Source organism: Lytechinus variegatus, chromosome 18 (assembly GCF_018143015.1).
Source record: "Lytechinus variegatus isolate NC3 chromosome 18, Lvar_3.0, whole genome shotgun sequence".
Taxonomy (NCBI): domain Eukaryota; kingdom Metazoa; phylum Echinodermata; class Echinoidea; order Temnopleuroida; family Toxopneustidae; genus Lytechinus; species Lytechinus variegatus.
Window position 1 is genome coordinate 24,051,646 of NC_054757.1, and position 72,089 is coordinate 24,123,734.

At 36.4% G+C, this 72,089-nt stretch overlaps 2 protein-coding genes across 3 annotated transcripts; one reads left to right on the plus strand and one right to left on the minus strand.

The window, feature by feature from the left end:
* Window positions 1-2,979: 2,979 nt before the first annotated feature.
* On the minus strand, window positions 2,980-32,327 carry LOC121431667 (heparan-alpha-glucosaminide N-acetyltransferase-like). Of its 2 annotated transcripts, none has more exons than XM_041629312.1 (17): window positions 32,049-32,327; window positions 29,331-29,545; window positions 28,744-28,886; window positions 24,521-24,645; window positions 23,619-23,676; window positions 23,156-23,219; window positions 18,090-18,187; window positions 17,004-17,080; window positions 15,690-15,720; window positions 15,004-15,140; window positions 14,299-14,423; window positions 13,584-13,702; window positions 12,823-13,042; window positions 12,026-12,100; window positions 11,059-11,129; window positions 7,966-8,078; window positions 2,980-3,847 (listed from the first exon to the last, which is right to left on the minus strand). In XM_041629312.1, the coding sequence occupies exons 1-17, from the start codon at window positions 32,134-32,136 to the stop codon at window positions 3,669-3,671; spliced, it is 1,938 nt and encodes a 645-aa protein (XP_041485246.1). In that variant the 5' UTR covers window positions 32,137-32,327; the 3' UTR covers window positions 2,980-3,668. The 2 variants fall into 2 exon arrangements, with proteins under 2 accessions (XP_041485246.1, XP_041485247.1); XM_041629313.1 differs by having other exon boundaries at window positions 29,331-29,542; window positions 32,049-32,326.
* Window positions 32,328-43,488: 11,161 nt separating this feature from the next.
* LOC121432240 lies at window positions 43,489-46,273 on the plus strand. Its single transcript, XM_041630093.1, has 2 exons — window positions 43,489-43,810; window positions 45,097-46,273. The coding sequence occupies exons 1-2, from the start codon at window positions 43,638-43,640 to the stop codon at window positions 46,271-46,273; spliced, it is 1,350 nt and encodes a 449-aa protein (XP_041486027.1). The 5' UTR covers window positions 43,489-43,637.
* The last annotated feature ends 25,816 nt before the right edge of the window (window positions 46,274-72,089 follow it).

Genomic DNA, 72,089 nt, shown 5'->3' on the forward strand with positions numbered 1-72,089 from the left:
TGCCCTAATGTATACAATTTTAACTTTAACTGGCAAGAAGCACATAGCTGAGGTGGAAAAACAGGGTTAGAGAAAAGGTGGGGGAACAATGGAGAACTTCAATGTTGTCATTTAACCGCGCGCAGCGCGGAAGCAAAGTTCATATTTGAATTTAAAGCAAGAAGAGTGAAGGAGTTTCTCTTTTGAGAAAAAATAAAGAATAAATAGAAAAAACACAAAGCTACCTTTCTTCCATTTCCTTTCCTTTTCCTTTTCTCCTCTCCTTTTTTCCCTTCTTTTTTTCTTTTTGGGGACGTTTGGGGGGGGGGGGGCGACTGCCCCCTGGCTACGTGACTGGATATGGCCTTGATCAGAACACTAGAAACTTGAGAAATGTCATGAATAATTACGAGCGAGCGGAGCAAGCGAGCCGAAATGTTTGCGTTTTTCCGTCAAAACATACAATTCTTCTCAATAGCTTGTTGGTAATGATTACATATTAGTTGATGATACATGTCCTTCTGCTCGTAAGTCTCATGATGTGGCCTTGATCAAGAGACTAGAAACTTAAGAAATTTCATAAATGATTACGAGCGAGCGGAGTGAGCGAGCCGAAATTTTCGCGTTTTCCAGTCAAAAAACATACATTCTTGTCAATAGTTTGTTAGTAAATCAAGTATTAGTCGATGCTACATGTCCTTCTATTCGTAACACTCATAATACGGCCTTGAACAGGAGACTAGATACTTATGGAATTTCATAAATTATTACGAGCGAGCGGAGCGAGCTAACCGACATTTTAGCGTTTTCCGTCATTTTGGTTTTCATATTGGTAAAACATATTTTGTAAGAAAACGTATGTCTTTGTCTTGGTTCACTTGTATTCATAAGTATACATCATGATAATCATGTATGGCCTTGTTAATGGCGATACCGTGATCATGTCGGCGACATGCGGAAATAAAAGATATAATAAAATGGAGCGAGCGAGCGGAAATTTTTTCTGTGTTTTTCGTCGGAAACATGAGATTCTGTTCATTATTGCTGTCATATACATTATTGGGTAGGGGAACTGTCCGTAACCAGACCAAGGAGTTATCAGGCGCTTGCCCGATAACTCCTTGACCAGACCGACCTCTGGGGAGACAAGCAAAAAAAAAAAAAAAAAGGAAACGACAAGGGGGGGGGGTTGAACCCCCGAAACCCGAAACCCCCCCTTGCGTACGCGCCTGTTGTCTGCTATGTTATTACTTTGATTTGTGTATTCACAGCTGCAATTATCATTTTGTTATATATTTTCTTGATCATGTATGTATGAATTTTATGTGAATGAATAATATAGATTACCTCAGTACAAAATATCGTGGTTCCTACATGGGTGTAGAGTATCACGACGTTCTTGATATTACAACCCCAACGTCACAATATAAAATACTTATGAAATAATCATTTCAATCTAATACATTTTGAAATTCTTTCAAAACAAAATGGTACATAAACATTCTCCGTTTAGTAAATTGGACGCCCTATATAATCGTCTAATAGTAATTGAAATTAGATTTCTTTTGATACATAAAAAGCGCATAAGTGTGCATGGGTTTATTAAGACTGACAACAAATACACACAATCATGAAAATAGATATTAAAATCGTTAAATTAAAAAGAAAAATTCTTTATTCACCATCGTTGAATAAAGGCAAACATAAAAACTGAAGAAAAAAAAAATACACAAATATTACATTTCATAGAGGCCATGAGAATTACACAAGGTACCTTTGAAACAGTTTTAACAGGAAACAAGTGTGGATAATAATAGCCTATAGCAAGACGAAGCGTTTTATCATGTTTTATAGTGATGTGGATTAGTTTTATTGGATAAGCCATCAATAGAATAAATCACGAGTACCAGTCATTAGCACATTAGTCTATTAATACAAATGGCTGCATGAGATAGATTTCAACCAGTCATTCAAAGGTCACGTGATCGATTTCAGCCAATCGTTCGATTAGTATCCCTAAACCATTTTGTAATTGCACATGTACCTGGCATAATTTCATTGGCGATATATTATGGTGACAATACTAAAGTCTCGTTCCCACTGGCCGACGGACACAAAACATATTCATAACGGATACAGCGGACAAACAATATTTCGGGTTGGCTCCACTCGTTTTCATTCGCTCCAGACGATGGGCAGAATGGGCTAACAATGAAATCACAGTGTACGGATGCTCGATTTATAGAGCGTATGAAAAACGTACGCAAAGAGTATACGGACAATAACGTTTTCCAACGGAAGGCAAGATTTTTTTTCGCGTTTTACATTTTTTTTTGCATCCATAAGTGCAGTGGGACCAAGCCTAAAGGCTTTAGCATCCGTCCCGGGCATCCGTCCACTGTGAGTTCGTTCTTCACCATTGTTGCCGATTTTGTGGAGTGGATGAAAACGGATGGAGGCAACCCGAAATTTTGCTTGTCCGCTGTATCCTTAATGCATACGTTGTGTGTCCTCTAGCCAGTGGGACCGCGTCTTAAACTCTCGACAGTCCACAAAAATATGTTCTACATACATGGAAGCATTTCGACATTATAGAAGTGGTAAATCTTTTTGGTACATTGTAGAAAGTTAAGAAGCGCAAGTTCAAAATATGGACCTTTGGTTGAACATTAAGATGCAATCAATTTCTTGAATGACTTTGATTTAGGGGTTACTACAGCCCCCTCATGCACCCTTGCCGTAATATACTCCTCTTCGGTATACTACAAAGATGGAATATGCATCTCTTCAATACGTCCAGTAACTATCTGTTTCAGTAACGGGATTTAGTGAGCGTTTCATCAATATTTGTCATCCGACAGGTCTGGCAACTTTCCTTGGTAATGACCGGTTGAGGGCACAGTTCCCATGGTAACCAGGGGGGCGTTTCATGAAAGGACTTGTCGGACGTTTTATCCGACAAGTCCCATTTTATCCGACAGTTACCATAGGAACAGTGCCTCTCAGCCAATCAAATTCATGGAAAGATGTCAGATCTGACAACTTGTCGGATGAAAATATTGATGAAACGCTCCCCCGATTAAATATTCAACAAGTCCTTTAATGAAATGCTCTCCTGATGGTCTGATGAATTACTTTAGTTTGGTTTGATGGACATAATGGATGATTTACATTATTATGCAGACATAATATTTTCTGGTACTGGTAGTATCACCCGCGAAGCTATACCACCAAACATCCAACACTGACAATCCTCTACCACCGAAATTCTCAATTTTGACACCCTACACCACTACATTACCCCTATCGCCGCTATCTACCACCAACTGCACCCTTTGTAAACTCCTCATTCATCTGCAAACAGGTGCTAAAAGGCATGTTCCTACCCATAACAACACAAATCTATACTTCATATTAAAAAGATGAATATAAATCTGCACTGTAATGGTTATAATTATTGATGGCCAAGATATCACAGTTAATAATGTACATTTTCTAATATTCGCTATAATACCCCGTCTTGTAGCGATCACACCCGCTGTCAGTACTTAGCACCTTCCTATATTGCCTCTTGTTTCCACCACAAGAGTATACTTAATGTTAATAACGAGTACTCGGTAAGCCACAAGGTTCGAATAATGAAGTAGTAATTTTCAAGGTATCCATTCCTCCGTTCATTTGTGACGTCATCAAAGTTTTAAGAAAATCTTTTTGCGGTAGCAGAGGTAAGCAATGGCAAGCCAGAGGAATCCCGACCAGGCAGCAAGGATGATGTACTCAGTATGGTTACCAACAAACGGTACCCATGAGAATGGTAGATAAGGATGCATGATCTCTGATCCTATATACAGTAGGATTGAATTCATTCCTACATAATAAGAGGAAGGGAGAAAGCGAATTTTAAACAGATATTTTAACACGAGAACCAATTAATCTTGGTCATTATTATGACAATGAATTTCATCATGATTGAAATAATGTATTTTACACTGTAAAAATGCTGTTTAAAATTTCAAACGAGATTTTTAAAACTCAGTCACTCTACACTTTTGTTTAATGTTTTGAACAAGTTGTTTAAAATGTTCAAACAAGCAGTTTAAAAAGTTGAATCAATTTGTTGTTAGAGTGACTGGTTTGATGAACAACGTGCTTTTTTTTTTACTGTGTATAGCTCATTATTCTGAAGATTAGTTATCATTCCCAAAGTTCAAATACTCCGGATTATCGATATTCCCAAGTAAATTAGTTTGAACGTCCGTTTATCTGAATGTTTGTATTACACAAATATAGGTTCAATACTCTAAAGGTTGGTTAATCCGAGAACGAAATGAGTTTCGTTTTTTAAAGACAATCGTCAGTCAAGAAAAAACAGAATAGTTCATTATTTCAAAGATTCGATAAGTCTCAAAATGTAGTAAGGTTCGTATACTTCATCAGTTATTAGCTCTTTGCACGCTGAATTAATTTGGGGGATAATATTGACAATTGTTTCCATGTATTTTCTTTAATTCAAGATTTCCATATTGCACCATTGATACTTATAATAATTGTATAGAATCTAATTTGAAGGTATGGGAGAAAACTAATTATTATGATTGTAGAATTTAATTGTACGAATGTGCAAAATTGCAACATCAGCGTGCAAAGGGATTTTTTTTCGCATGGCAGCGCAGAACGCTTTCAATGACTTAGAAAATGTATTATGCTCTTCATCAGGCGCGCCGGAACACTTTCAGTTTTGGGGGGGCAAAATCCCGAAGGGGGCACAATATTTTTGACAGCGTGAGATACCGAAGCGATCGAGCGGAAAAAGGGCTTGGGACCCCCCCCCCCCCACGGTAAGGACTTTGTGTAAAAATGGAGTTTCTAAGAAAATTCAAAAATAAATTTCTTGAGAATTAAACATAGAATTCACTACGAAAGATCGCTTAATTCGGAATGTGGTTTTCGTGTCTGATCAATGAAATTACGTGAAACGCTTATATTGACTCAAAATACCACAAATTACATTTTTCATGCAATATCCTTTCAGAAATATTTATTTATGTACATTTACATGCACGGACGACGCGAGAGAGCACAAATATCATAAGTTTCAAGGAGTGTATTAAGCAGAAGAAGCGTAACAACAGAACCAAAATACATTCTAATGAATGTCTTTTTAAATTCAAAATGTCATACTGTTCTGATGTGGCAGACGTCGATAAGCGCTTAAATCCCCATTCTATGCAAATCATTTCTGACATCAGCATTGGAGAGAGTCCCTGATTATCCATGCATAGGCAAAACGTTTCATATTTTGTAACTGGAGGAAAAAGAAATATGACCTCCTTAATTATTGTCCAACAATTTAAAACTTTTCTGAAAATTTAAAACATTACTCGATTTATGTGTTTCCTTTGGCATGTTTTGTACGGCTGGGAAGCACTTTTGGATGGCCCCTTCAAAATCTTCTTTTTTCTTTACATATTTTCTGGGGAAAAATTGACCATAACTAGGAAATGAATGAATATCAGATTCCAGGAAATATTAATTTGTAAATAATCATGAACTAACAAACTACGGCAGTTCATAATGTACATTATGTAACATTATTTAGAAGAAAACAATTACATTCCAACAGCGGATGTGGTTGACGGTACACCATGTGGAGTTTTCGAAAAAAGTGGATAGAGGAAGAAGTGAAAGTGATACGAGGAAGTAGACAGTTGATAGTCTAGTAATTTTTTGTTCAAACGGGCGTAGTCCTGATAAAGACAGTAAACCAGAAAAGGTTGAAGAAGAGGCTTGATTAGTTGTATAGATGAGTACTCCTGCTCTGCACTCCATTCGCCGACTCAAGCTAGAATCTTCTCATTTATCCAATAAGCAACTTTTCGGTTTTACAGCTATTTTCAGATTCCATATATTGCTCGAGTAACTAGCGTTCACGCGCGTTGGTGATATCGGGTCCGGGGAGCGTTTCATGAAAGGACTTGTAGGACGTTTTATCCGACAAGTCCTGTTTTATCCGACAGTTACTATGGTAACAATGCTTCTCAACCAATCAGAATACAGGAAAGTTGTCAGATCTTACAACTTGTCGGACGAAAATATTGATGAAACACCACCCCGGTCTGAGCGTTTCTGGGCGACAGCGCGTTTGTTAGCCGACACAGTCAGCATGCAAATTTTTTAGTCTGAAATGTATTCATTAATAGGCCCCCATTCCACAGAACGGAGACCATTGAAAGACCACTGAAAGACTTAAAATTGGTGAGGTCTTACAGCGGTTTTCAAGATCAATGAAATTTGTCATCTCTGTGGAATGGCTCAGAAAGACCCCTCAAAGAACTCTGAAAGACTGATGGATATTTCTTGTCGTACTGGTCTTAGACTAGTCCTCTCGAGATCTTTCAATGGTCTTTCAGAGATCTTTTATGCAATAAGTGATCTTTCAGAATTCTGTCCATGGACTTTGCCTGGTCTTTCATTGGTCTTCGATGATCTTTCAATAATCTCTCATGAGTCTTACAGTGATCTCCGCAAATATCTTGAGAGACTGCCGAAAGATCAATGAAAGACTATGAAGACTTTTGAAAGTTCATCGAAAGACCGCTGAAAGACTGCTGAAAGACAATTTTCTTGTAAGACCATTGTAAGACTGTTTTGAACCGTTTCAAAAAGTTTTAGAGCCCATGAAGACCGCTGAAAGATTGATCAGGACTCGTAAGACCTCAAAGACCATTGTAGGTTCATTGAGAGACCTCTGAAAGATCAACCAAAATTCATGGTCTTTCAAAAGTCTTCCAGCGGTCTTGTTCTCTGTGGAATGTGGGTTTAAAAGGTTAAACGTTATCACACTGTAATAAGATGGAAAAGGGGCTTATCAAAGGTATGTTTCACAGAGGGACATGTTCGTCAAAAGACGCAAGGCTTACTAAGATGTGTAATTGCCCCGTCAGGGGCGAAATTTTTTCATTTTTGACAAAAGAAATGACAATTCTTAGGCAGAAAAGTGCCTTCATCGTTTACTTTTGTCCTTAAATAATATCATTTTTCTACTTTTAGGGGGGCACATTGGGGGGGCAAAATCTCGTTTTGCCCCCAAAAAATTTTATTTGGGGGGGCAAGTGCCCCCCCCCCTTGCCCCCCCCCCCGCTTCCGGCGCCCTTGCTCTTCATAACGATGAGCAACCAAGAAGGCTTTGTCGAAAATGTGTGAATCAAAACGGAAGTTTCGTACGTCCTAAACTCTGGACAAACTCCTGTTCCGGTTCACAAATTTTCAACAAAGACCTCCCAGTTATTAATTGCATGCCATTTGATGTAGACCGAATGCTTGCGATTTTCGTAATAGCAGCCTTATTCCATTTTCGGACTGACAAATCTTCGGAATAACGAAACGTATCATTATGGATTAAACAACCTTACTTTCGTTCGGATTAACAAACCTTCAGATTGAGAAAATCATTCCACAAGTATATGGATTAATGAACTCTTTTTCAGTTTCGTGTTCAGAATAACGAGCGTATAAAATCGGGATGTTTTCATGTGTTCTCAGGCATAATAATGATTTCTGAAGTATGTTTCATTCGATCACTCTTATCAGTTTATATTTTTTCATTCATTTCTTATTCCAAACGCATCTGAAATTGAAATTGAGCTCTAAGAGATTAAAATTCGGTTGACAAGTATCAGAATGAAAATTGAATGTCTATCAAAATTTGAATAAGGCTACAGAAAATGTGCCCTATCATGTTAACATTTGGAAATCAGATAAGGGCAAAGTCTTAACTTCTCAACAGTTTTATAAAAAGGTCCCCTGGTATTGAGATAAGATAAGATAACCCAATAAAAACTAACTTACTTTTGAACTTTGCTTCTTGAGTGAACTGAAGGGGTTAAATCCATCAAAATACATATTGACGGATGTAACGCAAGACAAAAAAATTCCAATGGCATAATTCAGAAATGGCAAAACTAGATAAGAGGTTAATATATTTACCTGCGTAGAAAAGAGGAGCTCCGTTCCAGAAATGCGTGACGTCAATAAGGATATGAAACAATGCTTGGATGATGAATGCTGTTCCACCGGTGAGGGCGATAAACGAAACGGACCTAATAAAAAAGAGGTAAATTAAGGGAAAATCATGTAAGAGGCACTTTCATTGACGAGTGGATACCATGCGTATAACCATGCGTGACCAAAAGAAAAAAAATCAAAGGATATCCTTTTCATGGTTAAACGTAACGTAATTAGGGTGTCAAAACACTAAAAAATGTTTCATCATGACTTTATTCAAGTTCAAAGACACTAATAAAAATATATATATAAAGAGACCAGGTCTATCGTTTCGATTCCAAACAGATGGCAGGTCAGATACATAGATTACAAAACAATTAATACGTATACAATATAGAAAATTGTTGAGAGTAACATAAAGGTAGGAAATAATTAGTTAAAGCTGTCGTTGATATCACGTTGAAAAAAAAAAACACTTAATCAATTTCCTAAATTGAAAGTAAAATAAAAAAATCATAGTCCAGTAAATCATCTTAGGCCATTGGGGATGGTTACGGGTCCAAGTGACGTTCCTCCCCCAAGTTCGCTCTTTTCTTGCGTAGAATAAAAGAGGAGAGTATGGCCAGTTTAGAAAGAGTATGGAAGAATTTGGTTGGTTGGAAATTTGAGGTTGTTGTTCTGAGGAGTTTTTTTAAGACGGTGTTCATTATTCCGGTCTACTAGGCACCTTGCCCCGACTTCTACAGCGTAAAATGACACCAATAACCCTTTTCCTTGATATCCCTGACGATCGATTCGTACTTTGTGACTTTCCTTTGGTGTGCGTCATCAATGTTGGTTTCAAATGGGATTGTCAATTCGGTGATAATTATCTCTTTCTGATCTTCCCGTAAAATTACCAAATCTGGACGCAAAGTGGTTGTGAGAATGTGGGGAGGTATGGTGCCCCCGGCAATTGAATGCCCTTCTAAATCCGTATAAATTTTCCCCGTTGGTCAAATTTTCAAGAAATGCTTTGAGCATGAACCTCAAAATGTTATTATGACGCCACTCGTATATCTCTCGAGGAAGACTGGGCAGTCTGAGAGTACATGATGGAGAGTGCCTGTGGTACCAGGACAGAATATACATTTATCATTTAAGCGTTTACCTCAGGTATGCAAGTTTGTGTAAAAGGTAAAGAGTCAATTCATGCATTAACAACAAAAATTAAAACTCGTTTTGGGAGATTATACATAATAGATTTCCAAGTTAGGTTTTCATTTTCCAAGTTAGGTTTTCATTTTCCAGTAATAACAAGGAGACAAATTTTCCCTGGACCAAGAGTGGCTCCACTCTATCAGACCAATATTTAACAGTTTCTTCCTCTATTATCTTCTTAACGGTTTTCTTCACAGTATGCCATGTACTGGTCTCAACATTGATAGCATTTTCAACTCTACGATGGGTTTCGTTACATTGTACGACAGTTGATTGTTTACGTGACCATTGTGACTCTCAATAGCAGAGTCAATCGCTTCATTAACTACTGAATCCGCTTTAACTCTCGATCTGCTAAAAGAGGTGGATTGGGATTGGCGGTAAATGTCGGATAATCTCGGGATATTGAGACCTTGAGGTAAGTGGACCATAGCAATGTTGGCACCTCGGGAAGGGATACCTAACCACATTTTCAGGTATTTATCGGATAGAACGTCGAGTCTAACTAAGTGGGTCTTTTGTAATGTATGAACTGTGAGCAAAAAGCGGATAGAATTGGGTACGTATCGTGACTGAGTATTAAACTCAGGACGAAGGGGTGTATATTTCGCTAGGAAACTATGCGGTCCAATTTGCGAGGGCATAAAGAGACTAAAATATCTTTTTGCCCCAACACTACGTGTTTAGGGTCCGATTTGAGCGAGGTGTGTGGGGCGGCATTAAACCCAATTGAAAGTAAAGGTGAAGCCGACGTCAGTGATCATGTCCGTGACATAATCTTGCACTTAAATGTTTAGGGGGTCCATTCATAACCAGGTTAGTTATAAAGAATATTATGTGGAGCGTTGTGGCCCAGTGGATTAGTCTTCGGACTTTGAAAGAGAGGGTCGTGGGTTCGAATCCCAGCCATGGCGTAATTTCCTTCAGCAAGTAACTGATCCACAGTGTGTTGCACTCAACCCAGGTGAGGTAAATGGGTACCGGTAGGAAGTAATTCCTTTAAATGCTGTGTGCGCCTAGCTTAGCCGGGTAATATATAGGAGCGCCTTGAGCACCTAACAAGGTGGATATGGGCGCAATATAAATACCCTATATTATATTATTATTATATCATATCATATTATATTATATTCAGGGTACCACTTTGCTTCCAATATAAGGGTAGGGTTTCACATACACGCCAAACTTGTTAAGGGGTGCATTTTCAGAACATGGAAAATACTCTTGTTTAGAGTGCTTTTCGGAACCCCATGGTCACACATGGTATCCATACTCAGTGGAAGAACCCCCCTGGGAAGAAAAGTTCATCCTTAATATTAGCTCTTCGTTCCTGTTTTCCTATTGGTTCAACCTTAATTACTTCTTTATAACCAACCTGGTTATAAACCCTAGTTTTCAAGTGGATCACCATTCCTGATGACGACCAGAACACGCTGGTCGAAAATATAATATAACCAACCTGGTTATAAACCCTAGTTTTCAAGCGGATCACCATTCCTGATGACGGCCAGAACACGCTGGTCGAAAAGTTGTTAACATTTCTTTTCAGAGCAAACATACAATCAAGAAAGAATAGCAGTCCTACATATACATGGTGTTAAGTAAAATCTTCCATAACGCAGGCGGTATACGGTATATACTCTGGCTTAAATTATGTAGAGTACAATCACAGAATTTTGTTTTAAGCCAACCAGTAAGTTGTTTAAGACATCAACCTTTCATCTCTTTTTTAACCAACAACTGGGATGTTAATATTTGAATCAACTTTTATGTTGGATTAAATAAAAAGATCTGAGAGAGGAACAAAAGGTCATTATTCAAGACAAATGAGTATGCTTAGTTTAAATAATGATACTGACAATCAATCCATCTTACCACAGGTTCTTATTAAGAGGTATCCAACCATCAGCCATGGAAGCTTTGCAAAGAATTAAACTGCATGATATCTGAAATATAATCAAAAATTTAATTTTGTATTGTAGTTAACTCAATGTATGAACACTTTGTTTAAAAAATATTTAAAAAGGGGGGTGGGTGTCAACATAAAAAATCAAGATAACAATATATAAAATAAAAAATAATGTTAAAAAGTATACACATTAATCCGTTTTAAGAAGGAATACATTTATATATTGTTGAACTTTTGAAAAAAAAGCCACGTCCCTAGGAAAAAAAAAATCACATATAAATTTCAACCCCTCTCTTTCACAATTAAGAAAATCAGAAAAATTGGAAATAATTGCTCTAAAGCACATGCAAACTTGTTATTAGGCTTTCATGACATTATATTTATTTATTCATTCATTCATTCGTTTATTTATTTATTTATTTATTCCTGCATTGTATTTGAATGGAAGAACGTGATTGTGTACAATTTGAGAACAAGAAAGAGAAAGTAGATTGTATATACATCTCTATGGTGTTATGATATTGTAAAAGCTCCCCCATTCAGCATAACTAACTTACGACAGTCACGAGTGTGATGTGCATGTTTGGGAGAGGGGAAGGGAGTGAACAACAGAGGGAGGACTGGAAGAGAGAGAAGAGGGGAGAAAGTAATGAGCAATGGGCATGATGGAAGTAGAAAGAGAGAGAAAGGGAGCAGCGAAGGGAGGGGGATCGGAGAGGGGGCATGGAGAGAGGGGAGTCGAAAAAAATCGAAGGGAGGTGCAGAGGGGGCAAAGAGAAGCAGTGAACAGAAAAAGGAATGGAGGAGAGAAGAGGGGAGAAAGTAAAAAGGGGAGGGAGATAGAGAATGGAGGTGGGAGAGAATAAAATAGATTGGAGGTCGGCAGAAGAGGGTAGTTGCAGTTAGCAATTTCAATATAATTCCTATACATACCAACACCAATCCCCAGATGATCAATCTTAAACAGCGCCCCCTAACGGTTGTAAAGAGATGAAGGATCTTTCCGGCCTGTGAGGAGATAGAAATAAAATATCATTATTGAATAGGCCTATAGCTAGGAAAAGATTGAAAAAATACTCCAAAGGGAAAGCTGACATGATTAGATAAGTATTCAAAGCAAGATGCGATGCATCATAGAATCAATCGAAAAAGGGATTCTTTGGAATCAGTATAATCCGTTATTTTGGTTCGATATCAAGTCAGCATCTTAAATGCCATCAATACGAGAACAAAGGCGATCTCTGTGTCATATCGGCAGCTATGTTGAAGTATTGCGTAGGCTACCCTTACTTCGATTCGATCGGAATAGCAGTCAACTATTTTTTTTAATGAACCCCCAGTATAAAGACGGTTATTTCTTTCTCCATCAATACATGACCTTTTTATCATTTAACTTCTTTGAACGTTTCTCAATTTTGGAAGTAAAACAAATTATCACAACTGGTTTGAAAAGTCCAGGGACAGTGCCCTGTTTTTCAAGCAGCGAAAAAAAAAATACGAGAGAAAAATGAGGAAGATAAACGAAGAAAATGGAGAGTAAAAACGGATAGAATTGGTGTTTCAATTTGTTAATTTTATTCCAGTTGGGAAAATCCCCCCCCCCCCCGAATCAATATCCCGGAGTCGCACATGTTCGCCCCCCCCCCTCTCGAAATTGTTGGCTCATTCCGTTACTGTGATCACATGTATATTTTAAAGAAAAAAAAAACCCTGATAGCTATGATACACACCTGGAGACCAAACACACACAATGCAATGGAGGTAAAACTACCAAGTATTCCTTCCGGGTCACTTTTTACAATGGTTCTATAAACAGCAGAACAAGTGTCTATGTTGATGATATGGGCTTCAGTGAAGAACATGCGGTCGATGTACCCCGAAGCTCCCCCGGTACAGTTTGTCAGTTCACCGTTCTCTCCAACCAGCGGACCACCAGGTCCCTGGTAACCTCTATTTAAACAATTTTTTTTTAAAAAATGAAAATTTTCATATCAATTCAATCGTATGTTATAACGGTAAATTTATAGACAGATGGAATCAATCAGAAAATAAGTATGCAACGACTAACACAAGAATTATCACTATAAAGAGGAGTTTCGTGCTATTTAGGAATATTCCTTTTTTCGGGCTATAAAACGTGACAAACGTCTACAACCATCCACGTAGGCCTACTACGGTTTAAAGTTTATCAGTCTCAGTTTGACTTAACCAAACATATTCAAAATTCGATATCATATATCAATGTAAAATTAATCCAAAAACAAATGAATATGAAGAAATGGTTACAATTATGTGGAACGATCTTTTACTTGTTTCATCTTTTAACTTAATCAGATGAGCATGCGCTTATGAATGGCGCAATATAAATATTGTGGATCATCATAGCGATCATCTAAAATAATTGAGGAAGAAGTGCCCCCACTATCGTGATCTAGTTACGTTAAGCCTGCACAAAGATACGTTACAATGAATGACCCGGATACAAACTTACAGAGGACATCCTGGAACTGGAAGTAGAAAGGTCAAACACAAATGAACGGTGAGAAAGCAGAATGCCAAAGGCAGTTCAAGGTAGTCTGTGACGTCACGAAACATCATGTAACATTTGCCCTAAAATGACCAAGGAGTAAAAGATGATAAAATTATGAACATTGAATATTAAAATGTTTATCAAGTATTTTAAGAAGACATACAATGTTTTTACCAGCATTCTGATGTCAGAGTATATATAGTTCTATAGTAGATAAAAGGCCAAACTTACTTCGCTTCTCAAAAAATATTTTTATGAAGTCTACAAATTATGTCGAAGAAAAGATTCATTTTTACCTCGAATACATTTTTATCACTGAAATAGACTCAATTACATTATTACTCTGGAAACGTTTTTAATCGCCATTCAATTCTGCTAAATTCTAATTCCATGATGCTTTGTAAGGGGATCTGTGTGCCGCCTACTCCCCAAACCACCGAATTAAAGGTAGAGTAAAATCAAATGGCTAAAATGCAATTAACACGTGTTTCATTATCGGAAGTAGAAGATGGGATGCCAAAATTAACTTAGACGATGGATATTAATTCTATATCATGATTGTTCAGCGACAAGTAATATATGATAATAACTACGTAGTACCTGAAGAGAAATTCAAATCATTTTGCGTATTATTCAGTATACAAGCAAAAATGAACGCTATTTTCTTTATACTCACCGTTCTCTCGATCCTGCGTGCCTGCAGACGACGGGAAAGAAGATATGATGACGCAACAATGAAATAAGTTATACCAAAACGCTGTAGCACACCCGGAATGCGAAGAGTTCTGAGATCATTGTGAGCTAAAAATTGTAACAAATGTCATTCAGAAACTATTAAACTGACGAAAATATTGTTAATATACTCAATTCATCTTCTTTACATCAAATGCAAATAACAAGATCAAAATAATGTAAACTGCCTAGAATTATCTTCATAACTACGAAAGATTATTCGTTTTATCAACTTCAAAGAATGATTGTAGTCTGGATATTTTAAACCTGGTTTACATGATATTCAGCAGACCATCATCATCATCACCACCATCATCATCCCCACCACCATCATCATCATCGACAACACTATCAACATCACAAACATCGTCATCATCTCCAAATTATCATTCGCATTACCATCATCATCATCGCCAATGCCATCACCACCACCATAATCATAATCACAACCACCAAACGCATGATAATTATCATCATAATCCTTATCATCATCCTCATCATCATCATCATAACCATCATCACCATCATCATCATCATAATCATCATCATTATCATCATTATCATCATCATCCCCACCATCATCATCATAACCATCATCAATCATCATCATAATAAATCGTTATCATCGAATTAGATTCTTCACACTTACGTTGAATACAAACGCCCATGATGAATAAAGAGATGCTTCGGAATATTATTTTCTTGAAGATGGAGAGGTAACTCTGCCCCTTAGACAGGAGTATATTGAACGAGAGATGGATAGATGTACCCATGATGAAAACGAACCTAAGAGAAAGTGGAATAAACATTGGGTCTGTTGGTAATACATTCAATAATTGATAACCGAAGCAAATACCGTTGCCATTGGTAGGGTAAGCCAAAAAATTTAGGGGGGGGGGGTCCATCTGAAATTTTGGGATGGACAAAGATAAAATTGGACAAGCAAAAAAAAAGGTTATCAACCCAGATTTTGGGGGAGGACCACAAATATTTTAGGGGGGTCAACCTGAATTTAGGGGGGACGCAGGAAACAAAATTGACAAGCAAAAAAAAGGTTATCAACGGAAAGTTTACGGAGGGGCCGCCCCCGCTTCCACCGCCTATTCTTCTTCATTTCTTCTCTCCTCCTTCTACTACACTACTACTACTACTACTACTACTACTACTACTACTACTACTACTACTACTACTACTACTACTACTACTACTACTACTACTACTACTACTACTACTTCTTCTTCTACTTCTTCTTTTCTTCTTCTTCTAATATTATTGCTTTGCTACTATAGGCCCTACTTTAAATTCATCTACTTCTTAAATAATACTTATATTTACCATGGGAACATGAAATCTGCAACAGTTATACCTGCAATAAAAATGATAATACACATATTACTACTAGTAACCTCATGAAAATATTTAATTTCATCAAAAAGACTCATTACAAAAACATCGAAATGATGCCTTCAAACTTATCTTCAACACAATATAGACTCCGCCCTGTTCAAATTTTGTCCTCCAAGAACTGAAACATAATAATAATAATAATGGATTGACGAAAGATTTAATGCATTATATATTCAGTGTTGCAACTTATTCTATAGGGGAGATCTTCACACGGTATTAGTATGAACATATAAACTAATCATTATTTCGTGTAATATATGAAAAAGGAAAGTGGGAAGGACCAGCATCTAATGAACATTCATGGTGATCTGCATATACTGATATAAGTGTCTTCACAATATATTGCTTTACTTCAAAGTTCAATAACGTCGTTATTTGTCATCAAATTTTGATGAAATTTTCCGTATTTTCCTCGGGAAATTTCACTCTAATTATTTAGATATAATCATTTTCAGCCCGGAGTACCCCTGTAAAATCTGACCCAGGGCGGAAGCAGGGTTCCGTAATACAAAGATTATCGACCAATCGCTAAATGAACGGACAAATTAACATCAATGTTACACGCGCATTTGGGTCAATATACTGACCAATCAGAAGTGTTCTTTCATAATTTGCTTTTCATCGGGAGGGGGAGACGACCTCACTGTGACCTAATACTTTTCTCAGTTGAATTATACAAGTTTTATAAAGTTGCACTGTTCTGTAAAAAATAAGTAAAACTTTGAAATGTCTTAACTTTCATATTTTACATCTCATTTTGATGAAATTTTTCAGTGCCATGCTTGTTTGATTTTTCTCTATAGATTCAAAACAAGATTTTCTGGGGTAGATTTGACCTTAATCTGTCGACTCAGTTCTGTGATTTTTATAAGCAATAATGAAATTTAGAGAAAAAAACACAACAAATATCACTTACCGCAAATTTCTTTTAACTTTAGTTGGACTAAGTCGCCGAAATTTTGGGTCTGAAGATGTCATGCTGATTTTTTTTTGTAACGTGCCACTACCCCATCACCCTATACCTACAGTACCATACCTATAGCAGCTGTGCTAATAAAGATATGCAATGTATGAATACCAATTGTTAGAAAATTCATTTTTACACGCGCCGTATAACGCATCGATAACGCACCGTATAACGCGCCGATAATGCGTCATACAACGCGCCGATATCGTGTCGCTCTCAGGTCCTGTGGCTCCTCCCTGATTAATATACATTAGTGATATAGCGTATTTACTCACCATACCATCTTGCATGGCTCAAATACCAAAAATGACCATCACCGCTCGTACCCAATACCAAATTGGTTATAGCAAGCCTTCATAAAGACATAAAAGAAAAGTAAAAATTACCACTGGAAAACGAGGAAAAAAATTATAATACAGGGGGCACGGAACCGGGGGGGGGGGGGGCTTCAGCTCACTAATTTATTCCAAGACCATGTGCAAAAACATAAAATTTACCGACTGATTGTGATTATTTGCATGGTCAGACCCCCCCCCCCACTTTCACAACCGTTCCGCGGCTCCTGTCAATCTTGTTTTTTTAATGTTTTTATTTTCTGATTTGTTTTTAACGAGTGTTAATACTTCGATATTTCCAATTAAAATTCATATTTCAACTGTCATGATTGTATTTAACAATTTTTTTCATAAATTTACTAAATTGTTCCTTCAGGGTTTTTTCAATGCAAAAATGAATGAAATAAACTCAATAAATAAATATAGGCCTATGCCCTAAAATATGCCAATTCAATTTTTTAGAAGTTCATAGGACTATGAAAGAGGCCATCACAATGAGCCTAAATTGGACGAAAACTGTAAATGGAATATGATAATTGAGAATTGGAGGAAATATTATTACATACAACTGGGCGTTATTAGACATGAACCTGTTCACGGAGGATTATTCTGTTGCTACTGTATGGGAGTGTTGAGCAATGTCACAACACCCCCACTAACAATAGATAATAGAAAATACATCAGAAATTGATTTTGGAACGAATATTTTCACCACAAAATAAGCTTAGTGAATTAGACCAAAAAGTATAATGATTTTATTAATGGATTAGGATAATTCATTCATCTGAAAAAAATATATGAATTTTGTGCAATTTACCTGTGCAACAGCGAAGATTATGTTTTTCATCACGATAGCGTGATCCGCGGCCGAGATCTTTTTCCTTTTTTTTGGGGGGGGGGGGCTCAGGACTTTAAACCCCCAAATTAGCCCAGGTAAGTTAGGGTTGTTTTCGTTTTATTCCAGAATTTGGTATGTAGCACAGTAGACTGCTACGCAGTGACGTCATAATAAGAACATGAACTTACCCTCTAAATGCGTCAACCGATCTCAGTCGAAGTGATGTCTTGGTAGGTTTATTACCCACCGGGTCAGTCAAGGGTGTTTGGTCTTCCAGAGAAACGTTCTTATCGATGATCAAGGGAACAAAATAATAGATACAAGCAAATTAATATATACACGATAATACGTTTATTATATTGTTTTCAGAATATAATTCCACAAAATAATATGTCCTATTGATCCCACTCTAGGCTGCTTCATAGGCCCGTATTCTGAAGTCGGGTTTAACTTAAACTTGGGTTTAAAGTTGTGGATTAAGTATGGAAAGCCAATTGCTACATAAATCACTTACAGTAGAGATATCATACTTCAGCTCATTTTGGCTCTCAAATCATTCATAATTGTGTAGAAAGTATAAATAAATGATTGTCTTCACCATCGATGAATCAGAAAAGAGCACAGTAAACATATGAAACATACAACTTAATAATAATTTTGACAAGTTTGGATTCCCATAATGTAAACACAGAGTTAGACCATGGTCTAAGTTAATCCTGACTTCAGAATACGGGCCATAATATAGTTTTAAAGCTCTAATCACCCCGCTTAACGTCAGACGTCTTTGTTTTCATCCTGCTATGAAATCTCCTTTTCTACTGCATGCCTTGCCCCTTCCAACTCTTGAAATATTAATAAGGGACGGATAGCCCCTGTCCCATGTACAACTGCCCTGTATGTTTTGTACATTAATGGACTTTGTACCTTCATTTTCCCTTTCTGAAGCTATAGACCAATTTCACGGCCGGTTTATGTATTTGGCCCTCTATCGGCGACGCCATTGCTGCGGTGTGCAAGTGCGCTGCTCGCGATTGGCTCTGTGTACAAATTCAATGAAAGATTACAGATAAACTCTGATATTGTGTCATTAACTTCATCATAAATCAATAAAATGAAGCATGGACACCTGGGTAGACGATGTAAGACAATGGCCATATCTGACCGATGAAGGTATGATGAATTTTTGCACTTTGGCTACCTTTTCCCCTTAGTTTTGTCAGTAAAAGTGAGTTGATGATGACCAAGAATCGCTGTTGGTTTTCATCAGGGAGCTCACTTCTTGTTGCTAGTATTGTGTTAGAGTAGCGGGAGAGTGAACGAGACATAGAGTGAGAGAGAGAGAGGATGAGAGAGGGGAAGAGGGGGAGAGAGTATGTGTGAGAGGAGGGGGATAGTGAGAGGGAAGAGGGGAATAGTGAGAAAGGGGGGGGGGGTATAGTGAGAGAGAGAGAGAGAGAGGGGGGGGGGGGGGGGCTAGCGAGAGAGTGTGTGAGAGAGGGAGAGAGAGGGATAGTGTAATACAGAGAAGGGGATAGTGAGAGGGATAGTGTGTGTGTGTGTGAGAGAGAGAGAGAGAGAGAGAGAGGGACTGATATTTCCACCTAAGCATGATCAAACAAATCCCCCCTCCCTCCCCCCCCCCCAAAAAAACCCACCACCACCACATTTTATGCAGGCCAAAAAGTATCCAAATGGAGGGGGCAAGGCAAGAGAATAAAAGTGAGAGGAAGGATAAAGGAGGAAGGGGAAGAGAGATCCACTGGCGACGCATTCCTTCATCACGGCCTGGAAACCTATGCAGGGAGTACGGCTTCACACACAAACAGGCTTCATGAGTCCAAGGCGAGTGAATTTCACATTCACTTTGCTTCCAATCCAGAAGCTTTCTCCACTTGTTGTGGCAATTGAACACAGCACAGCTGCGACCTGAACTTCTCCGATTAATGCTCATTGTGAATCTTACAAGAAATCTGCTCAATTGGTTCAAAATAAAAAAAAATCGAACGAATGTACCAAATACCCTATTGACTTGTGTAGTATAAAAGTTGATTCGCCCACCGCAGCATGGCGACCAGTCTGCTGCCCTCTCACGTTGTGAAATTGGTCTATATCAATAAATCCTACAGAGCACTCAGTAGTTCTGTCGTCAATAATGCTTAAGGTATTTCGAGTAGCTTTCATTCTGAGAAAAAAAAATATTAGGAGGTGAATACGAATATTTACTGTAATTGTTAAGAGCGCTGATTCGGTTGAATAATTAAGGGCGAATTCAAACTGACTTATTATTACCAGAAACGTATTTTATTACCGCCTTTAATAATGGCGAGAGCTTAAACATTCTCCAGTCAAATGGAAATATTACTTACTTAAGAGAAAGATTTATAATGTGTAATGAAGTTTGGATGATAATGTAAAACAGAATCTTTTAATGAAGGTATACCATCTAAACCTCTAGATTTCTTTTAAATCTCATTAAAACACTTCACTTCACCATAATATCTAACTTAATTAAAAGTGATCGCATGTATGAGTATTTGCTATTCGACCCAATCATTTTCTAAGCAAACTGATCACCATATTTAAAGGGAAGTCCGAGCTGGAAATTTATAAATTTATATTTAGATAAATAGAGTAATATTCACAAAGCAAAATACTGAAAATTTCATCAAAATCGGACTACAAATAACGAAGTTCTTGAATTTTAAAGTTTATCAATATTTTGTGAAGACAGTTATGTGCACATCATCATGAATATTCATAAGGTGGGCTAATGATGTCATATCCCCACTTTCCCTTTTCATATGTAATTACATGAAATAAAAATTGATTCATTTTTTCATACATGTGTAAATGATGTGTCTCCATTATGATGAAATAAGTTGTGGGAATAAATAACCAACGCACTTAATCAGTTGTCAATCCAACTGTTTTAGTTATTGGGATAACATTTTTAAATAAACCTAATTTCATATAATAAAATACAAAAGAAATTAGTGGAGATATGACACACTCAGCCCTCCTAATGAATATTCATGAAGACATGCCTAGATCTGTTCACCGGAATAATGCAAATCTTTAAAATTCAATAACTTCGTTATTTGTTATCCGATTTCGATCAAATCTTGATCATTTTGCTCTGTGAATTTTACTCTATTCATTAAGATATAAATATCTCCAGCCTGAATTTCTTTAAGTTCTTTGATTATATTTGCAAAAAGGATTTTCCAGCAGTTTCCACCTCTCAGCATTTATATTGCCAGAATTCTCATAAATGTTCTCTGTTATATCATATTCCCTTTTACGTCACTCTGCACTGACCACTTCCTTAATTCCGTGGCAGTGACCCCGGCAGTATTACAGAGTCTGTATTCAGAAATCTGTCTGGGTCACCGATTGTACTATTTTCAGTTCAGTGGGGTCACCTGATAAGCGATCCATTTCTTTACACTCAGCACGAACCTATATCTATTTTAAAACCCGGGTTAAAACATGTTCATTGATCTATGGAACGTTTTTTTGCAGGTGTAAACCAATTTAGGGCTATATAATGATTATTAAAATAGTTATTATAGGTAATGTTTACATCAACTTTAGGAAGAATTAGGGACCATGAACATTCCTTACAGAACGAGGGAGGACAATTTCTTCAAATCACGAAAAGTGCTGATCTCTGTTAAGACAGTGACATTTATGTTCTTCCTAAATGTCCAACTATCATGATCACTTGACCCTAAAAGGACTGGGGCATGATGCCCCCCCCCCCCCGCTCAGCGATTCGCGCGATATTTACGAAACGCAAAAAGATATATAGCGCGGCAAAAGTTTATGACTTATTTTCTCTTCTTTAGAGTCGAGTCTCGCTGTCTGCCGAAAATGGCCAATTTTTATACTTTGCAGGGGCGGATCCAGCTTTCGCCAATAGGGGGGGGAGGCGAAAATATTTTCATCAAAATTTTTCTCGATTGGCCGCTATAATCTATTTTTTGGTTGGTGTTTCAGGGGGTAGTCCTAAGTAAAAATTGAAGTTTCATGTATTTGTTTACAAACAAGATAAGGTATCTCATTTGGTCTTAATGATAATGCGAGCTCGATCTAAAATTCTTTAATATTTTATGTCCTTAGAACTGAAGATTCTGAGCAGTTTTTATAATTATGAACAAAGATAAGTATCCAACTGAACAATTATAGTAACGTGAAAAGAGACTCGGTTAGGACTGTATTTAGTGATTAATGGAGATACAAGGTATCACCAATGAAATAATGAGAGTGCGGAGCGCGAGCTCAAAATTTTTGATATTCCGACCTGAAAACTGGACAGTCCAGGCGCGTGTTTGTAAATTACACATCATGGGTATAATACCTCTTTCTTACTTTTCTTTCTGTTTTCGTAGTTTGTATCGAAATAAACAGTACACTTTATTCTGCAGGTTGTCAAAAAATAGTCGGGGGGGGGGGGGCGGGCCGGCTCAGCCCCTCCTTAATCCGCGCCTGCTTTGTGTACGAAGTCTATAGGAGATGAAATTCATAAAAGGGTGATTATTTTTCATTCTAATTGATCTGCTTAATTAATCCAGGACTTTATTTAGTTGTTAAATGGTCTGTCACATTTTTCATAAAAAACAATGAAAAACAAAAGATGAAAAGAAATACATAACAAATTCATTTAAAAAGGAAAAACAAGGAAAAACATTGACTTTCGCAATTTTCCTTTGTGGAAACCTTTAAATCAGATTACAAAGATGACATCTGGAGAAAAAAAGAAGTGAACTTGGGTGTTAAATACGCAAATAATGTTTTTCGCGAATAAATTTGCATATTTCATTCATAATAAAAAAATATATATATATATTTTTTAAAAACTTGCTCGTAGTTTATGTGATAAAGAATATGCGTGCCAAATTTCGGCGTGATCGCGCGAACGGCGGCCGAGATCAGAAGGGGGCCATCATGGCCCTGCAGTCCTTAATACATCTAAAATAGCCCAGTCGTTTTGAGTTAAAGCATCTTGTAGGTTCATGCCTATTCACTGTTACAACATCACAGTGTTGAACTATATCATCATTTGAAGAAAAAAATTATAACCGAAATTATATATCATTAATTAATTTCAATTAACTGAACATTATGTTTAGAATTCCTGTACTTGTGGCTGACTTGAGTGGTCGATATTATTATATCATTTTATTTTCCTCACCACTTACGGATGGTTATGTAGTTTCAGAATATGTGAAAAGCAAACCGTTACTGGACTCACCGATTGTACATTTCCATTATGATTACTTGGTAGACCTTTGTTATTGCATCTCTTTATACAGTGGCTGCCACAATAGAGGAATAGTGAGGAATATGATAAAGTTTTATTTTGAGAGACAAACAGGAAGAGAGCGAGAGAAAGAATGAGAAAGCGAGATAGAATGGGAGTATGAAAGAATGAACCAAAAAAAATCATCATCATCAAATACGGGATATTTTCCATTTTGAAAACAAACAAACTTTCTTTTGATTTTGTTTTGGGTTTTGGCCGGGGCACCTGCCCGATGTGCCCTTTTCCCTGAACCTGCCGCAGATGTGTTCATTTATTCATCTCGTTTACGAATATATTCATTTATTTATGGATTCATAATGTATTTATTTATTTGATAATCAATTATTGCATCAATTCATTCATTGATTCTGCGACCAATCACAATACTAAACCTTGAAATTAAAATACTTACACCCAAAAAGCAGCCACGAAAAACATAAGAAATACCGACCCGTAGAATACAAAGACACCTGTATGGAATAAAGAAAACGAGATAACTGTAGTATATAAACATAGGGCAATACTACTATGAACTCTATTTATCATCAAAATAAATATGAATAAAAACGACGGGGGACAGATTCTTGATGGGGAAAGTGAGTTCATAGACAGGATGCACTTATGATTTAGAAAGAGTGTTTTACAAGTTCCTCATTCATTATTTTGCTAAGTATAGGCCTGGTCAATGACGTACCACATATCCATCAAATAATTCTGAAATGTCGTCAATGGAACATTCTTGAACGCATCAGACAACAAACGTAGAAAGTGACAACCATACAAATTCAAATTATGACTTATCATATATCCCTTATCTGTTCCGTTCGACAGCAACAAAATGACACTCTATATTTATACCTTAGTAGCGTAATGAGCCAAAATATTTGAGGTGGTCAGACATGCCAGTTATGCCGCAGAATTTCCAAAGAGCAGCGAGAGAGCGGAATTTCATACCGAGGTTTTTTATGAAAAATCTAATTTAATATATTTTGATATAACTATAATTTAAAAAAAATAATATATTGCACCCTTTATCTTTCGGTTTTTTTCTCTCTTTCTCTTTCTCAGTCCTGACCTTTTTTTGGGGGGGGGGTGGGCTCATGGCCCCAAACCTTCCCCATCTGTGCGCCAGAGCCACAATTTACTAGTATGCAAAAGAAAGAGACGTTCATTTTATTACACACCCTATACTATCCGATCGTCACGTTCATCATCAATCAAATGACCAGTTCTTAATATAAGTATCATTTGGTACAGAACAGCATTACTGAACTAGAATAGAAAATAGGTAATAAGCAAGCAAAGCAAATGTACTTGTATTTGCATATGTTGGTGATTTCAGTGTCTCCAGATCGCATATTGTCCCGTTCGTGTTGTTCCGTGTCATGGGAGGCACTGTTAGGTTGTATTCACCATATTGTCCGAAATGATAATATAACCTGCGAATGAACATGGTGAAGATTGGATTTAAAAAAAATATGTAAGATAATCATAAGCCAATATTCATAAAGTGGTGATGGCAAGACGGCGATTCGGGCTGCCCATGCAAAAAAAAAAACAAATAAATAAACAAAACACAATTTGTTAACAGAACGATCCGCGAATGCGAAACGAAGTTTAAAGAAAAGAAATTATATTTGTACAAAATAAAGGATACATTAAAAAAGCATAAACAGACAAGAAATGCTACTTATATACCAAGTTTGGTTGAATCCAGGCGAATAGCCTGGATGTGACCTTGCAAGGGATGGGGAGGGAATATTAGGCCCAACCACGGATTTAAACTCGTCAAAGTAGAACAGCCATTCAGGATTAAGTTTATGTTTTTCCAACAATCGAACTATTTTTAAATGCTATCTAGGCTCGAACTGCCGAACAGGGATCGACCAATCACAATCAAAATATGTTTTACCTAGTCGGTCATTTTAGCTCGGCCGAGGACCGATCCACCACGGTCGGTGTACGTGGCAAAATGAGCTAAACACCTTATGGGGATCACATATGGCGTTTGGTGTAATATTAATTTGTAAAACATTGTCGCGAGCGAGCAAAGCAATCCAACAGAATATGACTTTCTTAAAATGAAAAAAATATAATTTCGTAATAGATTTGACGATATAATAAATCGTATTTCATTTCCTTGCATTTCCTCTTGTCTTTAGGGGACATGTACCCCAAGCCCCTCCCCCTCAAATCATCTATTATATCAGTGAGTCTTCCTTTTAATAATTGAATGGGCCTACGTTGTAAGAAAAATGAGTAAACGATAGACTACCTTTATAATTTTGTACGATTTCTACTGTGATCATGAATGGATTTTAATACAAAAATATAACAGAAATGTTACAAAACAGGTAGGGAAGCCACGTAAATTTTCTAAGTGACTTCATGGATAAAGACTGGATTACTATAAGCTACTGAAATACGCCCTTTAGATGGAATTTCCTTGCTAGTCTATGTGCGAGACCCATTTTGTCTGTCACTTTATTTGATACAACATTGGTATTCAAAACACTGATATTACTCTTTTGGTCTAATTCTCTTCTAGTCTATAGTCTCTTCTAGTCTATTGCGGGGTCTAATGCCGAGTTCGCGACTACGTCTACTATTTTGTATTGTAATAAGATTGGAAGATTCTCTTGTATTATCAGTAATGAATGTATATAGGGAGTGGCCATGATCGGCCAATAGATTTTGCTACTCCCTCACATCCTATTCTTTACCTTAATATGATTTTTTTATTTTGACGACTGTTTTACAATTATAATTGTCGTTTCACTTTACATCATTGTGGAATCATGTTTTTGATTTCATCTTAATGTATTGTATCTTGTTTGCTTTTTCGAGATGTGAAATATTGGTTCACATACAGTTCATCTTATACAGACTCGATGATGTTAGACCAAGTGGGAGTAAGAAGAAAGAGTATGTTGCCGAACTGACAATGGCAAGTAAACCAAACGGTTGAAGACGAATTAGGATTAGACCATGTGCACAGCAAAAACTGTGGAGTTAACCGGTGTACATAGAGGACCACACCAGTTATTTTACACCGGTGTTAAATTTGTGGTGTTAGTTTTACACCTATAGGTGTTAGTACAACACCTATGGTTGTTACATTTACACTCTTTGGTGTTATGTTCAATCTCTAGGGTGTTATTTTAACACCTCAGGGTGTGGTCCTCTATTAACACCAATTGGTGTCAGTTTTAACACGACAGTTCTACAGTGTGGGATGAGACTAAATGGACAGTAGACGTAATGGATGTAGACCAAGTGGCAATTTACCCTCTCGAATGGCTGAGAGGATATACATACATGTAGGAAAGTGTATCATGTTAACGCTCCAACATGCTAAATTGACATCAATCTGTCAATGAAACAAGCTCAATTGGTAACAACGTCATATATAGGTCATTTTAGGAGCGTTTCATTGACATTTTAGTCTGATCAGACAACTTTCCTTGATTTTGATTTTTATTCTGAGAAGAACTGTCGGATAAAACAGGATTTTGTAAGAGAAAACGTCTGAATCACATCATTATTTTTCCTTCTCAAATCAACTCAAAATAAGATAGCGATATGGTATATTCACAGCCTGGCAGATAGTGGTATCAACTACTCACATAAATATACACAGATAAATTTAGTGTCATATAATTACTCTAATGGTCATAATTCGTCCTTTCTTAAAATGATACCTATGGATTTCAGTTACATAGCCTTGATACTGATAATTTGCTTCCTATAGACAGGTTTGTTCCTTTCAAATGGTGTGCAAGGGTAATTTGGTATACAATAGGAGGGGGAAGTAATATACACCTAATCGTTATATTACTTTAAACTAGAGAAAAGATATTCGCGTCTTGATGTGCGTAAGTTTTTCTTTGCTAACCGAGTGATAGATGTGTGGAACAGTCTCCCAGAAGATGTAGTTACTGCTTGTTCAGTGATTGCTTTTAAGAATAGACTGGATAAGCATTGGGAGAAGATTGCCTATGACTTTGAGTAATTTTTGTTTCTTGTGTGTTTCCATGGGATTTTTCACTGTCTACGATACCCCTGCCACCCCTCCATGCCAACATAAGTAGCGCATCTAATTTTGTCTGAAGGAGAGCAACAATAGACATTTCTACTTTGATCGATGAACAGGCTTCGTCCTACAACATCGTTGGAGTAAACTAAACTAAACATACGAAGTTATAAGTACGTAATACCCATTTAACTAATATATTAATCAATTGCTGGGGGGTACCCTGCCCCCCCTCCCCCGTAGGCCGTAGCCATAGAGATGTCTCTATGGCCGCAGCACACTTCCCTACTGGCTGCGGTTACCTCAATACTATAGCATCTAGTTTTACACGTATCGGATATAATTAATGTAATGATTTCCTCTTTGTTTCATTTTCACTATCAAACCTAGCACAATATGATAGCAAATATAATACACACAATAGGTTTACTTCCAATTCGTCTAATACCAGTTCTACCAATTGCCAACTCGTCTACTGTCATTTGGTCTATGCATCAGGTCGTCCATTCACCACATGGTCTACTTTCATTTAGTCTACTGCCATTCCGTCTAATTTTAAATAACCAGATGGTCCAATAGCCATTTAGTCCATGTACCATTTGGTCTAAATAAGCTAAAGTGTTGATTGTGCAAAATGAAAAGAAAATGGGTATTAGACCAAATGGTTGTTAGACGAAATGGTAAAAGACGAACTGGTGATTAGTCGAAGTGATAATAGGACCGAATGGTTGTTAGACGAAATGTTGATGGACGGAATGGCATTAGACTAAATGAAAGTAGACCATGTGGTGAGTGAACGAGTTGGCAGTGAACTAATTGGCCATTTACCACACAATATATGGATCTATAACTATCATGCTATGATTAAACAAATAACAAATGTGATAAAGTCATTGTTTGATTTAAAAAATAGCGATTTTGATCATGTTATGACTCAATGTCGACAATTCTTGGTTTCTGTGTTTGTGGGGCGTATAATTTATAATAATCTTATTATTTCTGTCCATTGGGGTTGCCTGTTTTTGACGCATAAAGTAGAAACCTTAGAAATTATATTTTCTTTATGTAACAGATTCGAGGTTCTGATAGGAAAAATATCCAAGCATTCTGATTACGATAAGAATGGCTCTCGTATTATCCTGTTATGATATAAAGATGGTGGTCGAAATACTAGATGAAGTTCATTGATTTTTTTCTTTATTCTATAGAGAATATAATACAGACAGTATAACAGGAAACCATTTACAAAAACTGGGATTATGTTATGATTTCACAAAGCCAAGTAGAATTCGTCACATGATGTATATCATACTATAGTCTTTTATTGTTGTTTTAAAGAGTGTGTCTCGGAAATTATCATTCTAGAGACTTCAGCATTTTGAACAATCTTTTGTTACATAAAATCCATTTACGTCAAATGTCGATATGGGAACTCTCCTCTCTGAATATCGGGTTTTCTTTTCAGACCAAACGATTGGTTTCTATGGTAACGGAATATACTCACTCGCAGTATGTGTTATTTTTAGCTGGATAATGTACATCTCCCGTTGTGACCATTATACGGGTCGCCCAGGCGGTATCGATGGTGGCTACCATTTTCTTTTCCTTCGTCTTGATCGTCAAATTGGCCACTGCTACCATTTTACACTGTAATGTAAGGTGGATAAATGTCATAATAATTCTGGAGAGAGCCATAATTGCATTAATTCGCAAAACGCTCGTTTACAGGAGCAGTGCCAGCAGACATAGGACTACAGAGGAATCTTTTCACAAAGGCTTTATTATTTATTTACATGTATTTATATGGGAATTACTAAAGAACGGAGGGGGTGAATAGCTGTGTATGAAGTTATTTTCACCAACGGGTGTTATACGCTAATTAAAAGATTTGCATTGGACTGGCTGAGATGAGGTAGGTCCAGTTAAACTTAAGGTGAGAACGGGGCAAATCGGAGGGGGTGTGGTAGAACGAAGCACAGAGGGAGAGGGGGAAGGAGGGGACGAGCATGACGAGAGCAAAGGTGAGGGCAGGAATGGAGGAGTCAGATAAACAAAATAATAATAGGGAAAGGAAGGGGAGGGGGGCCTTACCCCAATGCATATGTCAGTTTTCATCCAGACTTGAATCCGATCCTGTCGACCGATAGAAAGCTCGTCGATCCGAAAGCGTACGTATGCCACGTCGTACAGCCCCGAGTGGAGACGGAGAACGTCCCTTCCGTGACCAAAACCGACATCACTTGTTGAGGGAGTCTCCGTGTTTCCCGACTCAACCACGAAGCCATTCTCGTCATCGACATCAACTGCTTAGGGGAAGAGATGGGATAGAAAGGGGTTAATTGGATACTCCAGGCTGAAGATAATGTTATTTGACTCAAGAGTCCTGTGTTCAAGTCAAAACGCATAGGCTATATCATTTTTCTCATGATTCGAGTTTTCATTCTTTTGTTTTGGCGAGATACGCATCCTGCATGTTCATGACTTAAAAATAGTGCTGAATATACAGAAAAATTAGCTTTTCTAAATATAAAAAATTTTATCCCCCCTATGCTTGCCCCCCTCTCCCTAGTTTAAAAATTCTGGTGCCGCCACTACCTCCTCTCTCTCTCCTTTTTTCGTCAGGTATGCCAGTCTTAATCTTTCCCTTCACTTTTCATTAACAAACTCTTCGCTTTCGGTAAATATTCACTGTCTCGTTTGCAAAAACCACTTCTCCTACTTCAACTCTCTTCAACAAGACGGAAGACATGTTTCTGCTGGTAGAGCAAGTGTCCTTGGAAAACAATATTGCATTGACCCAAACAATTTGAGGGGTCAGACATGGCGTATGGACAACAATTCTAACATGTGAGCGAAACGAGAGAGAGAAATTTGTGACCTTTGAATGATAGCAAAGTATCTAATTTTGTGATAGATTTTCGTGTAATATATTCAGAAATACTATTACTTCACTCTATTTCACCCCTAAATTCCTTTCTCTCTTTTTTTAGTCGTTAAAATTTTAGGGATCATGGCCCCCAAGGACTTCTCCCACATCCGTACGATTGCGATTGGCAGTAGGTCCATGGGCAGACGATAACTGGTACGCGGGTGGATCAAGGATCTATCAAACGGAGGCAAACCAACAACAATAAATATATTGAAAGAATATTATCACCACTCAAGGGGAGCATACCCCATGATATTTTTTGACAAGCAAAAATACAGGGTTCAGAACCATAGTTTTTATGCACCACCTTCCAGCACCCTTGCCATTGCCAGATACCTCCCTTTTCATTCTCTTTGAACCAAGTCTGTACTATGTGACTTATGACCTCTTGTTCTGGTATGGCTCTGATGATCACTTCCAGGGTTCAGTTGTCATGTCACTTGTCAGACCGGTCATCTATCCAAGGGTTTGACTTCGCAGTAGGCGTTTCTGAACGGTAAATTGCCAATTCGTCTACCGCCAACTGGTCCACTCACCACATGGTCTACTTTCATTTAGTCTAATGCCATACCATCCATCAACATTTCGTCTAACAACCATTCGGTCCATTAACCATTTGGTCCACTTCGTCTAATCACCATTTTGTATATGACCATTTCGTCTCATATCCAGTTGGTCTAATATCCATTTCATTTTCATTCATTTTGCACAATTTAACACTTAGTCCAATTAGACCAAATGGACTCAATGGCTATTTGACCTACTGGTTATTAGACGGAATGGCATCAGACTAAATGAAAGTAGACCACGTGTTAAGTGGACGAACTGATGGTAATAGTCGAGTTGGCAATTGGAAGAATTGGCACTAGGCGAATTGGAAATAAACCTTCTGAACATGGCCTTGTAACATAAAGCTAACGATCAATGAGAGCATACAGGTGTTTTGACAATAGTGACTACCAATTAAGGCGTGTTTGGTTATTTGCAAATAGGCACAACTTTCCTGGTTTGGTTTTGTTGGCTCATGGAGCTATATATTGGCTGATACCCAATGGTATAAAAAAAATTAAATCATGGAGCTATTAACACAGAACCAGTGCAGAAGAATTAAGAAGCAGACAATTTTTTGACATAAAATTTAATGCTATTATTATTTTGATCCGCATACTTCCACGCACATAATGACCTCAATAATAAACGTCGATATGAGCCATGTATCTCTGGAATTAGGAGATTATTTAGAAAAAAAATGGATTACAAATAATAGACAATCAATTGAAATACTCCCTCTATCTTAAAATACCTACAATTAAAATTCCCAAACAAATCACATGAAACTGCATGAGCTCGCCAAAGGTTAACCAGAAATGTTCATCGATATATCATCGTCTACACATACACTTTGTGCAATATCAATGTCTATATCATAAACTACTTCTTTCAACTCATGGCCGAATTGACGGCGGAACGCGTACAGTAGAATAAAAGTAGAAAAGCAATGCATAATGACGGTCACATGTGTTAACTATTCGATGAGTGTCCATCTCTCATATTCTCTTTGCCAACCTTTGCACTAAATATTTGTATCATTTTGATTGGTTTGAATAAACTTCACTTTAAGTCATAGGTCCATGTTCAATATGAGAATTGCGAAACGACTACCCCCCCCCTTCGATCACTCCTTCCTCTTCCTGGTTCTCTTCTCTCCATCCCCATGCACACGACATGATAAAATGAAAATAACACAGAGCATTGTATATACGATCCGTTATTGTCCCATCACAACCTTGTTCATAGAATGAGTGTTATTGTCCATACTAAAAAATTATACATAGTCTACATAAATTGACAATTTAGCCTGTTGATATCACTGTACTTACAGCATGAAGTCAAGACAGCAAAGCTCATTACAGCGACTGAACAGGTAAGAATGGTAATCCCAGGGGTAATCCATCGCGACATCAACATGGTGTTGGTGGTTTAACTGTAGTCCAGTTTCCCTGGTAGAGTTAAAAGCAAGGAGCTTCCAACACAGCTCTTTGGTTCAAGAGATCGAGGAGAGTATGCATGCCCGCCGAATGCAGAACTATTGTGTTACAAATCGCATGTATTGATCTTGAGTGAAGTCATATATTCGCTTGAATGCATCATTATACATGTACAGTATGCGTGGAGTGAATGAAAGGACCAGTGCTAGTGGTCAACCTCCGGGGTTAGTGGGTCTACCTCCGTGGGTGGTGGGTACGTGGTGGGGTGGTGGGGAGCGGTCTAAGTGATTTTGACAAGGGGGGGGTCAGGGTTTTGCCTCACGAACATTGGCGGCGGAAGCCAAAAAAAATTAGGGGGGGGGGATCTACCTGAAATTTTGTGATGGACACATGTAAAAAAATTTGACCAGCAAAAAAAAAATCATCAACCTGAATTTTAATTAGGAGGGGGGGGGGGGACAAAAGACATTTTTAAAGGGGGTCCACTAGAATTTAGGGGGACGCAGGAAACAAAATTGACCATAAAAAAAAATGTTATCAACTGAAAATTTTGGGGGGTCCGTTCCCAACTCATATATGGGGAGGGACCTGCCCCCCCCCCCCCCCGCTTCCGCCGTCTATGCTCACGAATCCCTGCTTGAAATGGTTGTCTACTTACTACGATTCAGCATGTATCTGGAAAGTGTTGTATCAACAAGTGTCGTCTCCCAAGTTGTCAGATCTGACCTGATTCTTGTCTGCATGGGCTTTTCATCCCTTGAGAAGTACATGTTACTATGGTAACTGCGGGATAAAAGAATGTCGGAGAAACGGGCACCCTCCGGAGCGGTGATCATGCTGAGTGAGGGGGGGGGGGGGCGTGGAGACAAAGTCCACTCCTCCCATTCCTAAATTTAGTTTCAAGAGGTCAAATCAGAATTACTTCGTTGAAAAGAAATTAATGGCTTCTCAATAATGAAAATAGTGATCTTTATTTGATATTTTGGCTTTTGAATATAAATCGAGAGCTAACATAAATTATGCCCTCCATGCACCCCCGCCACATGGATCACCGTCTAGCTAGTATATAGACTTTGTTGCTATAAACATATTATTATCATTACTTATTATTTGTACTGTGCTTTTCCCATTAGGCGCCTACTAACAAATGCAAAGTAACACAAAATAAGCCAAGACTTAGAAACTGAGTAACTAAAAATTACGGGGAATAGCGGAAAAATTGAATATATTTAGTTCGTCCAATGATTTAAGACTTGCTTTGAGTGGCCTCCAAGCTAGTTCAAATTATTGTTATGATTTATAATAATGGTATTTTACTTAAAAATCGATTCACAGCAATCTTTTGCAGATAAAATTGAAATCATAAAAAACAGCAATACTTACATTATAAGCAGAATTTGGCAATATGAATGAAACTTGACTAAATGATCAGCAAAATATCGATTATATACGATCGTCGACAATACTGGAACTTGTCTCAATATAGGCATATTTATTTGGTGGCCATAGTGCCGAAGTGAGGACTATTTAAACTACACATGTACCGAGTATAGGCCTTATCATCGATCTCTCTATTATGATCATGATGAAATAAAAAATGGTTGACAACTCCTCCCTGATCATGATGACTCTTGGCTGAGTAGGCCTATCCACTATTGCAATATATCACATCCTTATCAAATAAAAAAGGTTTCTCTTTATCATCCAATCTAAAAAAAGTGAAATATTTCATATTGAATTTGTTAAAATCCAATGGAAAATTTAGTTTGTTACTTTGTAACTATGTCCAATTTTAATGGAATTTTCAGTGTTCTGTTGGCGTAGACTTGGGCTTCAAAGTAACGAGGATTTTTCCAATAAATTTGGTTTACTTCCACGATCATCATGATCATGGTACGAGATAACGCTATATACCGTGATAAATAGCAAGCTCACTATTTTTTCTTTGTCTGTCGTTAGTAGACATTCATTGTATTCACTATATTCTAACAATATTTATTTCACTCATCCTCGTAATTTTCTTTCCCTTCTTCATGTTTCTCTTCCTTTCCCGCTCTCTCTCTCTTCTTCCTTTTCCCTCAAAACCCTGGCAATAAATGACCAAAGATGGCGCTAGTACTTTCTTCTATCAGCGTTAATTTATTCAAAACAAAAAAAAATAACTTAGTATTGCAATAATCGTAATAAATTCAATGTTAAACCATCATCACATTATGGGTAACAAAAAAATAAAGCAAATGGGTTTCAAATAGGCTGCTCACCTTTTACATTTATTGTTGTTGTTTTGTTTTGTGTGTGCTTTACATATTGAATTGAATTTATTGATTTATTTCATTTCTATATCCATACAATGAAAACAACATAAATACAAAATCAATACGAATTAAACATACAAAAGCGCTTACACCTGCAATATACAACAAACATCGTAGATAAATCAATCATTTTTAAAAGAAAATAGAATGAATATAGCATGAATAGCTGTACGTGTATGTATGCTTAAAAATGAAAAGAAATGAAAAAAGAGACCAGCTAGAGACCATACCAGAACATGATATAAGAAGCGAGGCATGTAAGACACTGATCTCTCGTACAGTATACGAAAATATTAAAGGAACGTAAATACGATATAACAGAGTGTAAGCAGATATTTGATTTCACGGATGATAAATACATGGCCACGAAATGTATGCGTATAATTACTATATTTCTTTTTCTAAGCAATATGATTAGTTATAATCTTATTGTTGTAAACAATAGGATTAAGGGGTTATATTCATAATCCCTGTTGTTGTAAACAATGTGATTGTTGATAAATAATAATTATAATATATAAGATTTGTATAGCGCACGTATCCACATTGCTAGGTATCGATATATGAATCATTAATCATAAAAATATGGATCGATAAATATGAAATCATAAAAATATGGATCGATAAGTATGAAATCATAAGATTATGGATCAATAAGTATGAAATTATTAAAATATGAATCAATAAGTTATTAAGATATGAATCAAACGCGATGAAATGATAGAATTCCGATTGATACTGTACTTTAAATATATACATATATATACTTTGATTTTGTTGTGCATTGTGACCAGAAAATGAATAAAATCTAAAAACAAATGATAAAAATATGGATCAATAAGTATGAAATGATAAATAACACGTGACAACTACGTCACGGACTGAGGAATTCGACAAAAACAAATTACGTCATATGATTGTGAAAAATAATGACGTCATTCAAAACAAGGTAGAACAAAATAATTTGCGGCAAGCCTCGACAAGTGCAAAACAAGACAAAAGTTAAGAAAATAAAACAAACAACAAACATTACGTCACTCAGAGCAGGGGCGTAATAGTCGGGGGAGGCAGGGAGAACAAGCTGCCCCCCTGGCGGATTTCACCGGGAAAATAAAAAAACGGGAAAAAGAAAAAAAAGGAGAACGAGAGAACGGTAAAGAAATAAAGAACATAAATAGGGGAAATGGAAGGAAAGAAGAACATGTGAGGAATACTACATTAGCATCACTAGCAAAAGATATGTCTCAAAGGCACGAGCAAGAATGGCGAGAAAATAGGATCAAGAGGCAAAGAGAAACGGGAAATGAAGGTAGAGCCAAATCCTAAATTGGAAAATCAGAATATGAAGAAAAATACAAGAACACCACCGGGCTGCCGAGGATTGAAAAATATAAAGACCAGGAAAAAAAAGATGGTTGGAGTCTATACTAACCTTCCTTATTTTTGTTTGCAATAATGGTCGCAATCAGGCCCAAGAGTTAGCCAGGGGCTAGTTATATCCCCCTATATTATGTTCTAACCTAAGTTAAGTTTTACGCTGGCTAGATTTACCGTAAAAAGCTTATTTTGGCTAAATTTCCAAAGCTACTATCACAATAATTATAATTTAATCCAAAAATCATTTTACAAGGCCAATTTTTTTTGGCTCGCTGGCGACTTTTACAATTTTTTTCCACCTTTGGTATGTTGTGCTGCCTAAAAATAATCCGTTTACTATCCGCAACTGCGTTGAAGTTAATATGTGTATGTACTGTACCCGCGATTTAATAAAAAAAGTGGCCATCTGGAATGTTTAAAGATATCACGAGGTTCCGGGTGCTCCGCCTTAGACCAGTGATTGAGTTGCCCCCCCCCCCGAAATGTTGAAAAAAAAGTATAGTAAATATTGTCATAATCATCCTTCTAATGCTGCAAAGTGCTTCAAAACAGATTTTTTGGGTTTTTTTTTTTTGGGGGGGAAAGTTTATACTCCCTTCACTGTTGGCTCCCGACGCAGTAACTGTTGACTGAGATAAGTAAATTATCTGTTCACATGGGGCTTAAACATCCAATGTTCAAGTCAATATGCGATTGGAGTTTTCATTATTCGTCTTAGCGAGATACTCATCCTGCGTATTTATAATTTTCATAATTGAAAAAATTACAAAAAGTGCTTAGAACGTCCATTTATCATCTCAGGATATAAAAAATTTCAGCTCGCGCTTTGCGCTCGCATTGTTGAGATATCATCTTCATGACCCAATGCAAACAGATAATTTTTAACAGGTCCCTTTTCAAGTCAGTAGGGTCTACATAAAAAAAAAAATAGCTCGCGCTTCTCGCTCGATTTTGAGAAATAGGCAAAATATTTGTATGTTGACCCCAAATGTTTTTTTTTTTGTGATCTGCATAGCACTGGCCCCCAAAAGTTCTCCCAACCGAGAATAAAAGAAAAGATGAAAGAAAAGGAAAGGAAGATGTAAGATATGATGTTATTTTCTGAATACCATGTCAAAATCAATCTGAAAGTTAGATTCTCATGAAAAGGTGATTTTTTTCTCGCCCGCTTCGCTCGCTCGGGACTTATATTATGCAACCTTTTTGTACTAATCACGCATTGAGCTTCGACCTAATGCTTGGGGCACAGTCATAAAAATATCCTGTTCATACCATGATGGTCGGGAATATTTTGGCTCCTGCCCCCCCCCCCCCCCCCGGCCACCGACCCCTGTTACGCCCCTGACCCAGAGCAAGAAACTCCCAAACTATTAACGGCAAGCTCCAACAAGTAAAAAACAAGAGAATGGCTACGAAATGAATATTGTTACGGTTGCCACATTATTTTCTGAGAATACAGAGCATACGTGGACTTGTCAGGGGAGAGTGGTCAATCACCAAGGAGACTACCATTTTGCAGGAACTCATAGATCGTAACGGTACGGAGATATATTGAAAAGAAAATCGAATATCAATTTGTATGACATTTCCATACCAACCCATGATGCCAAGCATCTTGTGGAGAACTAGCACATGTATTATGTATAATAGCTCTTTATTCGTGTTTGAATTGTCCGTGTAAACTTGACCTTTTTATCAAACGGATCGATAAAACGAGCGATTGTTACATTTGGTATTCCTCTTTCACGTCATTTTTTGCATCATGTCGTTCATTTTAAAATTCAATCAATAATTTATTTCTACTTCTACTTTAAGCTCTTTGACGGCTAATTTTTTTTTCACCCGAGAAACATTGATTCATTTTTTCATTTTTTATTCAATTTGTTTCATTCCTGAAGTTTTTCAGTTAGTCAATTTTCTTCCATTTCTTCAGTTTGTTTCATTTATTCAGTTTGTCCATTTTCTCTAATTTATCAATTTTCTTGATGTTCTTATCCCGTTTCTTAATTTTCTTCAGTTTGGTCATTTCCTCCAGTTTCTTCATTTTCTTCGATTTTTTTTTAATTTTTCTCAATTTCCTTCAATTTGTTCATTTTGTTATCCATTTCTTCATTTTTACTCCAGTTTGTTCATTTCCTCCAGTTTGTTTATTTTCATGTCCATTTGAAGTATCAACAGCCATTTTAAACTCCATTTTTTGAAGCCATATTGGATTTCTGGCTGTCCTTTATTTCGAAAACACATTTTGACGTTGAACTTGTTTAAAACACATTGAATGATAATTCCGCAATAACTGATAACATTTTGATGAAAATTGATGGGAGGACTTTTGTTGATTTTGGTGGAACAAGAAAAGGGGGTAAAAAGAAAGTTAGATGATAAAGAAATGAAAAAAAATGTAGAATCATAAGAGGTGATCTGTCAACGGACAGATCATCTAATAAAAACAAAATTGTTTGTTTTTCAGGACTAGTGAAGAAATTTATTTTGTCCTAATCTTACTTCTTTGTTGCATATGTTTAACCAGCTGCTTACATTCCTCAGGTGCTGTAGTGTAGGGAGCTTGCACGCAAAAGGGGCTGCTGCATTGGTAGGAGCTTGCACACTTATTCTTTTTTGTGTGCTTAATTCTTCTCCTTTCTGCTACACTGCTCAGGGTCGCTGCATTGTTAGGTAACAGTCACGGTAATTTTGTTTTCGCCCCCCCCCCCCCAAAAAAAAAGAAGAAAAGGAATGCGCTTTAAATTGTTTTCTTTTGCTTAGCTATAGGGACAAGCAGTGATACTATTGGTTAGAAACTGAAGTGTGCGTTGGAGTGAGCATTTGGAGCAAGATACCCTGGGCAGAACATATTTTAACATTGGTGTGGGAAGGTTAGGTTTTCACTATGTGTGAGAGATGTTGCTGAGGTGTCTCGAGTGTTGAGACCGGTGTGAAGAAGGTTTAGAGATTCAACACTAGCATCTACAGGCTGGCTATTCCTATAATCCTTTACATGACTGCCACACACACCATGATCAGCAACAAGGACCGGAATTACCAAGATATCCGTAAGTTTTGTAATTTTGTTTGTTTTTTTTTGTATTTTTGTTTTAAAAATGTAACCACTTAATAGCTTGCATGGTATCTTAGATGTTATAATATTATAGAATTTTTATTCTAAAACACAAGAGGAATAGTGATTTTTTTAGGAATTGTCCATTGGCATTGGAGTATATGAAAATTTATATAATATGTCTACTTTAAAATCTTTTTGGAAGAAATCTTTTTTATTGAAGGATTGTAATTCAATGTTGATTTAACAATATACAGAATAAAGTGAGCATTCAAAATCATGATCAATCATGAAGTTTTTATTGAAGGGTGTTATCATTTAAACAAGGCAGTTATAGTTAATCTAATTATTGCATGGTTATGAAAGGGAAATTCTTCTAGAAAACTGTTTGTTATTTCTTTAAAACAGTCGCAGTTTTGGTCTACCACTTAGCTGGGCTAAGAGAGTAATATCCTTGTCAAGAGATACAACACGGGGCTCTGGGCCTGATGACACTACATATCCCAATGTAATTGGGTCTTCGACGAACTCGCCGTCAACATTCAACACTTCTGAGTGAATGGTATTGAGGAACTACGCTTGCTCTTGGTGATTGTCTTCATACACCCCAATAAAATTGTCGACTTTCTTTCGCCAGTATAGACAGTGGTATTGTCACCCGCTTTCATCGAGAGAAATTTAAGCATCAATTTGCTGAAAGTGTGATTATTATATGCTGAAGTTACATGTTTTCGTATTACAATTTCTTATAATTGAGTATATTTATGTTCCTGCCCAGAATTACGCAAATGAAACACCTATCATGCCTATAGGCCTTTTCAAAATTGAATGCATTTATTCATCTAGGTCTTTGTCGTTACCAATAGAAGCAGCTTCGTTAATCATGAGGTCTTTGTCGTTACCAATAGAAGCAGCTTCGTTTATCATGAGGTCTTTGTCGTTACCAGTATAATATACAGCTTCGTTCATCATGAGGTCTTTGTCGTTACCAATAGAAGCAGCTTCCTTAATCATAAGGTCTCTTTCATTACCAATAGAAGTAGCTTCATTTATCGCGAGGTCTCTCTTACTACTAGTAGACCTACTGGATGTGACGTTAAATAAGGTGATGAACACAGCAATTGCTGTGATTTTGAGTTTATCAAATGCCATGATGGAAAATGATGAGGACAACCTAAAGATAAAAGGAAATATAATAAAGCTCGTGAAATCCTCTTTAGGGAATACCATGCATGAATTTCAAGTTCAAAATAAACGTTTTGATATTCAATGATCTACAATCATTCTAACGGAGGGAACCTTTGACAATCTGATTTGAAAAGATGAAATACTTTCAGACGAACATAACACTATGACAATAAAAAATATTTCATCAAAATATAACAAGGGATAACTCCGAATTACCCGATTTGATATCAAAATTTTATTTGATTGGTGCCGATCAAAATGAAAATATTTCCGTATTTTTTCTCGTTTCAGACCAGCATGGACTGGAAATATCAATATAGATCTTAGTCAGTAGCTTTCTAATCTCCGATCACTTAAACAAAATGCTTAAACGATTGTCATATATAAAAGTAAAAAAAAATTGCCGGGACAGGGCGATAGATTTCTCTCTTATTTTTTTATGTATTTTTTTTGGGGGGAGGGGGTGTATATCGATACAAGGGAACAAGGGAGCTAAAATGAAAAAAAGTCTATGTGGTTTTGGGACAAAGATTTAGAGTTTAAAAAAAAAAGCTTACAGATAAAGAACAATATCGCATTAACATATAAATAAAACGACTTTCCCAAATTAAAATAATCAATAAATTGTAAAAGAACCGCCGGAAAATTGTCATGTTTAAATCGCATGAGTTAATAATGCACTATATAGACAGATGATTATGAGGTTTTTGTAATAGTAATGTTCGATGATACTCTAGAAAATATCATATTACTGACCATTTAACAGAGCTTTGGGGTTAAGTCTTCAAAGCTTTTCATTGTTTCGGTAAAACGGTTCTATGAATGTATTTATGAATTTACAATGAACAAGCTGATTTGATTTGATTTGTTGATTTCCGTTTCACAATTGTACATAATATGATAAACATGACATAACTAGGTCGAAAATACTACAAGACATAAAATAATAAATTTATAACATATAAATAGAATTAAGGAACACAATTCAATAAATAAAGTTACCTCAGATCGCATTTGTATTTAAAAGTAAAACGGAGGGTCTTGCCGAAAAAGCAAAGCTTGTACAAAAGGCAAGCCTCTAACTTAGTTTCAGATGATGTAAAATCCCCTTGAAATTGTATTTATTCAAATGAAGTTCTCCCCAAAAAAGAAAAAAATGGATTGACAGTTATTGATTTTATGCGTAAGAAGTTCATTGCTGCACTTTATTTCATTTTACAAGGTAGATGTTATGCTCATATGTAAATGAAAATATGAAATAATTATGATTTCATAATGACAAGAGAAATCGGAGATATGGCATCATCTGCCAATTTCTTGACGGCGTGTATATAAGCCTAACTGTTTTCACAAATTCAACAACTTTATCATTTGTTATCAGATTTTGATTAAATTTTACAGCATTTTGCTTTGTGAATCTACTCTGTTTATTCAAATACAATTATTTTCAGCACAAAGTACTGATAATAATTTAATTACCTTTCACAGGTTTAGAGTGGAAATAAAGAAATCTGCATAGCTATTTTCAAAGTGAGAAGAAGTAAAAGTAAAATTCATAAAAAATAAACCACTTCTAACGTAGAAAAATTCATGATAGCTGTAAGTACAACCTTAAACTGATATGAGTTAGAATTAATAATAAAGTAAGACAATGACAGCTCATCTAAATCTGATAAAATATAAAATTATTGTTTCTGTCATAGATTTTGCATATGACAACTCAAGTAAGTCAGATATTAAAGATTGTTCAATGATGCAAGTCAAATTAATATGATTAGACCCACCATGCCTATACAGAAAACGTTATTTAAAATTTAATACAAACGCCGTTTACTATATATAAATTACAAGTATGGTTGTTTAAAGGTTTATTCAACTATTCTTCACTTATTGTAAAACAAGTACTAAAGTAAAAATTTGCATTTAAGATTCAATACACTTGTTTTAACTGTTTAAACAAAACAACTTCCGTAAGGTTTATACAGAAAACAGCGTTGCCTAACAAAATAATAGAGAGCGTTTTCACTTTGTATAGGTCCCTATATTTCACTCGTGTTTATCATTTGCAGCTTAATTATGGATAGTCATTATGACAGGAGTCTGTCACAAATAGTACAGGAAACGTACAATTTCCGAGTTCTTTTGACACTCAAGACATTGAAATCATTAATAATTACTAAAATAGTTCTCTTCGTTATATAATGTAAAATTTTTAAATGTTTCTTATCTTAACGCAGAGTTAGACTAAGTTAAACCGGAATTTAATTATTTGAATACTTGCCTTTGTTTTGGGCGAGATGGAACTTAGGTTAGAAAATTTCTAGCTGAGAGTAGATACGAGCACGGAGATTGACTGTGATATACTGCTCCTTGTGATGTTTGCAGGCTTCTGGTAACCATGCTAACGCTCAAACACTCATAAAAATCACCTTGTTTTTTTAATAGATAAAGTGAGACCGTATGTTCCGCCTATACGAAATTCTAAACAATTTCTATAGAGTTGTGTTAAATCTAACAAAAATTATCAACCACATCCGAAATTCAATTTTCATCCCAGGTTGTCAAGGTCTGGACCATATGCTCAATCTTTTTTTCATATACTTGGTAGTTATAATCCACTCTTTTTAAAAAGTTTTTATTGGGTTTTTATTCAATTTTTCAATTCAAATTCATTTTATTCTTGATAATGATAAAAACATCAAACTGTACATTCGTATAAAGAAATATCATTGCAAGAAAAGGAGGACAACAAAAAGTTTACACTTGAAAATAAGAAGCCTCCAAAGAATACAAAAATCAATATAAATTATGTGCACATCAGATGAAGAGGGGGGGGGGCGAAATATGCTCATTCACACACATGCAGACACACACACCCACCGAGGAACATCGTCATCATAACACACAAAAGCACACCCGAAGCATCCATTATCTTGGTTCATTAATTAACAAAAGTAATACATGTATAAATGAAGTGAGCTTGAATTCAAATTAGGAATAGGTACTAATAATGATATTTTTGAGCTTGCATTTAAACGAAGAAACAGTTGAACATGAAAAAAGGCATACATTGAGATTATTCCAAATTCGTGGTCCGGTAAATTTAAGAGTTGAGAATTAGGGTTGAAGCTGTTTTAGGGTAATGAAAGCTATTAGCAGAGCGAGTATTGTATCGGTGAAAGTCGTAGTTATATTGGAAAAGATTAATGATATTAACAGGAGCATATCTATATTTAACTGCGTGCATAAGTGTAGCAATCCTAAATTTATGAATATCGTAGACTGTCATTGTTTTTAATCTAAAAAATAATGGTCCCGATGGTGTCAGATATGGAGAATTGGTGCAAATGCGTAGTGCTTTTTTCTGGAGTTTATGGATACAATCCAGTTTGAGGGCGCACTTCACCGTGACGCCGTGGATTCAGATGGCCTTTAAAATTTCGCTAAATTTCATGTTTTTGCTGACCAATATGTTACTTCTTACTTTGTAAGTTCGATTCGATTTGTGTTTGTCATCACATATGACTGATTTTTGTTCCTATTACAATGGCTTCTTATGACTTTTCAACAACTATTTTATATGCTTATCTTGCCGTCATCACATCGTTATATACTTGTCATTGGATTGTACACGTAGATGCATACCGCATAGATATACTACAAGGGTACTTTGGATGTAGTATATCGGAGAGTAACGCCTCAGTGATTTGTAAACAAACAAACGTCTACAACTACTGAGACATGTAGTTGAATGGGTTAAAGCAAACAAATTATCCCTTAACATCCTGAAGACAAACTTTATGTTATTTAGTAACACTTTGCAAAATCTACTTGGAGACATCCTTTTGGACGATACTGCTCTAAATAGGGTCTCTTCAACTAAATTTTTAGGTCTCATGATTGACGATAAATTGAAATGGAACATTCATATTCAAAATATATCCAAAACTATATCAAGGAACATTGGTATAATGAATAAAATAAGACACTTTTTTCCAAAATCAACACTTTTTACACTATATTCCTCCCTAATACTTCCCTATCTGAATTATGGAATAATGACATGGGGTAACGCCAACAAATATCTTACAGACAAAATTCTCATCTTACAAAAGAACATTATAAGAATTATACATAATGCTGCTCCTCGTTCTCATACTAACAATTTATTTTACAAGTCCAATATTTTAAAACTTCCAGATCTATTTCTTTTTCAAACAGGGCAATTTATGTACAAATTGAATTCAAACCAACTCCCAAACATATTAATTAACATGTTTACAAAAAATAACGCCATTCACAATTACCCAACAAGACAATCACTCCGTTTTCACCTTCCCCGTACCCGCACTCAACTCGCACAAAAAACAATTTCCTTTTACGGTCCTAAATACTGGAATACACTCAGTCACGACATCATTAACTCCGTCAGTCTGAACTGTTTTAAAATCAAGCTAAAAAAGCACATTCTCGAATCTTATAGAGTAAGTCCAAATTGAGCGCTCGGGACCCAACTTCTCTCTTTCTCTCTCTCTTCTTTCCTCTTTTTCCTTCCCTTTCATCTGCCATCACCCTTATTTCCCCCCTTCATTCTCTTTCATCCACACAGGTGCACCAGTCTTTCTTCTCGGTTATCTATCTTTTCACTTTCATCCATCATTTCCGTACTCCATCCATCACAATAGCTTTCTTACGATTTTTTTTTCTCGTTCTTGCATTTATACTTATACCTACAAACCTGTCTTTTAACTTATTCTTTGAGGAATCCACACTCAACAAGCCCTGCTTTTTAGTGGATCCCTCCATTTCCTCAACATTTATTTAAATAGTAAAGATTATATAATGATTATATTGTTTCGTGTCTATTGTATATATTTACTTATATATGCCACATTGTCATACTGTATATACTTCCATATTCATTTATATCTTTGTAATGATTTCTTTTGCTGTTAAAATTGATTTGAGTTGAAATGAAATAAACCAAACTGAAACTGAAAAACTGAAACGTCGTCGCTGTCACAATGAAAGTGCAGTATACTATTAATGAACTCTACGCTTTACGTAATGCCCCAAAGCCCCCTTTGTCACCAAATTCTAAGCAGACAGTGATTGAATGTGGCATACGTAGGAAGAGGGGGACTCGTGGAGGCAAAGGGAACAAACGGAATATACCAGTCAGAGTTATTTCTTGGGGGAAACCCCGATTTCAGCGACAATCAGGTGTGAATTATGAGAACCTTGTGTTTGTGCCAACTAGCGACTTTACCATCATCACCAAGACCAGGAACCAGAAACCGGTGATGTATGACTTTCCAACACTGTATATGGCCAATCTGAGATCAATTGCTAACAAATTCGATGAACTTTATGCAGTGATCAAAATGTATAAAGTAGATGTGTGTGCCATATCAGAATCGTGGTTAAATAACGATGAGGGTGACACTTTCTGTATAGATGGCTACATACAACTGTCTAAGAGTCGTTCCAGTCGCCGCGGGGGAGGAGTCCTTGTGTATGCTCGTGATGATCTGTACCCCAAACCTGTTACAAACATAAGAGTTCCAGACAATCTAGAGGTTATATGGATACAACTACGCCCTCGCCGACTTCCACGTGAAGTCTCAAGCCTGTTTGTCGCTGTAGTGTACAGTCCCCCTAACTCTAACTCTGAGACCGAGTTGATTGACCACATCATCGACTCAGTAGATGTTATCCGTTCTCGTCACCCTTATGCTGGAATTGCGATTTTAGGGGACTTCAACAGAGTGGACACTGATGGAATATGCACCGCCGTGTCTCTCAAACAAATTGTAGAAGAGCCTACTAGGAACGATGCCATTCTGGATAAAATCATTACAAATCTCCAGAAATACTACAAGAAATGTGAAATAAAGTGTCCAGTCGGTACCAGTGACCACAATGCCATCCTCTGGTGCCCGCTACCATCGTTTGCTCATCGCCCCAACACTACCATGAGGCGTACTGTGCGACCCATGAAGGACTCGGACACAAGAGCATTTGGTCGATGGATTTCGACATACTCCTGGACTGAAGTCCATGACGCAGTATCCTCAGAGGTCAAATGTAATGCATTCTGTGGAACCCTCAAGTCTGCTATGGACCATTTCTTCCCACTGAAAAGGGTGAATATTCACGAGAGAGACAAGCCCTGGGGATGACACCCCATGTCAAGTCTCTAATACAAGAGCGACAAACCCTTTTCCTTGCCGGCCCGTCAAGTGAATGGAAGAAGTGCCGGGATAAAGTGCAACGCGCCATCAAAGATGCCAAGGAGGATTTCCATGAGCACCGGGTTGAACGTCTGAAGAAGGACAACCCAGCATCGTGGTACAAGCACATTAAGCTGATGACGTCATCTTCACAGTCATCACAAATAATTGACGTCCCTAATGGAGAAGAGCTTACATCAACGGCTGTTGCCAATATCATCAATGAAAAGTTTGTCAGTGTTGCAGCTGATTTATCTCCTCTAGACCGCAGCAAGTTACCAGCCTTCTTACCTGCAAGGGAACCACCTAGACTCCAGCCATGGGAAGTCTATAATGAGCTCAAGAAGGTGGTTCCTGGGAAATCAGCTGGTCCCGATGGAATCCCAGCAAAGCTTATTAAGACATTTGCAGTTGAACTTAGCACGCCCTTGTGTGACATATTGAACTTGTCATTTTCAGAAGGTGCTGTTCCAACAATGTGGAAAAAGGCCACCGTTGTCCCGATTCCCAAGGAACATCCGCCAACACTAGGAAAACTGCGCCCCATTGCCTTGACTGACCACTTTTCTAAGATAGCAGAACATTTCATTGTTAAGTGGTTGCTTACTGACATTGAACCATTCCTTGATAAAAACCAGTATGGTAGTCGGAAAAGTCGATCAACCACACACTATTTAGTTGATCTTGTTAACTTCCTTGTGTCCAATGCAGACAAGCGTGAAAAGATAACCTCCACAATTGTAACTACGGACTTCTCGAAAGCATTCGATAGGGTAGATCACACGAATCTTATCAGTAAATTGATAGCAATGAACCCTAAGAAACATATTGTGCAGTGGATAACCGACTTTCTCACTGGGCGCACCCAACGCACCCGATACCGTGGTCACCTGTCTGACGAGACAACACTGAAGGCGGGCGTGCCACAGGGCACAAAACTTGGCCCCATATTGTTTCTTGTGCTTTCAAATGATGCCTTCTCAGACAGCAGCCTAAGGTACTGGAAATATGTAGATGACATGACACTAGCAGAATCGAGAAAGCGGGGTGCGGCCAGTGAAGTTCAGTCTACCTTGAATTCACTATCAAACTGGTGCACGAGAAATAGTATGAAACTCAATCCAGGGAAATGCTTTGTTATGCTGGTAGACTTTGGAAAATATGATCATGTCCCAGTGCAAATGTCTCTAGATAACCAAACGTTGATTGAGGTATCTCTGATGAAAATCCTAGGTATCCTCATTCAGTCAGACCTGAAGTGGGATGCCCAAGTGAACAATATGATTCGCAAAGCCAATAGACGAATGTACATCCTTAGATCGTTGATACCATTCAAACTACCAATCAAAGATCTTGTCCTGATCTACAAAGGATACATCCGCCCGCTACTAGAATATGGCGTACCCGTTTGGCATCCTAGCCTAACAAAATCACACACTTCTGCCATTGAAAGAGTCCAGAAGAGAGTACTTAAATTGATCCTAGGATATTCTTATCAATCATACGAAAGCGCACTCCAGCAAACCAACCTCGAGACCTTAGAGATAAGACGTAATGAAACCTGTCTCAAATTTGGCGAATCCCTCTTGAAGTCCGACACTTTCCGTCACTGGCTCCCTAAGAAAAGAGGGGAGACTAGATGGAATTTGCGGAATAACAGTAGTAATATGTTGACACAATTGAAATGTCGCACTGAACGATATAGATCTAGTCCAATTCCTTTCCTTGTGTCAATTCTGAATGAAAATAAAATGAACTGAATAGTAATACAGAGGGGTCCGTTGACTATAATACACAATGTCTGTATTGTCCTCGATTGAGCCACCTCCTCCTTTTGAATCCTAAGATTCTGCTAAATTGTATTTATATTTATGTCATTTGTTTGCATTTTATTAACTGAACATGTTAAATATAAAAGTCAACGTTTACAACTATTTTAATTACTTTAGACCCCTGGACAGTTAATAATATATACATACATCCAACAATGCTCGATCCTTTTAATGTACTCACTAACTCACCCATAAATTGGACCTTCATTTAAAGAAAAAACAATCCATTTCAGTACGAGTTAACCCATCAAATGGACATGTATATTGTATTACCAGTTGTGAGAATTATGTTTTCTATTCGCAATTGTCTGCCTCCCTCGCTTTATCTTCTTATACCTTGTATAGCTCTGACCACCCTTTTTTTCTTATTTATTTGATTCACCCGCTCTCTCACACTTTCTCATACACTCCATCTTGTTTCATCTCCCCCCCTCTCATATTATTTTTCTCCCGACTTTTTTTCACGATCATTCGTTTGTTTTCCCCTCTCAATTTATTTCTCTTTTGTAAGTGCTTATTCTACCTATACTTCTTAATAGTTAATTGTAATACATATTTGAAATTTGTTACAGGCCAACTATTGTGTAAACATTGTTACTTCAATTCAGAATTTCTGCTATTGTAATAATGTTTTGTATTTTAATCATCTTATCCAGTACTTTGTAAATCATTTTGTATCTGTTTGCTCGAAATAAATACCATTATTATGGTCGTGTGGTCCAGTGGTTAGAGGGTTGTGAGTTCGAATCCCAACTCTGCCATTGTCTCCACTTTGATAAAAAGGCCCGAGAGTGATAGCTGTCGTCTATAACGTCAGCCACTATATGACTGCATTAACCTAGACGTAAAATGTTTCCTAGGTAATTGGTTATATATACCAGCTTGGCGTTTACCGGCAAAATGCTGTCCAGTCGAGTTCCTACGGGAGTTACCAGAAACAGAAACAGATTTTAAGTAACAATCACATATAAACAGTACAAGTAATTCAAAAAGAAAAGAAAGAAGACAAAATAAAAAGCAGCATACACATTATTAGTTTACGTTAGAAAAAGTATCGCTTATCAACAGTTAAAAAGTGATAAACAAGTAGTAAAAGCAGTAATTTTGTGTCTTCTAAGTATTCCTTATCCCCTATAGTGTAGTAAAGGCAAGAATAACGTAATAACAGATGGATAAAAATCAGGTGATTCACCTATTATTAAAGATTAACAAAATTCCATCCTCTGAAGGCATATTAAGATATTCTTCAATTACAAAAATTAATAATGATAGAATATCTTACAACTGAAATCTCCATTTCCGAAAATGGCTTGTAAGATTATTATTTCTCTTGGCAATACGATATTCAATATCCTTGTTAGAGGTCAGATTATGCTTTATGCCCGTCAAAAGTTGGTGGTTTGTTCTGAAATTTACAAATATGAATATAATATTTAAGCAAAAGAAACAAATATGTAAGGAATTAATCATCAATATAACCGAACATCTTTTCAAATTTTGAAACATTCTGTAAATCAAGCTTTCTGGTTTCCTTAATGATAGCTTTCATAACTTCATCCCAATTGGGTTTCACAATAGGACATTCAATAAAATATGTTTCCGGGTCACTGTTACAAACTTAACAATTATAGTAGAGTCCTTCATTTTAATTTTATAAAGGAAATCATTCAAACCTATTGCTTTATGAAATAACTTGAAATATAAAAGAGCGCACAGGCGTGTCATTATAGTGGACTTAAAGTTATTTACATGAACTTTCTCCCAATTGACCCCATCTGTGTTATGGAGATCATTCCAAAAAGCTATACGTTTTTCTGGAATACATGGTTTAAATAGAATACTATATGCATATTTGGGGATTTTCTGAGTTCTCAGAGTGTGGCTCTGATTTCATCAAGAATTCCTTGTGGGGGGTTAAGTCAGAGGTAACTAAAGAATCAGCTGGTATATTTTTCATTAAAAAGTTGTATTTCCTCCTATCCTGAACATTTATACCAAAGTCTAGAATAAGCTCTTCAAATAATTTATTACCAGGGTGAGGAGGATTCAGTAAATCACCAATATAGATAATACCCTTATCTAACCAATCCAGGTATATGAAATATTGTTTGAATTTGAACAAATGTTTCTATTAAACCAAACACATTGACAAGAACTAATTGAGGAAAAGGGTGTATCATATTCAGCTTCAGATATTTTCCCCCTAAATTAAATATCTACAATGTTCGGATAGATTCGGCCAATTGACTTGAGCTTAGTTTGTTCAAGATACTTTCCGGAGCATATATTTTCCATAAAATATCCTGTATATCACCTAATCACTCAATACCGAAGTTTTAATAGGCTTCAAAATGCTTTTATAGTCATCATCAAAAAGCATTTTCACCCATGACTTTTTTGTGCAAGACAAAAAAGTGTAGGGATCAACCATTCTTAAACCACACGAAGAGAAATCATATTTTTTTACCCTATCATTGCCACCACTCCATATGAATTTAAACAACATAGTGTTCACTTGTTTGACTTTGTTGTATTTTCACACACAAGACAGACAAAATAAAGGAGTTGCGGCAACAAAAGGGTCTTAACGACACAGATCTTGCCTACCAGGGATAAGTTTCTTGCAAGACAGCAATCTAGAATCTTTTCGATGAATTTGAGTTTGGGCTTGTGATTAAATTCCTAAAGCTGACTAGTATTCAGAGAAAAGTGGACACCTTAAAGGTTTGAAAGTAAAAATATTCCACTTTAAACCATTATCAGAAAAAGGGAATAACTGAGAACCTTTCTTGGAGCCAATTTATATTGCTTCTGAGTTGGATATATTGAGCTTACAACCAGAGTAATCAGAAAAAAATATCTATACTCTCAAACTCATATTCAAAAGAGGATTCTGAGCCATCAATACAACATGTGAAATTATCTGCTATAGCTAAGAAATTTTTAGTTCGTTATTTTCAACTGATATACCTTTGATTTGATAATTTTGTCGGAGAGCAAGAGCCATCGTTATTATACAGTGCGTATAAAAAATACACTTTGAAAAAGCCTTCGGAATTTAAAATATACAACATGTGGATAAATTTTCCACATTCTTGGGTTTGGGTCTCATCTATCTAATGAAAGTACAAATTTTTACAGAATGCTACACTGTGAGTGAGTACTGTCCATTTTTATAAAGCTCGCAAAAATGCTCGTTTCCACGCTGTGTCAAGGGAAAAGGCGAAATCAAACTTACCCTGGGAACATTTCTCATACATTTCCCTTGCACTTTGAGTCAATTGAAAAAGAACGGATACATGCAAGCATTTTGTAACAATTTGCCACCAAAATCAAAATTTCAACACTCAGTAAGCACAACCTTTAACCTTTTTGTGCCAGCTAGATCTGAGAACATAACTAAATTTAAACAAAAGCTTATATCAGATATCTCCAACATTTTCCCACTAAGTTTATATCACTTAAAGTGGGTTTATAATTCATTTAATACTTGTTTCTCCACACTTTGCCCAAGCTTGACAATGATTAACAAAATGAAAATCAAGCCTAAGCCATTTCATGTAAATCACAGCTCGATGTAAAGCAAATATCGTCACGATGGCCTCGGTGTGTGGGGGACTGGGATGGGGCCCAATGCACTCTTCGAAGTGTTTTGGGCAAAGAAACAAGTTAAAAAAGGTAAAAGATATTTTCAAATCAATTTTACTAGCTTAATTCCATGTGTATTTCATGATTAAAGTCTACTTTTATTCGCACAACTATTTCAAAGTTCTGCACCAGTGGCGTACCGTGGGTCACGGCATGGGGGGGGGGCACCATCAAAAATTTTGAGTCACCCAGGTATACTGACCTAAAAGAGACATTTTAAGGACAGTGCCATTAAACGAATATGTATCTCACTGATCATGCGAGCGCGAAGCGCGAGCTGAAAATTTTTGACATTCAGATCTAGAAAGGGACATAAGCAAATTTTTGTTATCATGTTACATACCGTACCTGTCTCGCTAAACAATACGAGCGCAATCGAGCACAAGCAAAATTTTTTGTATATATTGACCCCAAACAGGGACATTTTAAGGACTTTATTTTAGGAATGAATTAAGAGTATACATATCTCACCATATTCATCTAGTGCGAGTGCCAAGCGCTTGCCGATTTTGTTAGAATTATATCTAAACACAGGAAGTACTTGTAGTCATTGTAATCATGATTAACATACGCATCACTAGTCAAATATTGCTAGCGCGAAGCGCGGGCTGAAATTTATGAAATTCGGACCTGAAGAGGGGCATTCGAAGGCTTGTTTGTAGGAATTCATAAAGACCATACGTATTTCCAAATGATGCGAGCGCGAAGCGCGAGCCGTATATTTTTGACATTTAGATCAGAAAAAGGGATATTTTGAGGACTATTTTTTTAAGGAATCCATTAAGAGTATACATATCTCATCATATTCATCTAATGCAAATGCCAAGCGCTTACTGATTTGGCTAGAATTACATCTAAACACAAGAAGCACTTTTTGTAGTCATTATTGAAATCATGATTATCATACGCATCTCACTAATGAAATATTGCGAGCGCGAAGCGCGAGCTGAAAATATAGGAAATTCAGACCTGAAGAGGGGCATTCTAAGGCTTATTTGTAGGAAAAATGATGCGAGCGCGAAGCACGAGTTGCAAATTTTTGATATTCAGATCAAAAAAAAGGGACATTTAAGGACTGATTTTAGGAATTCATGAAGAGCAGACATATCTCACCAATCTTTTTATGCGAACGTAAGCACGGACAGGAATGCTTTATATTAAGACCTTAACATGGGGCGATCTCTTTAAGTAGTCATGAAAAAGGAGCATATGTCACTACATAAAACAATGATAGCTCCAAGTGCGAGGAAACATATTTGGTGTATATTGACTTGATTTGACAACGTCACGTCTCTCAAATATACTTGAAAACTATAGTATTCCGAAAAAATATTTGATCGATTATATCTAGTTAAACAGACAATGCGAGCACCAAGAAAAATGCAGACATAGGCCCTGAGCAAATTATGTTTCATAAAGTTATGACAAAAAAGTTTATTTATGTAATATACAGTAATATAAATAATTATAATTTAAAATTAATAATAATTTCTTCTTTCCCACTACGTTTCTCTTCCTTTCTCCCTCCTTTTCTCCCTTTCCCGTTTTTTTTAGCCAGCCGATGGGGGGGGGGGGGCACGTGCCCCCCATGCCCCCCCCCGTAGTTACACCACTGTTCTGCACAAATCATTTTTCACTAACCTTTTCAAAAGTAAGTGGTGCTCACTCAAGCAGAAATATTTTTCGACAGTTATATCGTCATTTGCTTAAATGGATCTGTACCAATGTTAAAATGTGGAAAAATCTTCAGGATATTATAAAACCATGCTTTTTCGCCCCATTGTTTCCAAATATTTCATCATATTTAGAGGAATGGGTTTCTTGAAGAAAAATGACATCACTTTCAATAGATCTTAAAACTACCAAAGCGATAGTACATATATAATTTCTCACACTTTCTCACTGTGGGTGAGTGTCTGTTTAAGGGTGTGCGTGTGTGTGAGTTTTTAATGACCTAATTATGGGGGCATTTTTTTTGTGGGGGGCTGATGTAAAGCCCCCCAAAAAATGAATGTCATATTGGTTAGATTTTTCAATTTCTACATATTATGGAGAATAATACACGCGGCGCCCTCAATTTATCAAATTGCTCATCTCATTTCATAACGTTTAGAGAGTAAACGCGCAAAAAGATCCCGTTCGGCCAATGAAAATCGTGTTGTGTTTCTCGCGGATATTCTTATTCCCCTTTCTTTTCCTATGAACATAATTCGGCACTCAAAATAATTCAGATAAGGTTTATGAAAGACAGTCGCTACCATTTGGTCTTTGGGGATGGGGGGGGCTTTACAGTTGCACGAGAACAATACTCTGGGCTGCTCAACCTTTACCGAGAAAGGTAATTTATTATCAGTGAATAAATGGTAATTGATGATCTATTAAACGACAAGGTTATTGATTTTGTCATTTTTAACGCTTTTTTGGTGATTTTGTCAAATCTCATTTTTAAACTGAAGCCATTGAAACATAATCAAAGGTTTGTCCTCTGTTCTGCCATCCTATTTTGTACTTTGTACTAAGGTGTTGGGCGCCATCTAGCGATCAATGAAAAGTAATTTATTGCGAAGTTTTACCACTGATCTGTATAAAAGTACAGGATAACAGATGAACAGCCTTTGTTCATCCCTCTGATGAAAAAAAAAGATAAACAGCTGATTTTCTTTTGGAGTGGAAATTATTTTCTTTTACCCCCCCCCCCCCCTCTCTGTCTCTCTTTCTAACTAGAACAACATAGTAACATGTGTTCTCATATTATGTTTACATTGATCGGCCGATGATAGAATCCTCATAAACAATCTACCGAATGAGGATTCCTGTGTGTTTATACAGTGTCCGTAACATTCATTCTGTATATATGAAACTGTGAAATGTGTATGAGCTTTGTCAATTTCTAATCATCAACTCGTTTATAGTATGGTATATTTATACAACTATTTTGCTTGAAATGCTGCCACTAATGCCTGCCTTTGCTGCTGCAAATATTTACACTTAGACGAGATTGGGTCTCTCTGTTCAAGATCCCATTTTGTTACTTCTTCTCATTTACTCATGAAAAAATGAGAGAATTGAATAAGTTTGATGTTAAGCTCTACTGTTTTTTGTAAAATTCGTATCAATCAGGTACTTTTTTAAATTACGTTTAAAGGAATAAAGTGAAACTGAGTTTTAATTTCTTTTAATAAGGAACTCCACAGTATAGGGCCAGTAAATAAAAGAGTGGATTTAACAAATGATGTTCGAACCTTTGAAAAATGACAGTCATTGGGAGATCGAGTTTCATAAAATGTAAATCTGGATTAAGGGGAAATATATCAGAAATGTGAGGGGAAGTAGATATACATACAAATTCCAATTTGTAGATTAATGATATCATACACATTCAATAGTTTATGAAATAATAGCTTATGAAATAATGGAGCAGAGTGGGAATAATAGGAAGAATTGGAAATCAGGCGAACCGCTTTTCTCTGCAACATGGATACTCGATCATATAGATACTTTGCACAACGAGCCCAAATAATGTTTCAATATTATGTGGGAGAAGCGGTGTATTATAAATGGAAAGAAGAATATTAGGCGGGAGAACATGACGTAAACGATACAATGCACTGACAGCTTGAGATATTTTAACACAGACATCTTCGATGTGATATTTCCTTGACATGAGTTCATCAATACGGATAGCTACACAGTTAGAAAATTCATCCTTAAAATAAAAGAAGTTCCTGCAGCAGAGTCTCGAGAACACCTGTAATCTTACCAGATTGCGTAATCTTACAGGAAATTTGTATTTGGTGTATGTAATCTTACAAACTTACTCGAATAAAACACCCTTTTTCCCTTTTTTAAACAGACCTGTTCTATTAAATTTCAGAAAAATTCCTGTTTTATGAATTTTCAGAATGATTCTGTTATTGCTTTCTGAAAATCTTCTTTTTTTTCTGTAAAATCTCTTTTTTTTAACAGTGTAGAAATTTATAATTATTTATATGTAGTAATTGAAATCCATTCATTTGTAATTTATTGTCCTTAATAATTAATATGACTAAATACCATAAAATTTGTTTTAGAACATATCTATAACCAGTTTGTTACATTTTAACCCATTGCTTAAATTTTGCAATTCATTGCTTAGAGTGTGGGTTATAAGGGAAATTTCAATATGAGTAAAAAAGAAAAAATGCTAGAGTCATCTGCCTATTATTGTATAAAACTTAAGATATTTAAAGAGCGTTGGATTTCATTTATGTAAATAAGAAAATGAATAATTGACCCATCAATATTGGTCCTTATGGAATCCCCAGAAACTATATTTTACGTTACTGTCTGTTGTACGGACTATTGTGCTTTTCTTTCTAAAGTTTTCATTAAAAGCATTCTTGGAGGAGGCCTAAGTAAAATCTCGGGGGAAATATTTTGTTAGTTTCTGAGATGAACAATCAGGTTTCGTTTTAAATATCATATGGAGTAATATAATACTTTTGCAAAAACAAAATTGTATAATGGTCGAAAGCCTCTATATAGTCTTATCCATTGACTTCGCTTTGAAAATAATTTTTTATGATCTCATTCTGGAAAATAATTATTATAGTTTTTTTCTTATATCATGTGCAAGAATCGTTAACAATTCAATCTTGAACCTTGAACAATCCAAATAATCTTGAACAACTTCTGAAGGCATAGGGAAACCAATCCCACTCATCCATTAATACTATGGTGTCATGGTGGTCATTGATATCTTGTTATTTATCAACGGGTTGACATGTTGTGACACACAAGAAACTTGCTATACGGCAAAACGAGAAGGAGGGGGGGGGGGAGGGTCGATAGCCCGAGGAAGGGAGGGGGCTGAAGGCAATTATCATGACATTAGAGTTGTAGGTGTTCTCACTTGGGTCTATGGGATAATTTTCACAGAAGGGTTCTATCATGTCTATACGTATGCTTCTTTTTCAGTGGTGGATGGGGGGGGGCAATGCGTGAAATATTAAAGATTAGAGAAAATCAATGGAGTGGAACAAGTCAGATTTTGAGGGCATTTTTCGTATTTTTTAATTGAAATCAGCCCAGTGCTCCCTATGGTGGAGTTTCGTGAAAATGTACATTTTTTTGTTTGATCTAGGGGACGGGGAAGTGATCCCCTTCTATTAATTGGAGCTCACGAAATATCAAGTTACGAGAATTGTGTCATTTCAATTGTGGAAGCCAACGAACTATATCAAGCTAGCGCACTGTAAAAACTGTATTGTTAAAACTGACACCAATTGGTGTTAATAGAGGACCACCCTGAGGTGTTAAAATTACACCCTAAAGATTGAACATAACCCAAAAGAGTGTAAATGTAACAACCAAAGGTGTTGTAATAACACCTATAGGTGTAAAACTTACACCACCAATTTAACACCGGTGTAAAATAACTGGTGTGGTCCTCTATGTACATAACACCACAGTTTTTGATGTGCGCCTTCCATGTCATAAAAAGTCTACAATAGGCCTTTATCATTGTAAGCACTGAAAATTCTTTTGAAATTAATCCTCCACTACAAGTTCAAACTATATTGAATACAACCATCAGATGTATGGAGCTTCATCGTTTTTGTTGGAATGTTACCCAATCGCTAAGGATTTCAATAACAAAGACTATTGCTGATGGCAACAGAGTATTATACTCCCTTCCCATGCGTTTGCATTTTCATCAATTACAGATAATACAACACAAAATACAAAGTGAATTTTCCTCTTTTAAAGAAAGAATAGATACAATTATCAAATTAATTCGGTAATATTACATTCTGATTGTCCTTGCCCAAGGAAGGATTCCAAGTATCTTTTGTAATGTACAAAATTAGAAAGGTATATGCTTTTAGCAACATATCATTGATTGCTAACATCATTCTCAGCAAAACTGTATTACAACCTAGGCCTATACAAAACTTGTTTCAAGAGAATGAAAATGAGAGAGATATCAGTATGGTTCAATATATGGTTCAAGATAAAGAGAAACAAAAAAGATTATCGCAAGTACCAGAGCAGTGACTGACGACATGTTTCAGTGCTACACAGAAATTCAAATTGCTGTTAAAATATAGCCCCCATTACGTTCGTTGGTTCGAATTTCTGCGTATCTTCTATTATATGCAGAGAGTTTTTCGTTTCTTTTGCTCTGTGTTTAAACTTCTCTCTTTCACATTCTTTGTGTGTTGATTTTATTTTCTTTAAAAGGAAATTATCAAATCCAATCGCAAGGGAAAAGGGGGAATCAATGGCTATTGGATTAAAAAGGATAGACCCTGAAGCTAGATACAATGTTTCCGTGGTGACCTTTGTTAGAATTTAGGTAACCAAGAATCTTCTCCCTATTCATCTATTTATTTTCTTTTCTATTTCTATTGCTTTATTTAAACACCTAAGGCTCTCTCTTCTGCACACTTTCTCCATCTCCCCTCTCCATCTCTCTCAACTCTTTTATTCTCCTTTTCTCTGTTTCTCTCTCTCTCTTCTAGGCAATTTCTTCTTTTGTTCATTATTCTGGATCACTTTCTTACCCCCTGTGTTTGTATGTCTTTGATTTCGTTCACCTTGTTGATGATTCATCAAAACCTTTTCACTATTCATTTTTTTGTCTCTCTTGTCCCTTTGGCATTTGAGAATCCTAAGATTACAAGTCATATGTCTGGCACAGTCACATCAACGAAACCAACTTCACACCGATCAATTCTATTAGGTTATTTCAAATTGCATATCGTCGGTCGGTTTGGACTCGGTTTCGGTTACAGTCACATCAACGAAACCGACTTCACACCGATCAATTCTATTAGGTTATTTCAAATTGCATATCGTCGGTCGGTTTGGACTCGGTTTCGGTTACAGTCACATCAACGAAACCGACTTCACACCGATCAATTCTATTAGGTTATTTCAAATTGCATATCGTCGGTCGGTTTGGACTCGGTTTCGGTTACAGTCACATCAACGAAACCGACTTCACACCGATCAATTCTATTAGGTTATTTCAAATTGCATATCGTCGGTCGGTTTGGACTCGGTTTCGGTTACAGTCACATCAAAACCGACTTCACTCTGATCAATTCTATTACGTTATTTCAAATTGCATATCGTCGGTCGGTTTAGAATGTCACGGTGGTTTATTATTATTAATTCCTTTCAATCTGTCATCTCATCAAACCCTATTCCAATACGTTCAGCTCTGAGAATATATTATTTCCTGAGTGGACTGTCCCCGAAGAAAAAAAAAAGTCTGTTAAGAATCCATCAAATTGATCAAAACATTTGTTTTTCTTCTGGCAGTATATACGTAAACGCGATATAAACTCGTTTTTTTTTTTTTGGGGGGGGGGGCGGTTCTATGACTGGGTGAGGGGGTTGAATTACCATATTCATATACTCAAGATACACATTTCATGGTGTTTTTCTGTCCCTCCCCTCCCCCCCTTCTTATTTTATTTCACCTTGTATTTTTGTTGTATCAACATGAATATTTCTTGTTATGGGATGACTGTCTCTTCTAACACTTTTATTCCTTCATGTTACATAAGTCATCAGACCTGAAATTACTAGGCCTATACTTCATATTTCTAAAAAAATAACACATTAATTCTTCGAATAGGGATTCGGAAGGTATTTTTTTTTAATTAAGGGGTTAATAGTTTATAGCCACATACTTTTTTTGTGTAAATTTGTTCTATATAGATATTCAAGTTTCTCCAGTTTTGTAGATTTGAGTGGCTTGTGTGTCGGTTCCTCAGATGAAGACGCTCTGTAAACATTTTAAGAGACTAGAATTATTCCGGAGAAAAGAGCTTAGGTGTCAGAATTTGATAGGTGCTCAAATAGGTGTCACAGTCGAATGCCATCGAGTGATTCAAACGGGGGGGGGGGGTATTTAGCGTTAAGGTGATCTATCTCCGTGGTGTCATCGCCGTGTCTCCCCATATTTAATTAATTGCTGACGTATATCCGAAGAAAAATGCATGAAATATTTTGGTCAAGTTAACCATTCTGCTGGTGAATATGTTTTGATATCAACTAAAGTTTTAATAGGTTCTAACCAATAAATGTTTGTTTTTCTCGATCAATCCTTCAGGTACAAGATACCACTTTTTTTAGATAAACAAAATATGATGGACATGCGCTAAGTATTGAGGCAAATAAAAATATTAAACATATACTTGATGTACCTAATCAAGGGGACAGAGAATAAGGAGTCTAGCCCCTTCTTATAAAACATCGAAAACTAAACAAAACAAATGCAGTCCATCTTCAACATGTTCCAAGGGCGACCGCCTTCGTCCCACTGTCTCCATGGAGTACAAGGAACTTTGCTACAATCATATAGCCATATATAGAGCTATTACAGATAGCTCTATGCTACAATCATGTACCTATACAAGTAGCAGACTGTTCTAGAATCTAGATTGATTGCGATCAACAGCTTCAAGCATTCAAATACTCTCCTTTCCACAAACTCGCTAAATTCTATTATGATGAAGACTTTCGCCTCTATTATGCTGAGGAAAAAAAATCGACCCTAATATCTATGGCATCGGAGAGGGTAAAATGGCACCGAAAATCATGAAGAATTGCTAACCTTTAGGGCAAAATGGATTTGATGTTTTGTTAGGTGTGAAACATCTACCATATTGTTGCCAACAGGCAGGAAATAAAATAATTCTTTTTCCTTTTTCCCTTTCAGATTATTTTCTAATAGAACTTTGACTGACCTGCTGCGACATCGTTCGGCCAAAGCGAAATAAAATCTGTTTACCATTTCGACATTTAATACATAATAATTGTTAATCAAAAATAAATAGGTTAGCCTAAAGCATTTACACAAATATTCATATCTGGAACAGCTCATTCGCTTACTATGAATAAATTTCTTAAAGTATGAATTATGAACTCTAAAAAATAAAGGTATAAATTTAGAGCTTCATTAGTTTAAAGTGACTTAATTTACGTCGGGTGCTGATTTTCAGCTATTAGTTTGCTAAAACAGCACCTTATGCTATAGTTAGCTGCTCATCGTATAACTTTACAAAATCTAAATACCCTCTACATACGATTTCCTAAATCAATAACTAGATAATTTGAGACGAAAAACGTAGACCCTTCAATGATTGAAAATGATAACTCATTCGAAGATGCTTTTACCGTTTGAACCATTTTTATCAGAGCCTCTCCGAAATTCCACCTCGGCATATGCACTCTATACAGAAAATATAACTGCGGGAAACCTAAAATTGATCTCACGTAAAGACAATTGCACTTTGTAAGCAATGGTGGAGGGTTTTAATTGGAAAGCAATCAATGTCAAACTAACAAGTACGATCTGACATTCATTGCTGTCGGTAATGGGTTTACTGCTTCAGGCTGTAAACGAATACACAGCCGATTACTGGGGTGAAGATAGGGCGGGGGCTTGAGTGGGGGGGGGGGATTGCAAGACAAAAATAAACTGGGAGAAAACTAAAATAAAGAAAATGAAAGAGAAAAGAATATCATGTTAAAATTCTGTCACAAAATTAGATTCTCAATTGTAAGAGGTATTTTTTTTCTGTTGTGAGATTTTTGGTCCATCGGTGGGAGAGAGGGTGAGACGAACCTATCCAATTACATGTATGTCATCATAGACAATATCAAAATCGAGAGGGGTGAGCTTCTCCCAACCCTCTGGTTCACCGCCGATGGTCATGACTTTTTAGAAATTTTCCCCAAATCAAAATGTTTCAACCTGATCTCTCCACCACTGCAGCCAAGATAATCGTGCACTCAGAAATTTGACTGGATTTTATGACAGAAAAGCGACACAAGAATCGAGAACATTGCGAGTTTGACGTGTTATTGATGGATGATTTCAGAATATAAAAATCTAATTTTGTTTCTGTGTTGTACCATTATAACGATCTACCATTAGTTGGACCGTTCTAAGTATTTTCCGAACCAGTTTATTGTTTTCACGGATAACCGTCACATTTTTCAGATGCCTTGACATACTTGACGACAAGTTAGAGGACGACATATTATTGTAAACTGAAGTCATGGAAGTTGAGATATTTCTCGATTTTGGGAAAGATATAACATTTCTTTTACTCACTTTGTCTGGTTCGTAAATTAGATACATCTTACTGTCTCTCTTGAAATAGAACTTTTAGAATGATCTCCTTGCACAAGGCATGCGGGATTGATTAGATTTCGAGCATAACAATTGACTATTGTTCCCGTGCGATTCTCCTCTAACATGTAACCTGTGATGGGATTTTGGTCAATGCTTGGAACATTCGTCGCTCAGAAAGTCAGGGTGAAAGTCATAGAGGAATAAAAATAGATACCAAAGTAATAGAATTTTAGCTGTAAAACGTAACGTTTGATTTCATGTAATTTATTCTGTCATCGGACCTTCGTATCACAAAAAATATGCAAAAGCAGAACAATGGTATTGTATTTTCAAATGGAGTGCGGTGGAGAGAGAGATGGGGAGGGGGGGAGGAAGGGGAATTGAGGGAGAAATATAGCAAGAGGGAGAGGGAGAAAGGGGGAAGGAGTTTAAAGGTAAAAGTCAGTAGTCACAGCAAACAATTATTTCATGAGAAAGTCTTTCAAATCAAGGTTTATTGTCAAAGTATTATCATAAAACTAGATCAGGGGCCCGTTGCAGAAAGAGTTGCAATCAATCGCAACTCTAAAACCACGCGCAACTTGATTTTCAACCAATCAACAGCGCGCATTTGGGACTTGCGATTGATTTTTTGACTTGCGTTTAAACGCAACTCTTTCTACAACGGACCCCTGGTACATTAATGTAAACTTATCTTTTGTAAAATCATGAAATCTTAGCTCAAAATCGATAATTCTGATAATCACTAACACAGAAAATCAGAAAGTGTATTAATATTCCGACATTATGCAATTCCGTGCTTATTTTGCTCATTTCTCAGCAATTACGCATTTTTTTCCAGAGCTATTGGGCACCTATTTTTATACAAACACTTTGGCGGTAATATCATGGGATTCTGTTCGAACTCATTTTTAAGATCGTTACCACAACTGGTATTTATCCATAAGAAAAAACTTTCTATTTTTTTTCGCTTCAAACGAGTGACATTTTAAAACTGTAAAAGTACCGACGTCTGCAGAACATGAGATAAAAAGGGCGGGAATTGATATCTTCCACAAAAAGCATTCAGTCCTCTCTTTCTTTTAGTTATCGACCCGTCCCAGTAGATATCTCACATAGATACGAAGGAGAAAGGGAACAATGAAAGAAGATCAGTCCTGAAACGAAACGAGATACAATCGAGGTTCTCATATTCAGACCAACTCGGTTTTTTTTCAAGCAAATGTCGGTCACCCACTTAGCCTCGATTTGCAATTAATCCAGAATTCTTATAATTTACTTTTGGGTTCGGTATAAAATTGTGCTTTTACCTTTCAGGGATTTGATATTTCTGTGAATTACCTTTTTTAACCTTACCTTTCATTATCTTACACTCCCTTATGGCTAAACAAACAAAATAACATTCTCTTGATTTTTGCACGCTTCTTGTTCCTTGAGATGAAAGTTTCGAATTTAGTGTTTGAAACAGTTTTTTTACTAACACTTCATCTCTGAAGACCGTATTATGAACACGGATTTAATTTAAGCTCTGCTCAAAGTTGTGGTTGAAGCATGGATGGACAATTGCGACACAACTATCAGACGGTATAAGTTAATTCATTCAACTATTTTACTCTCAAACTGTTCATAATTAATAATTTACTATTAAAGTGTTCTCCCAACCCTTAATGCGTGAGGAAAAGCACAGAAAACACAAGAAACATAACATTAAAGTGTGAAAAAATTTAACACTAAAACACTATAAATAATATTCCGGCATTTGCAGCTTCAACCTAGAAAATAGTCGCCATTACCTAACGGTCTTACTAAAAACTGAAAGATATAAAAAGAAATGGGCCTATATCATCATCATGTGAAACAATATAATGAATAAAAATGACATAAGAGTACAAAGATTTCCTTTCGATAGGTAAGGATACAGGGGCGCCAAGCCATGTTTCGGAAGGGGGGAGGGCAAAATAGTGAGAGAAAAAAATATGCCGCCATATTGTAATATCGAATTTTGCGGGCATAGCACGCCTAAAATATTTACATGTTTTTTTTAATATTAGAATATTAATGTCATTAATGCGAAGTTTAATTCAAATTATTGGAGGGACAAATCGATACTTGATTGTGGGCGATCGCCGACGCCTCTGCTAGGATATATTTAAAGCTATGAACTTAAATGAAAATTGTAATAATAATAATAATCTGCTTTTATATAGCGCTTAATACATCGGAACGACGTGTCTAAGCGCTTTACAGATATATTATTACCCCGGTCATCGGATTCAATCAGTCATTCCCGCACAAAACGTGTGCACATCCTCCACTCCCTGGGGAGTATTCTAGTAACTCGCCGGTGAGGCGCACACAGTACTTGACAAACTACAATGACTTTCACATCCTACCGGGTACCCATTTAGCACCTGGGTCGAGAGTGGCAAAGTGTGGATTAACGCCTTGCCAAAGGAAGCCAGACCGTGGTGGGATTCGAACACACGACCCTCTGTTTACAGGGCGAGAGTCAGAACCACTACACCACGGCTCCTCCACGACTGTGTAAGACTGTGGAATGTGCGCAATCTGAGAATGAAGGGAGTAAAACAAAGATTGAATAATTAAAATATGAGAAAATGATCGATTATCGACCAAATTTCAAAGTTATTGTCCATAATTTTTCTAAATGTAGTATGAGATCATTGATGTGTGCTATATTTTGAATATCACTGACTTCAACCATAGCAACTAGCTTTCAGTTGGTCTACCGTATTTGTCTTTCCTTTGCCATCAACTTTACACCGCGAATAAACAACTTCAAAATAAAGTTGTGTAAGCTAGGGGGATGAGTAATGACCACGTATAAGAGTATTTTATTGATTTCTAGATCGAGACGGCTCCGCGGATTCTCATCCAGTTGCCTCGAATCGTCCCATGAGTTTTGTGCTGTTATTGTTATTTGTGGATACCATAAATATTTCTGCGTTTGTTGTTGCATGGCTCAGGTCAGACTTGATCCCATCATGGTCCTTTATAGTATTTCCATGAGCCCATGCTCCCATCTCCAATGCAGATGCATGGTATAGCGGTAGGATCAAGGGGATCAAGGGGCCATGCATATGGATATAGTCAAATGCAAGAGAACCGATGGTGCACGTTTGTAGTACAGAGAACAAAGTAAGGCATATAGGAAGTGGTATATGCCTGTTAAAAAAACCGTGAGATCATTCTAAAATTACTCTTAAATTTCTCCTATTCCGCTTTTTATAGTGTTCAATACAGATAGATGGTATAGGTCTATATTTCCCCAGCCCTTCTCATCTCCCAAAGAGCATTAGTTTAACTGCAACCCCCAGCCCACCCCCCCCCATCCCGGTTTTTGGTTTTTGGGCCTCTTCATTGTGTCAAAATGAAGTCAGTTTGTTTTACCCAAGTTGTCTAAACTCCTTATGAAGGCGGAGGACTGCCATCGAATTGGGGTACAATAAATTGATTATTGATCACAATGCATTAACTTTTACTGTTGTATTTGGAGTCAACATGAGAAACTGTTAATTGTTTGTGCGTATTAATGCACCAGGGCCGCCGAATGGTGCTCACCATGCCCCCCCCAAAAAAAAAAAATAGAACAAATCCAAGCACAATTAGATGGTATTTTTTTTTTTTAGATTTGTTAATTTTTTTTTTAAAGTGGGGCTGACAACGCCCGGGTTTCACATCCTCTTACATACACCACATATCACTGTGTAATGTGAAATCGTTATGAAATAAATAAAATCACTCTTGTTTATCTATAATCAAGCAAGAGTGCTGGTTAAGTATCACGTCTCTCATCGTTTGTGAACCCGTCCTACATTATCTACCATTTTGTGATGATGCATGCCAAAGGCTACATCTAAAGCATAATAGTTGTGGTGGGACTGTGGGTCGCAAAGGTGGAATGAAATGGCTACTAGCTGCATCAGCGTCATGGTTACTTCGATTTTTACTTTAGATTCGGTTTACCCGTATCTTGTGGTTACCTGTGCCAATTACTCTCAACCTCGGAAGATTTAAAGTGCCATAAAGACGATGTTTTATATTGCCAATTCGAATATTCTTGAAATGTCGATTTATTAACTGTATAAGTTTTCATGTGGCATGTATATGTTTTTAATGTCGACACGACGACCTGTATCTTTGTTTAAGTAGTCGACTAGGCAAGATATCAGTAGGTCGACATGGATTATCTCCCCATCTCATTAGATATCCATGCGTTGCCATGTTGCCTTGTCGACTTCTATATTTCGAAATAGCGGCATAATTATCTTGTCAGGCGACTTGGTGGAATAACTACGCTGCCATGTCGACATAGAATCGACTTGATAAGATGCATTATGTTTACATGATGACATGTAGGCCCTAAATATGGCGTGTATTCTAAAGTCTGCTTAATTTGGTTGAAAGTTAAATTATTGATAACCGATTGTGACGTAAATCACAAATCATGTGGAACTACCTGGGAAAAATCATTAAGATAGTTGTCTTACCATTGAAAAATTAGGAAAACACAGCAAACAAAAGTAGCATGTAATGTAAACACACTTTTGACGTGTTTGGCTTCCCATAATTAATGCACATAGTTGCAATATAAACCTGAGTTTATTATGAACTTGTGTTTTTGTAAGATACACTATGATTATATGACGACATGTATATTTTTAAATGTCGACACAACGAAACGTATCGTTTTTAGGAAGTCGGCTTGGCAAGATACCTTTAATAGGTCGACATGTCATATCTCTATGTTAAACCGTAAAGCATTTCATTCGCAATATTTATTGATCCAACATAAAGATGTTTCTTTTATTTGTTTGTATTAGCTTAAGAATGCAGAGATCAAAAACCCTGGCATGCCCCACTAGAGCATCTTCACCATCAAGTTCACTTTCAGTATTAATCCTTTTTGATTTTCCATCCTTTCACAATATTCTTAACCTGTCTCACAATTGGCCTACTAGGTCCACGGTCTCATATACATGCCCATGGTACTAGGGTCCATGATCTGTCTGTATGTCTGTTTCCTCCACCTGTATGTATAACCCACCCAAACACCCTCCACCCCCTCTCTCTCTATATATATACATCTCCCCCCCCCCTTCCCTCTCTTTACGTCTCTTCTACCTTTTTCTTTCTGCCCCCTCTCCCCCTGTATCTTACCTCTTCTTTCTCCCTCTTTCTCTCTCTCTCTCTTTCTTCCCCTTCTCTCCCTGTCTAATCCGGTGAGACAAACCGTGATATGGGGTCCGTTCCAAAAAACTGGTTTTAATAAGAAATTTACAATAACAGTTAAAAGCTACTGAAATTCTTCAGTATGATTGGCTGATTGTGACTTTGTTATAAAAACTATGCAGGTGTTATTTCATAACAAGACTTTATGAACACGGTGAAACTGAACCCAGGGGCGGTATTCTGAAAACGTTCTTATCTTAATTTTGTTCTTATCTACGTCACTTTCTTAAATTGGTATTCTGAAAACGTTCTTATCTTTTTCTTATCTTTTGTTCTTATCTTTGTTCTTATCTTGCTCTCCACCCAATGCTGAGCGCGTAAATTTACAACTCGCGCATATAATACCAAAGCGCGCTAAAAGATAAGAACAGAATGTAGATAAGTGGTATTCTGAAAACGTTCTTATCTTTTTTCTTTCTTATCTTTCACGATATTTAAGATAATATTTAAGATAGCTAGAGGGTTATCACATCTCACGATGTCCGCGTTTTTTCTTGCTCAAAATCGATGGCCTCTAGTAGTAACAAGTACCCACAAGTATTCCTCCCACCATTTATTTCATTCACCCTTTATTTTGCCCGTCTCTTTTTTCTATCCCTTCTTTCTTTTCCATTTTTTATTCCTTTCTATCTGTCTGTCTTTCTTCCTTTCTATCTGTCTGTCTTTTGTCCTTTCTATCTGTCTGTCTTTTGTCCTTTCTATCTGTCTGTCTTTCTTCCTTTCTATCTGTCTGTCTTTCTTCCTTTCTATCTGTCTGTCTTTCTTCCTTTCTATCTGTCTGTCTTTCTCCCTTTCTATCTGTCTGTCTTTCTTCTTTTCTTTCATTCTTCATTTATATCTTTACTTTTGTTCTGTTTGAATCTTTTAATTTCTTTCTTCCTACACTTGTTTGTAATCTTTATTTTTCTTCCATTCTTTCGTTTTTATACATGCTTTTCCTTTCTTAATCATTCATTTCATTTTCCCCCTTTTTCTTCCTTCCCTTTAATAATTCTTAATTTTTCTTATTTTTCATTTCTGCTTTCTGACACTTTTGTGTCTTTTTTTACTTTCTTTCTTTTTTTTCTTTATTTTGCTCATTCTTTTTTCGTTCGTTCTTTATTTACTCTTTTTCTTTACTTTCTTTCTTCTCTCTGTCTTTCTTCTATTAACTTTTTCTTTATTCTTTCCAATGATTTTTTTATCGGGTTTTTTCCCAACTTTTTATTTTCCCTTTCGTTTTCTTTTTCTTTCTTTCTTTCTTTCTTTCTTTCTTCCCTTCTTTCTTTCTTTCCTTATTTCTTTTTTTCTATGAATTTACCTTTCTTTCTTTATCTTTTTGTAGTCTTCATATTTGCGTCAAATTTCCTTTCATTTTTTTCTCTCATCTTTATTTCTTTGTTTAATTTTCTTTTTTTTCTCTCTTCCTTCACTTTTTACATTTTTATTCCCTTTTTTCTCTTTCTTTTTATTTCTTTCTAACTTTCTTTCATTCGTTGTTTTTTAGACTTTTTTTTCTTTTTCGGTTCCTTGTTAATTTATTTCATCTTATATTAGTTTTACCTTTGTCTATTTTTGTGTGTATTCCTTTTAGTTAATTTCTTTTTTTTCTTCATTTTTGTTCCTTCACTTTATCATGGATAATTGTTCTATTTTTTCTCCCTTTTCCTTCTTTTATTCATATTTTCTTTCTTTTTTATTTTTGAATTCTTTTTGCTTGCTTTCTTTCGTTTACTCTTTATTTTTTCATTATTTTCTGCTTTGTCCCTTTCATCTTTTTTTTCTGCTTCATTCTGACCCTTTTCTGTCTTCTTTCTTTCATACCTACTTACTTTCTTTCTTCATATTTTGTTCTTTATTCGTACCTGCTTTATTTACTTTTTTTGCACGTGGACGTCTCGAAATAATAAAATCAGTCATTGCGTATAAAATGCCTATTTCGCGCAATGCGCCAGAAACGGTGAACGCGCAGCGCCCATGATATTCTCTTCACATAAGGAACGCTTCTATTGGTTAAACTGCCAATATAAAGCGCATTTTGATTGGTAAAAATCTTAAAAATGGGCGTGTTGGAGATAAGAAGGGGGCAGTCCTTACAGAGATAAGAACGCGTTAAGAAGATTTTCAGAATACCGATTTGCAATGATTTTAGCGTCTTCTTATCTCAGTGAGATAAGATAAAAGATAAGAACAAAGATAAGAACGTTTTCAGAATACCACCCCAGGTGATACTAGTAATAGTAATTTTAACAGCGATTGGGAGTGATAAGTCTACAGTACATAATTCCCATGTAACCCATTTTATAGTCTTAAATTCAGACGGTATCGTCTTTCGATTCATCTCTGCTATTTTCTCCTTATTGCCTTAGAATGAAGAGCACTTGAATGCATAAGGAGTTTGAACTTCCTCAAGTGGGTCATAGATGAGTAGGATCATTGACTTCACCACTATCCCGTAGGGTATCAACCATCATTATACTATTGGGACAGTCGCTTTGTTCCTACCATATATCTCTATATGGTTTCTACTCATCCTCCTTTCTTCTCCCTTTGTCGCCTTCATCTTCTCTTCCTCCTCCTCCTTCTTCTTTTTTCTTCTTCTATCTTCTTCTACTTCTTCTTCTTCTCTTCTTCTTCTTTCTTCTTCTACTTCTTCTTCTTCTCTCCTTCTTCTTCTTTTTTCTTCTACTTCTCCTCCTCCTTCTTCTCCTCCTTCTTCTTTCTCTTATTCTTCTTTTTTCCCTTCTAATTCTTCTTCTTCTCTTTCTTCCTCAATTCCTTCATCACTCAACTTCGTCATTTTATAATAACGCATTATATGATATTTATTGTTTTATCATATTCATTTATGACCTCTTCTTCAAAAAAAAACTGTCACTATTCATTATTAATAGTTATATTATTTCTGTATATTGTGCCATTATCTTTGTATGTGTAAATTTTACAGTGCTCTCTCGTAAAGTGTGCCAGTTTTTATACTTAAATGAGACATGTTCATTGTCTTTTAACATGTTTAAAGAAAATGTCAGTGAATGATTATTAATGATATGAATGCATTTGAATAGCTTTCATAACATCAAAATGAAATTTATCTGAAGACAACGATTAAAAACGAGGTATTATTATAATGAATGATTCATAAACAAAAATCCTCCGAAATATCGTTTCAAACCTATTTGCGATGTTCGGAGCAATGGGTAAATGCCTGTAAGGTCAAATTGCATTGGATGTCCCCTTTATTCAATTACACTAAAAGCGTTTTTACTTTGTAGAATCAGAAAGGTTTCGTTGTTTTCAACCTCCACCTTTATTTTGGCTGATTGATGCGACTCCCGTGTTGATGCAATGTATACATGCTTTATGCAAAATAATTCGTTGAAAATGATCAGGGGCCCGTTGCAGAAAGAGTTGCGTTTAAACGCAAATCAAAAATCGATTGCGAGTCCCAAATGCGCGCTGTTGATTGGTTGAAAATAAAGTTTCGCATGATGTTTTAGAGTTGCGATTGATTGCAACATTTCCTGCAACGGGCCCCTGTTTACCGGGCAGCACTGGACAAGATTTTTATTCCTGAATATTTTGAGGAAAACTATCTATTTCTACGTACGGTAACAATTTCATGAATTTAAGTAATTTCTAATATATTTTGCTTTCAAAAGTGATGTAACTGTAAACTATATATCGTTATATAGGTTATGAAAAATTAATCGATCGATCAATTTGTGATTATGATTTTATCCATGATTATTATCATGTATTATTCCTGATAAATTACAGTTTGCTCAGATTTGCTGCCTTGCTTTAGAGGTCATACAATTTTCATGATTTTTTTAAAGGCAGAGAGAGAGACTGTCTCGACTATATTTATCTTTTCTCATTTCCTCTACCTGCTTATTTTACATTGCTCGGTTTACAGAAGTTAGATTTCCCTGATGTATAACTCCATGATGTAATTATTGATTGAAATAAATCATGCATACATATTTGTTTGATTCTAGTGTTACAGTCACATTAACGAAACCGACTCCAAAATGACCGACAGTATGCCATTCGAAATAACGTAATCATGGTAACATGATTGGTCGGGCGTAAGCCGGTGTGATTGAGGGCTAGGGGATTGAGAATGGTGTCCCCTTTTGCTAATGTTGGATAGTGGCTGCAGTGATATATTTATATTTTGTTAACTGGGGCCGCGCCATGATGGCAGGGGGCGACCGGCTCAACTGATAAGGAGTTTAAAGAAGGGAGAAAATTGAGGGGGGGTGGAATATCTTGTCGCTGTCCCTGTTTTGAATATTGATGGAGTCTTGTGTCTTTATATTTTTATTTTTTTTATAACTTTTGTAAATTTGTTGTTGCGAAGATTTCGTTAAAATGTTCTTCACAATCATGCTCAATGTTTTTAGTTTTGTCTAATCATTAATTTGTTGGGGTATGGCAGTTGCGTAGAGATATGGGGCTTGGGGCGCTTATCCCCCCCAAAAAAATATATATATAAATAATGATAATTATAATAATGAAAGTTCACGACAGAATAAAAAAAACGAAAGAGAAAATGGTGAAATGTGAGATATCATTGTTTATGAATATTATGTCAAACTCGATCACAACATTGGATTTTTGTAATTAAAATGTCGAAATGTCTGCTCTCTCGCTTCGATCGCTCCCAACTTTTTTAAAGTAAATTTTGCCCGATGCGCCATACATAGCCCCTCCAAAAATTTTGGCTCATTACGCCACTGGGGTCTTGAATGGGGAGTGTTTTTCTTTTATTATTTTTTTCTGCTCATTCATAAGTCAGGTTGCAACAAAACACAATTGAGTTTCAATTGTTAACGAATGCCCACTGCTGTCACAATTTCACCTTAATACAACAGAATAATAACTTTGAGATAATCATTTTTTCAGAAAGGCAGCA

Excerpts from the sequence above, each read along its gene's own strand:
- LOC121431667 (XM_041629312.1), bottom strand. The coding sequence starts at position 32,136 with ATGTTGATGTCGCGATGGATTACCCCTGGGATTACCATTCTTACCTGT. Across the intron at positions 24,646-28,743 it reads AAAAATAACACATACTGCGA|GTTATATTATCATTTCGGAC; the intron begins GTGAGTATATTC and ends GTTCATTCGCAG. Across the intron at positions 23,220-23,618 it reads TTCGTGGCTGCTTTTTGGGT|CCACTGTATAAAGAGATGCA; the intron begins GTAAGTATTTTA and ends CTATTGTGGCAG.
- LOC121432240 (XM_041630093.1), top strand. The coding sequence starts at position 43,638 with ATGGCTTCTTATGACTTTTCAACAACTATTTTATATGCTTATCTTGCC. Across the intron at positions 43,811-45,096 it reads TCAGTGATTTGTAAACAAAC|AAACGTCGTCGCTGTCACAA; the intron begins AAACGTCTACAA and ends ACTGAAAAACTG.